Source organism: Phragmites australis, chromosome 2 (assembly GCF_958298935.1).
Source record: "Phragmites australis chromosome 2, lpPhrAust1.1, whole genome shotgun sequence".
Lineage (NCBI taxonomy): Eukaryota > Viridiplantae > Streptophyta > Magnoliopsida > Poales > Poaceae > Phragmites > Phragmites australis.
Genome location: NC_084922.1, coordinates 49,074,203 through 49,143,677, shown reverse-complemented (window position 1 = coordinate 49,143,677; position 69,475 = coordinate 49,074,203). Strand labels below are relative to the sequence as shown.

Here is a 69,475-nt window from a genome sequence, read left to right as displayed (position 1 = left end):
TTGGCAATCCAACATTGGGCAGCCTGCTTCACAAGAAGCAAATCATTGTGGTTGATGACAATATTGTGAATCTCAAAGTGGCTGCGGGTGCTCTGAAGAAGTATGGAGCGGAAGTAACTTGTGCTGACAGTGGGAAGAAAGCAATCACGCTGCTAAAAGCTCCTCACAGTTTTGATGCTTGTTTCATGGACATACAAATGCCAGAAATGGATGGGTTAGTCTTATCTTTCTCCACTCATCATCTCACTCTAATTTGGTCTTCCTTATACTGTAAATGGATAATATATGTAACTATATTTTGTTGATACATATTGCATGTTCTTGTCATAGATTGCTAAGTTTTCTGATGCAACTTATTTCCCATACATTGGGTACCCTTTTGCAGATTTGAAGCCACAAAGAGGATTAGAGTGATGGAAAGAGATCTAAATGAGCGACTAGAACGGGGAGAAGTCCCACCAGAATGTGCAAATGTTCGGCAGTGGCGAACTCCAATATTGGCCATGACGGCAGATGTTATCCAAGCAACACATGAACAGTGCCTGAAAAGTGAAATGGATGGCTATGTCTCCAAGCCATTTGAAGGGGAGCAGTTGTACAGAGAAGTAGCTCGTTTTTTCCAAAGTCATGACCAAGTTCAGTAGGTAGGTGTATATGGTCGAGTGTCTAATAGTGGAGGATATCGCCAAATGATTGACCCGTCGTGGCACAAAGAATTTTGTCAAAGCTCCTGTGTTCCCAAGAGTAAGTGTTTGACATCTCTAATGTCTTGGGTGTTCATTTTCTCCTAGTTTCTTTTTTTACTGTTACATGTCTAATTGCTGATACTTAGCACGGGATAAAGTTTATAGTTACTCTTGGAAAATGTTTTGTTCCCCTCTGTTTTTTGTTTAGTTCTGTTCTCTAATATGAGCGGTAACATGCTGCATGGTAAATATAAATGAGTAGCAACAATTGTTGGTCAATATTATTAAGTTTCTACATCACCGTTGCTTCACATTGCTATACAGGTGGGCAGCAATTTGCAGAATATGGGCTTCTATTGTAAATGCTAGCAATGATGAGATGTCGTGTGCAGTTAGGTAAACCTATTTCAAATAGCATTATTTAAGGGTCGTATAATAAGCAAAACACTGACTTTATCGAAGAATCAAAATAGTGCTGCAAGACAAGTAGTAAGATCTAAAAACATAACTTATGCTGAAGTTGTTGGTAGTGGTTCTAGAACTATAGCGCTTTCTTAAGCAAAGCTCAGATGTCGATCTTTTTGAGATCATTATTATAAGATCATGGAATCCTTCAGGTCTAATGTCATGATTTTTTTTTCTCATCTTTCAGGAAGAAGCACTGGACGTCTGGAGATGGAACCACCCATGTTCTATTTCTTGGTACACCATGTGACCAAGCTGCAAAAAAAAAGTGTACAATTTCTTGAAATCAAGAGGCATGCGAAGCAATTTACTCCACAATTTCTTGGAGTCAAGGCGTGCGAAAAGTCCAGCTGCGTTCACAGACTGCAGATGTCCTCTGCCACTGTAATATAGATGTTGAGGGAGAGAAATTTTCCTTCCACTCCCCCCCCCCCCCCGGGGAACTTACGGCTGTACATATTAGGTGTTTGTTTGGGTTAGAAATAGAGTCCTTTATCTATTACATATAGGTTAGATTATTAGTCTTTATCCTGTACTTATCATGCAATCTATATATTGCTTTTAGGGGTTATTATTGAATACAAGTTGTTATTTTTAACATGTATCACAACTAAGGGGTTTTTTTTTTTTTGATGTCGCAACTGTACAGATTCAATCTGTATACCGCCGCTGGCTTCCTCTCGTCGGCTGGCTGTCTCTCCTCCGCCGCTGGCTCTCTTGCCGGTCGGCTCCGATTTCTGGCTGGATCCGGCTCCTTCCGCCTCTTCCTCGGTCGGATCCGGCACTCCCTCGCCGGATGCACCTCTTTCCCTGTCGGATCTGTCTTGTCCCTGATTCGATCTGTGTGCCTGGGGAGAAGATGACGTCGTCGCTCACTTTTGGAAAGCGATGATGTCTCCAGCCTCCTCGACTCGGCAACCCGCGCCGCCGGCCTTCCGCGTCGTCGCTGCTGGCCTCCTGCGGGCTCCTCTGCCGGCGGATCTTCTCTTCCCCGCGCTGGGCTTTTGCTTTGGGTTGCTAGCGTGGTTGTGCGAGTTGCTCTTCCTTTGCGCTAGATCATGCTAGTTTGGTTGTGCGAGTTGCTCTTCGTTTGCGCTAGATCATGCTAGTTTGGCTGTGCTCACTGCTAGCAACTGCTGTTTGGGCAGTGGTGCTACAGTCTACTAGTATATTGAGTCTCATACTAACTTTATTTGCGCCTAGTTTTGTTTTTTTTTTTTTTAAAGTTCTGCTACGATCTGTCTAAGTTTGTTCGTCTATCTTTGAGTTCGTCTATACCATGCGAGTTTACATATTCTTTTGTCAATTAATCGATTTCTTTGAGTTGTTATTCATCTTCATTTTGTTACGATTCTCGATCAAAGACGTTCATTCGTTGTCATTATCATGACTCTACTTTTATATTTCGTTTTGTACTTCTTTGATTTGATTCGATAGGATTACAAGACTTCATTTTATGACGACTTTGAAGAGATAAGTTTTTAGATGTATTAATCTAAGTTTATTACTTAATGTTATATTTTTTAAATACAACGTTATTATATACGCTTTGCATTTGAGGGGTGTTAGAAATATAGAATCCTTATTTATTACCTATAAGTTAGGCTAGAGTTTTAATCTAATACTCATATACTCTATATATATTGCATCCAGAGACTACTATTAAATATAAGTTGTTATTCGTTTGTGCAGGCATTTTTTGGCATTTTTGTATGCTTTTTCTTTCCGTTTTGTGAGTCGAAGCTGTAAATGACACATTCAAAGATGGAAGTTTTGTCAATCGTCGTCTCTCCGCTGCCGTCCTGAAGTTTTCTCTTGTTGCTGGTTCTCTTAGCCAGCCGATTATTCTACTGAAATCTGCCTGTTTGGTATGGCTTTTGTGGTGTCTTTGTCTGATGAAATGACTTTGCCTGATGTCACGGCTTGTTTAATTCGTGGTCCGGAGCATAATGCGACGGTACCTAACTGCTGCATTTTGTTAATCGCCCCCAAGGTCCAAAGTGATGCACTTGATTGTTGCTTAAACTAATTCTATTGGTTCCAGAGACCTAATCTTCTGCTTCTTGCTCCAGCAGTGGACTCAGTGGAGCTTTGTGCTTGTCCAGTGGCTTGCATCCTCTGCCTATTTGTTTATCCTGTCGGTAATTACTTGTGCTATCTGAATTCTGATCTAATCACGAGAGAAGTTTAATGTTACGGGGCTTGGTTGATCGTTGTTCCATTTGAATGTGATGCCAAAAGTATCAAAGCACTTGTTCAAACTGTTGGAATGTCTCACCGTCTTGAAGAAAAGAGGAGGATTGGATTGAACTTTGTTTAATTATATTAGTCTATACTGAAAATGCAGAAGTGAATGTCCGATTAACTCATCTGAACCCATGTGTGGAGTATTTCTCATAGGCAAATGGCAACTGAGCTTCCTTGTAACATTTATTGTACAAGAGGAGCTATCTCACATTTATTGTACAAGAGGAGCTATCTCACATTTAGTACCATATACAAACCTAAAGTGTGAGGATGAAACATACGGCATATAATATTAAGTGTTACTTGCGCTTCATCTACCTTGCTATCTACGCTCTTGAAGCCTCTAAGTGTACAAAGTCCTTGAACCTTTCTGAACTTTTAGCGAAAAGTCAGTTATTGCACATGACGTCGCTATGCACAATCAAACTGCTTTCAGCATGAATTCGTGGTGGTACCGGATCACCAAAAAATCTTCTGTTGTGCTCAGGATCCACTGACCATTCAATCGCCAAGTATTTACTCTTCACTTATCCAATTGCTGTTCAGATCATATAACAAGGGTGATAAATGAATAGTAGCTGGCTTATGTTTTGCTCTTCACTAGTGCCGGCTGCTACTGCTTTTCGTGGTCATCCTGTGATGGGGAAACCATTTTTAGTTAGTCTAAAGTGAACGATAAAGGTAATTTGCATTCATGACTTGTTTCATATGGAGTGAATTTTGGCCATAAGAATCATCATTAGCAGATTCTAAACTTCATGATAGATAATCACCTTTGCTTGTTGGTACATTTCGAGCGTCCTTTGGTACTGCAATCTTGCAATGGAATTACCAGTGATAGATGATACCCTTGAAACAGCTTCATTAAGAGCTGTCTCGACTCTTTGCTTCCGGAATACCTTGACAATGTCGTCTTCCTCCTTTTCATCAATTGGCATCTCCCCAGAATTGAATCCTCGCAAGCCAACACCTTTTCTGTGCCATCTTAGCATCAGCTTCTCAAGGATGCCAACACTTCGAAGTAATTCCCTGTATTTCTTTCTTTCTTGGTGAGCTCTCACCCTTGCCTATCAGGATAAAGAGAAGACATAGTCTATCAGATTACTTAGCACACGTAACATACGCCTGTGACATCATCACTATAGGCACATATTGTGCAAATTTACCTGTATCTTGATGGCATTTTTTCGCAGCTTCAGGAATTCATTACGTTTTCTCCAGCACCTGAAGTTCTTCTGGATAGATAATGCAGCTCTCTCAAGCCTACCATATGAAACAGCAACTGTTTCTCCAATGGAAAGGATGCAGCTATTTCTATTCTGAAGAGCCATCTCTTGCTTTTTCCTAAAGGAGAACACTCGGAAGGCAGCTTGTATGCGCCCTGCAGCTTGAACAGCATTACGGGTGGCTCCTAGGGAATCCTTAAGCGCAAGCTGATCATCAGTTCCACCATGCGCATGGGTGCTTTTGTTCAATATTCTGTCCACAGCACTAGTTATTCCACCTCCACTAGCAAGGTCTTTGCAGTTTTCATTTCCTTTTGATTCGAGAGAATGAAGATGAGTTGTCAATTGTGCTTCTGAAAGGAATGCAGAAAGGCCCTCGAAACCATATGCAGAAGCTATTGAAGCAGGTGTTTTAGCAGCGGGATCTTCTGATGTGGGATGCGACAGTGCACCAGCAGCAGCGCCTTCAGCAAGAAGCACCGCCACCATCTCTTCCCTGTTTGTTTTTTTCTCATGAGTTATGATGAAGTCAGGAGGAAACCCAGATTACAGGAAGCCAACAAACAAAAAGATCAATTGCCTACATTATGCAAGGAATATTTTGTGTCTATAGTGCAAAAACAAGAAGGTTCCTAACAACCAATAACTGGAGAATGGTAAATGACAAGAAATGTATGACAGGCAAGATCTTAGTTGAAACTTGAACATAAAGTAGTTACATATTGCATGGCATCAGGCATCTGATACATTGGGGTTCTGCATACCTGCCAAAACGTGCAGCCCAGTGCAAACCAGTCCATCCATTTGCATCACGGTAGTTTATAGGCACTCCAGAACGAAGCAGTGGCTTCAAAGCCCAGTCATAACCCAAGGCAGCAATCGTATGTATAACACTGTGGTATTGCTTAGGAAGGAAATGATCTCCTTTACTATTCTGTTCACATTTGGATGATAGCCATTGCTCAAATTTGTCGTTAAGCAGTACTTCCATAACACGATATACTGCAATCTCATGGTCCAGATGCTCACATGTTTTCTTCATAATTTCCGTAGAGTTAACTTCGTAATTTCCACAGTTAGGATTTGACAAGCTAGATTCTGAAAATAGTCTACAACCATGACCATCAAAAAGTATCTGCACATAATTGAGAAGCAGCAACAGCTCATCACTACTTTTGGTAGGTTTCTGATGGAATTTGAATTCTCGTGCTTCACTGCAGGGTTTCCCGTTCCCATCAATCATGCTCTTGGTAGCCTTGTCATGGAATTCAAATTCTCGTGCTTCACTGCAGGGTTTCCCGTTCCCATCAATCATGCACATTCTTACTTTTCCAGGATAAAGGCATGGAGTATGGCAACGAATGACACCTTGCTGAACAATTTCCACAGGTACCTTAACATCACCAAACAGTATTGCCCATGAACTGTTGGAAGGATTGCAAACGAAGTCTCCTGCAATGATAACCTGCATTACATGTTCACAGGTCTCCAATCAATTATTGTAACATCACTGCAAGAGTTGTCTCGACACAGGGTTACCCTAATTGATTATTTTTTTGGGTCATTTAGGCAATAGATGAATTCAGGTTTCATGCACATTCAGATAATGAGTTGTACAAATAGGTTGTTTCTGATGTGTTTCCCATATAGTAACATGTAAATATGGATATGCCCACATGATTCAGTTCAGTATCTTGCCAGTATAAAAGAAGGCAAGATGCATGTTGCAGAAATTTAATCTAGAAGATTAGCTTCTAGTTCCATGTGATACCTTTGTACTTTCAGAACAAAACGCCCATTCAGGAGAAACCTCATGAATATGAAACCATTGGTTTTCAGTCACTGTCACAGAAGCTGGATGCAGAATTGCTTCAAGTTGATCCTCCTCCAACCATGTGTCTTATTATGAAGAAATACATGCAAAAGCTATTAATTTTCAGAAATATTTCCACTATATCTCAGCCAGTTATTAGCAACTAAAGAATTGGAATATATGATGTTTGCTAGGAGATTAGATTACTGCACCTGAGTTTTTCAGCACATCAATTGCATTGTGGAGAGGATGGTTTCCATTTTCTTTACTATGGTATTCACAAAAATCCCGTACATTGAAGATATCCACAAGATCTACACAAGTGTCTGGCTCCCCATTCTGAATCCCATGAACAAGAGTATGCTCATTATTTGACGAAACTTCCTTGACATTAGCATCATGACCTTCTTTGTCTTCCAGACTAAGCTGCATTTCAAGCTTCCGCAAGGCTGCCTGATTACAATGAATCCAATCAGATCGACTTGCACTATTTGTTTCATTGTTAATGGTCACAGTTCGGGAACTAACGTCTTCCACAGATCCTGGACTGCATGAATTGGGACATGATGCGATTAACTCACTAGTCCAACCTGGTGAACTGTGTGCTTCAGCTCTGCTAACATTGCCATTCTGATTGGATATTGGTGAATCGTTTGGTGTTGTTACTGAAATTCTGCCCTGGTAAGCAATCAATAACTAAAGGTGAGGCACAGGATAAACCAAAGCTAACGTTGTGGCTTCAATCACTATAGCATTATGTACACTAGCTCGACGGGTGAGTACACTAACGAGAACTGGTGCTTGGTGACAATGATTAATTAATCATTTAATCCAATAAGTTCAAATGTGCATCCAATGGCAGTAGTGGTCTGTAAGATTTATGACTATCAAAGTGGAAAGATGTCTGACTAATAAAACAAAGTTTTTTTACTCATCCTAATTGGTTAAGCGTCAGAATTGCCAAAAAAAAAAAAAAAAAAAAAATCACAAAAGAAGAGACACGGAGACAAACCTCTAAAACATCTCTATAGTGGACAAAAACAATGTGTTCATAATCCCTGCAAAGATGAATTGGTCATCATTACATATTGACCAACAAAAATGAATGAAAGAATAGATTGTAACTACCAGCAGCAGAAGTCATAATAATGGCAGTTATAATACTATCAGTCCAACTGGTTTGATACCATCAATGCCTGAAATTTATCAGTTCAGGGAATGCAACACCTAATTGGGAACTCCTAATGAATACATGTTAAACTTTTCAGGAATATAATCTATGGCACCATTTTGCAGAATCCAAAAAAGTGCAAAAACATTGTATGATACTCTATAAATCATACCATCTCTACAAGGTGTGCTGCACAATGACCCAGGACGACTTTTAGCTCTTAGGAATATCACAGATAGAGGTTCTAAGTAACACGAGTGCACTGAATCATTGACATGCATAACTTGTAATAATGAGCAAATGCAAAAAAGAAAGAAAAAAATACTATAGCATAGCACAAGATAAAATACCGCACGGTGTGAGTATGATGAAGATGAAATGGCCATAAGTTGCTCCATGAATGAAGAGCATGAGAAAAATCGATATGAAGATTTTCAGAACAAGAAAGAATAAAAAAAGTAAAGAACTCTTACGGATCAAGCATCCAATATATCCGCCTCTGAAATGTAGGATTTTTGTCTGCACGAGCATAGTAGCAATTCAGTGCTTCCATGCTATCAACCTGAAATTTCCAGCACCGAAACAGAAATCATATTGGTTAGGCATCTCAATACGCAAGTTTCTATTGCTATCCACTTTGCCTAATTCAGTTCTAACAACAAACACCTCTTGATAGCTTATTGCCTTTTAGGGTGATCACTCCCAAACATATTCTGACTAACAAACCAAATCTATTAGATTTTGTAAAGATCTTTAACCTAGAAGTTAACGTGACAGTTAAACAAAAGATAGATAAACAGACCTTAAGGCGCTCATGGGCTTCATTAATGGTCTTCCCATTCTTCTTCTTTTGCCATTCATATCCATCATTTCGGAAGTACCGAAGTACTCTTCTGTTGTAAAGAAACCAAGAACCACCTGCAGTTTTAGAATTGGCTTGGTGAATCACATTCAGGGCTAAAGGAAATAAGCGCAAGCTTGAATTGGCTATCACACAAGATAAAACCAAAGCTTTTATTACTCGGTGGCTTATGAGGGGGCTTATGTGTGACCGTGAACCACTCATGATTCTGTAATATACTCAGAACTTCGTGAGGCTTCAGCCAGCGGGTCTTCACTTCCTGTTCTAGCTTGTGTATATTGAAGCCTGAAGCTGTAAAACAAAAGGCAGCAATCTGTCCTCATAAGAGATAGGAAACGGTAGCATGCCGAAGACATGACAACTCAACAGATCGTGATTTAAAGAGCTAAGTGGATCATTAACGACCATTAATTTGGTAATATATATGAATTTATGGCCAAATGCAAAACCCTAAATTCCTCTGACAAGAGAGGCGCCGGACATATCAAAGGAAGCACCTTTCGGCCGGTCCTGCGGCCCTCACCACCCAACCACACTGATTAATAGGGATACAGGTTCTTGAGGACTGAAATTGGATTCAGGGACCACGCAAAAACATCGAAAGATTGCAACTTTGAAGCGAGGCGCCATGGGATTCGGCCTTACCTTGCTGCTGCATCGCGCTGGCCCGACGATGCGCGTCCCCCCAGCGAGTCCAGCGACAAACAATAAATCACCGCGGAGTCTCGCTACGAAGAGTCGCCGAGTGGCAGCGCTGCCACTGATTAATTTAACCACGCGCTAATTTATTGTTCGATCGCGATTAGTATAAAGACTCCGCTGCCACTGATTCGTTTGTTTGCTAGCCTGGCCAAGCCTAACTCGTATATAGGTTGAGTTAAATAAGATTAGAAAAATATAATAGAACCTATTTGGTTAGCTATATATATATATATTCAGTTTGTTTGATAGGGTATTATGTTTGATATCTGTTATAGTATATGTTGCATTATAAAATAAATTATTTTGATTAAAAATATTTTTATAATTTAATACATCACATTTTACGCGTGCAGGACTTATTCGGGCGAAGGGGAAAGTGCGCGCAGATTCCTGAGCAACGCGGTGGTTGTTAAGAATCGGGATTTTTTTAGTTGATGCAAATAATAACATCGATCCGCTGGTGGTGGTTACCCTAAGCCCTGTGTCACAGTCGCATCACACATGTTCCTTTCAGAACCATAGAATATTGCTGCTGCATTTGGAGTCGAGCGCGCAAGCACAGCCCGTGTGAGCAATACTATACTATGCGCTTATTATGGCCAGATATTTGGCTACATATTTAAGTATCTATATAAAAATAATAATTTTTAATACAAAGCAAGATTACATATGCTAAAATATAATTAAATATTTTGTTAGTATTAATATAAGCAGTAATATTTAAATACACATTTTGTCTTCCGTCTAAGCATTTGCATTAATGCGGTTAAAGATAAAGTCTGATTTTTTTTTAAACATCTCTTTTATACATGAGGGACAGCAAGTTAGGTGGCACAAATCAAACTTTATTCGTTTTTGAAGCAATAATCAAACTCATATCAGGTGGTACTGGTCGATGGTGTTTTCAGGGAACAGCGCAATAGCGTGTTTTGACACAGAAATTATGGAAATCAATTGCTACTTGCAGGCATGAAAAGGTGGAAATACAAAACTTCCTGTGTGGGGGTAAATCCTTGAAACTTGTATGATTTCGCAAGTAAAATCAATGGATAACTCGTAACATCTCAGATTCTTATAATTCGTCATCGCAAGTTTGTGATTCTATCATGCATCCTCACATCTTCAGTGGCGGATCCGCAGGGGCTGAGCTCCTTACTCCGAAAACATTTAAGAGTTTCTCAAATCTTTTATAACTTTTAGATATGGAAGAAGAAAATACTTGAGAGTCTCTCAAATCTTCTATAACTTTTAGATATGGAAGAAGGAAAAAAGAAGAAAGAGAAAGAAGAAGAGAGAAAAGAGGAAAGGAACAGAAAGAAAAAGAAGTTAAGTCTCTTTCTAATTCTTTGGCTGAATTCCTGATGCTACTTTTGCGCCGCAATTCATCGCGCGCTGTCTCTCTCTCTCTCTCTCTGAGACTTCTGCAGCACGCGTCTATGGTGTAGTAGTAGCGAATGGAATCACGCAACAATTGTTCAGTCATATCGAAAGCGTGGCCTTGGAGCTTTGATTCCGTTAAGTCTGAACTCCAGAGTTCCAAGTGCTGATGAGATATCCGTGCAACCGCAAAGTCCCTAGTTTTCGGTTCAGTGAAAGCCACTGGGATGCAAGTGTGCGATCTGCGCATGGTCTGAAAACGAAGGGCACGCAGGGGCATGCATATGCATATCCCCATCCTCGTCCTCATGTACATACAGACGATTGCTCTGCTCGTCGACTACTAGAATCACTGAGAGCCGGAGAGTTAGTCCGGTCGAGCTGGTCACATCCACTGCAGTTTTTCCGCTGCCGTGTGTTCTTATCTGTTCATACTATTGTCTATTGCTGATGTTGTGCTCTGTTAGTTTCTTAACTTCCACTTGCAAGTTTCTTATTCAGACGTTGCTTGATTCAGCAAGTTTCTTATTCAGACGTGCAGCCAACGAGAAGCAGCGTTGAGCCGTTGACTGACTTTCCCTTGGCTGCATCCTACCAAGTCTTGGCATCTCCACATCACTAGCTAGCCTACTACGTAGTGTTTAACTTTTACTTAGATATAAATATAAGGATATATTTCTTAGATAAGAGACCATGATGTTAAAAGTATCACTTATGTTTGGGTTTAATAGCTTGATCCAATATTTTTAGATTAATTATCTAGTGGTAATGCACACTAATTTATCTATCCCTAATACACAAGAGAAAGATCTAAGACATCAGGAAGGTGAAGAAAAGAAAAACGGATAGAGTGAGTGAAGCCGGGGCAAAGAAAAGAATGAATTAAATATGCTGCACGAATTTAAATTTGATCATATGGGTTTGAGCTGAGGATTTAAGTGGAGATGAATAGAGCTCTTCACAAGTTTTCTATAGAGTCTAAGATCATTAAAATTGAAGTCCGAGTAAAAAATTATGGCCAAAATACATATTGTAATTACTAGAGATCACTGTATGTACGATGCTAATTGGATTTTTTCAAGGCCGATTCAAGTCAATATGAAAGCAGCGGTGGTCCTTACAAGTTTTCTGTAGAATACAAGATCATTAAAAATTAGAGTTCAGCGGAAGGATTTGTGGCCAAAATATAGATGACAATTTTGAGGTCAACGTAATGTATTGTGGGATCACTATATCTAGTGTTGGACGAAAAGCTCGAAGCTCGTGAGCTAGCTCAGGTCATGTCTGCCTTGGCTCGGCTCATTCCAAAATCTAACAAGTCGAGCCAGAATTTTAGCTCGTTTAGATAGCTCGTAAGTCAAACGAGCCAGGAGGTAGCCCATATAACATTATACAGCCCAATTACCCATTTGCATAACCAAATATATATACCCGCACTCCTAGAAGCCTTAACGCAGCATCCTATTTCTATTCTCTCACGGTCACTGCAACCGGTGCTCATGGGATGAGGGCTCGACCGCTCGAGATATGGGCGTGAGGGCTACAAGACCCAGCGTCGAGCCACCAGCTGCTGGTGACTCGGTGAGTAGTGAATCGATAACACCATCCTCCATCCATACCAGTCCTCAATCCCCCATCCACGATGTCTGTGCCATGAGCCACCTAGATCCCCATCCACCTCGGCTGCTCGGCATCATCGTGGCTCTATTCATGTCACTGATAGTCCTCCGACAATCAGACCACGTCGTCCTCCATCCCGAGATACCCTTTAACTTTTTCTATCCCTTCTCCCATATTAGTCCTGCTAGATCTAGTACAACTGTTGTACTGATTTGAGACGCACATAGCTATAGAAAATTGTGACCCTGGCTACTAGTTCTTTGCAAGCTATAGCAACACCAACATCTAACCAAGTCAAGTTGAAGCTGCAATTGCTAGTCGTCTTACTGTCATGGATCAGAACTTATAGTTTGATGCAATCAGTTTTGTATGAATTAAATTCTAAACACTCATATACATGTATGAATATGGGCAAATGACGTATGTCTATGTATCGAGACGATTGACTTGCAGAATAGTACGTCTTTTATAGAGAAATAGGAATGAGTGAATTGTCATTAACTGGCTCGCAAACCAAACAAGTTAGCTTGAGCTTTTAATGAGCCGAGCCAAGTTGGCATTTTTGCTCATTATGTTAATGAGTCGAACCGAGCCCGCTCGTTATCTAAACGAGCTATATCAGCTAAGTTGGCTCATTATCAGGCCTTAACTGTAATGTATAAAAGGCCATTTTTTTGGCTCCCACTCACCTAATGTGCAGTAGGGTCACGTAATGTATGGAGAGTCACAATAATGTACTGTGGATTTTTTTTTAATCCTCAACCGCTAGTTTTTGGGGTTAGCTCCACTTCATCCAGTTATTTAAGGTTGTTGGAGTCCAATTGAAGGTTCACACACATATTTATAATTTAATAGCCACAAAGTTGAAGATATCGAAGATCATTATATTTATCATTAGATTAAGGATTTTATTAGTGCTAATTTAGGTTTATTATGTATCTAGTTAGGTGATTAGCCTAGAGTTTGTTCAAGTAAATGATCCACACCCATTACTCTTAGTTGTTTTTTTGAGCGAAAAACAGTAGGGGAAGCCCCCACTGTGGTATTTTATACCATAATAAGTACAAAGAGGCATTTCCTAAGGGAAAAGCTAAACAAGCAGAGCAAGCTAAGAAGAAATATGTGCCCTTCGAGTTTCAGGGAACCGATTCAACTGTAAGGAGATTTCAGTAAAGAATCTTTTTTTTCTAGGTGAGGAAAGTCGGATTAATGCCTTTAAAAATAAAATTGTTTATCTGCTTTCAGATACATGAGGTGCCTATGATGAAGATGTCTATGAAGAAGGGTTGCTGAAAAACCAAGGCTACCTGTTTCATCATTGCGAAGAATTGAAGGTTATGATCCCAATATATCTGCAAAAACTACCAGCAGATGCCACCAAAATGGTAGGAGAAGAAGCGGTGGTAGGCAGTTTCTTCAAAGCTATTGGAACATAGAACGCAGTTATAATTATTTCCCTGAATCTTCAATCTTTTCCTTTTAAAAATGTTCCTTGTGTTTAGTCTATCCATTAGAAGCAGCCATACAAAGACTTTAAGTTTCCTGCTACATTTGGAATTCCAAATCCATTGGAGGGGAGGAGGAGGTTGAATATTTCTAAAAGGGAGATTGTAAAACTTGTTCGCAGTGTAGGTATTGGATCTCTAGATGTAATGCCATTCATCAACCATATCGATACGACTTTGAATTCCATTTAATTTTGAATGTAACACAGTAAGCTCCTGATAAGCCAGTTCTGATAAAAGGGATGTGAAAGTGATTTTGAATATTTGTATCTTATCTTAAAGCGGCCACTGCTATATTTTCATTCCTAGCAAAAGAGAACAGTCTAAGTAGCAGATATTTAATCAGGGCACCGTCCCAAAGATCATTCCAAAACAAGACGGTATCCCCCTTACCAATCTGGCAATGAGCTATGCCAAAGAAGTGATCCACAAATTTGAGGATGTCTCTCCGCAAAAAATAAAGTTTATTACTAGAGACGTCAGGCACGAGCTGGTTTTCTTTGTAATACAAATTTCAAACCAGATGCACCTAGGGAAGGTCCTGTTTGTTGTAGAATTTGTTAAGATTTTTCAACAACAAGGCTTCATTCTGAAGTTGGAGATTGATCACCCCCAAACCTCCGTGTCTTTTTGGCCTACAAACTCTCTCCCACACCACCAGAGACTTTTGTGAGGCATTTATATCTGAACCGAGCCATAAGCATTGCCTTCTTGCTCTATCTATGCTCTGAATGACCCCAGAAGGGAGCTTGAGTGAACACATTATATAAGTGGGGAGCTCAGACAACACTAAATTAACCATTTTCAACATTCCTGCCATTGTGAGAAAATTTAAAACCGCGGATAACCTTCTTTCCACGCTGTTCATAAGGGGTGTGTGATCCTCAATTTTAGGGTGAGTAATGCCTAATGGCATGCCTAAGTAGGTGAAGGGGAACCTTCCAATGGAACAACCAAAGACTCCAGCAAGAAGAGAAGCCTTTTCCTAGTCCATGTTGATAGGGATCAAGTATGATTTGTCAAAATTCACTGGTCGATGCAGAGAAGGTGTTGAGAATTGCCTTTAAAGCAAAAATCTCTCTTTGAGAACTATTCATGAACAGCAGGGTGTCTTCCGCATACTATATGATTGGGAAATCCTGATCATGTGAGGTTTGAATTGGCATGGAGAAGATGTCATTTCTATGGACTTTATTGATTATGCATTACAAGAGGTCAGCAACGAGGACAAAAAGGAGGGGTGAGAGAGGATCTCCTTGCCTAACCCCTCTTTTGCATCTAAAAAAATTGTCAGGAACCCCTTTCAACAAGACCGTTGAAGAAGCAGAGCCTAAGATTGTCTTCATCCATCTGATCCATCTTTGACTGAAGCCCAGTTGGGTGAGCATGAGGAGGATGCCACTATGTTCTACTGTGTCAAAGGATTTTTGAAGTCTAACATCAAGATCACTAATTATTTCTTTGAGTGGTGACACTGATATAAATATTCATAGGTCCAAGCAAGACAGTCTTGTATTGTTCTAGATTTGATAAAACCATATTGGTTTCTGTGAATAATAGAAATGATCACCCTTTATAGTCTGTTGGCCATAAGCTTTGTGATTAGTTTGAGACTTATGTTAAGCAGAGAGATCAGTATGTAATCTTTGACCACCACTGGGTTATTGTTCTTAGGAATTAGGGTGACAAAGGAGGTGTTGATGGCTTGAAGATCTAAGGATTTATGGGTAGAAATCCTCACAAAGAGAGTAAAAATCAGCTTTGATGATATGCCAACATCTCTTGATAAACATACTATTAAAACCATCAGGGTCTGACGATTTATCTAAGGGCATACTTTAGACAATCATCTCAATTTCCATGCATGAAAAAGGATCAGAGAGGCTGTCAATGTGATCAAAACTTTGAACAAGGCCCTCAAGGTCGAACCACATTCTGGGGTTTTCAAAAGGCCTCATTCTACTCTGGAAGGCACTATAAAGCATTGCATCCCTCTCCTCATGATTGAAAACCATACCATCATCCTAAGATTCTAAGGAAGAAATGATACTTTTTTGGAATCTTTCAGTAGTTGCCGCATGGAAAAACTTGGTGGTTTCATCTCCAAAAATTGTCCATCTAATTGTACATCTTTATTCCAGTATTCTTTCTTGCAGTATAGAAGATTTAAAGTATGTTTCTTGAGGATGATCATGAAGTTCTTCTCATGAATGAAAACATGTCTGAGTTCCTCTATCCTGTCTAAGACTTGAAGAATCTCGTTACACTTTGAGATCAAGGTACTAAGCTGAGAAAGGTTTCTGCTCCATCTCTTAAGCACTCTTCTAATAATTTTGAACTTGGCTGACAATCTTTTTGCGCTATCAATATCTCTAATGGGGGGCTACTAGGCAGAACTCACAATATCCAAGAAACCTTGCTGTTCAACCCAGAAGTTTTCAAACTTGAAGGCTTGGATTTTTTGGGATGCTTGTACCAATTTGGACAAAACAAGGAATGTGATCAAAGATGAGTTTGGACATGGGGAGGAGGAGTGTATTTGGAAAGTCTACAATCCGGTTGGTGGATGTGAAGCACCAGTCCAGTTGTTCCAAGAGAGGATCATGTTGCATGTTGCTATAGATGAATTTTCTGCCTTTAAGAGGAATTTCCAACATACCCTGGTTGCCAATGACTTTGTTGAAAGCTTCAATGTTATTTAAGTTTCCCTCTGGCTTGTTCTGATCCTCTAAGGATCTATAGAGATTAAAGTCACAAATGATCAGCCAGTTCTCCTTTTCCTCAATATAAAGATCATTCAAATAATTGAGAAACTCTGCTCTCTCAGGACTAGAGTAGGGACCGTAAACATTTACCAGAAACCAATGTTCTCCATTGAAGACAGAGGTGAATGCAATGGTCATAGAAAAAGAGGCTGAGAAGATGACATTTCCGACAAAGAGGGCACCAATCCAAGCAACTAGTAGCCCACCTAACGCTCCAACAGAAGGTACATAAGCATATTGTTGAATCTTTTTGAAGAAAATTTCTTAAGGGTAGGAAGATCAATAACCTCAATTTTAATTTCCTGAATACAAAAGATGGAGCAAGAACTTTCTTAATTTTTGTCCTTTAGACCTAACCACTTTGCTTCAGCATTAAGATCCCTGATGTTCCAATTCAGAACATTCCAGTTTCTGTTATAACTACTCATGGGGCACAAAGAAATGAGCTATTTCTGTTGTTTTGGTCCTAGGAACAAAACACAAGACCACAAGGAGAGGAGACAACTGGGTGTAAAAAACCATAAGCAGAAAAACCACAGCGGTCGCCAAACCACAAAATACAAATATAGCTTGGTACCAAAAGTAAGACAAGACCAGATCCCACAAACATTTAGTCCAAGGAACAGGTCGGGCTTGGCCAACAAAAACATTATCATTTCCAGCACATAGTTCCATCTGAAATTTGAACTATCCATTAAATACACTAAGGAGCAACTATGTGAAGCTGGCCCTCTGCAGGTGCTTTCATCCCTAGGTCCAAAAGCTGCCCTTTGGCCACCTCTTCAGGGGTAGACCGCATTCCTCCATTGCCACCTTTTGAATGGCAGAGATATATCTAGCCGGTATGCAATCAAGAGTAGAATCAATCTCATCTAAGTAAGGAAATTTTAAAAGGCCAGGAAAGTCATTGAGTGAAGGAACATTACCCACATCGGAGCAAGGTTGTCATGACTTGTGCCCACTCTTGCAGTTTTCCTAGAAGCTCTGACATCAGGGGTCTTCATGGTAGTCCTATAACTAGCCAATTTTGTACTGTTTTTGCTGCTCCTTCTGAGATTTTTGGCCACAATGGGAGTTGATATCTTCCTTTTCTTGATGGTCTTATGGCTAGGACTTTCTGCTGAGATTTGCTTCAGTTGTAAGGCCCGTTTCCTCCTGGCATAAGTCCTAGTGATCTGCATATTCACTATCAGTCTGGTGGCAGCATTGACATCCATCTGAGACATTTCAATCACTTGGGCCTCCTTGTGCCAAGGAAGGGGGAGAAATGATTCCTGCAAACTACTGAACAAGTCTTTCTGACAATCGAACTCCCCTATTTTCATGACTATGAAACCGTAGAGATTAAACTATGAGGACTGAGAGGATGAAAACATGTAAGATCCCCAGCTATCACATTTGTCCTAGATGGTAGAGGCCAAGTTCCACTGCATCAAGAAAGAGAAATTTCTGCAAAACAGGTTGGGGTTTCCCAATAAGTTAAATTGGACCCTGCAGAGTCCCAATTGGTCCACAAATGAGAAGTACATGTGCTATGCCAGGGTGACACGGGGTTGGCACATCAGATTTGCCATGGCTAGAATTCTTCTGAAGGAATCATTCATAAACGGCAACATCATGTTCTGCAACTGATTCAACTCTTCACGGGAAGGAGGAACCCTGAAATCATGCGGGGAAACCAAGGCATTTTTATCCAACCCCTTCCCAGCCATGACAGATGATTCACCGAGGAAGACAAAAAGTCAAGATTATCCTCATCAGCATTAGTACCGAGAGAATTGGAATTCTGGGCCACCAGGAACCGTGGAGCAAGAGGAGCCTGGACGATCATTGGATTTATGAGCCAAAAGTTGCCCCCATTATCATTTCCAAGTTGTTGAGCTTGATTGTCCCATGCCAGATCACCCTGCACTGGCTGTCATTGCTGTTCCTGAAGCACTTCATTCTGCAATATCCCTGGTGCGACTTGGTTGTAAAACGGGTATAGGTTGCCATTTCCAATAGGGATTTCATCTTCATCCTGTGGCTGCAGATCAGCAAACTCATAATTGAGGACATACACTGGGACCGTCCAGGATCTGCCAGTACCTCCCCACTCGAAACCTTACCGGATCACCAGACTTCTTGGCACGCTATCCACTTTATCAAATAGATATTTCACCCACACACTTTGTTTCTGGTGTTAGAGTGTCGGTGAATCAACTTCCCAAAGAGCGCACAAGCTTGATCCAGATAATTAAGATTTAGATAATCCAGAGGGAAGCCCAATAACATGAACCAACCAACACAAGAGTAGGGGGAGTTTTTGTAATTCCTTGCTGCATCATGCTTGATGAATTTAATTCTAAAGCCCTCAATAACATGAAGAACTTCACTGACCACATGATCACGCTGAAAGATATCCCTTAATTGAAAGAGCCCAACACCATGAGGATGAGGACATCAAAATTGAACATGCATATGCCTCTCATCAAGAAGATAATGGTGAATTTGATGCATAAAGGCAACATACTCATCAACATCAAGACATGTGAGCATCCTCTTAGTTGTTGCCAGCATCTAGATGGTTTGGTGGTGGAGTTGTCTTACGAGACCCTTCGATGAGGTGAGCATCCGGAGTGAGGCCTAAGTAGAAAGACCCACTAACGTGTGAGAATCTCTAACGGCTAGAATCTTTAGAGTAGTCGATAAGGAGCTTGATCCTTACAAGAGACTTCAACAAGGATTAGGATAGAGCGGCAACTCTCCGATATCTCAAGGGAGAAGTTGTTATACCGAATTTGCATTCTCTCTACCTTTTATATTATGTATTTACTTCTCGCACTTACTCTCTGTGTTTATCTTTTCTAGAATTGTTATATATAATTTGTAATATTAGAACTTAGTGTGCAAATTTTATAAGTAAAAACACTATATAAACATATAACATATCTAGATAAAAATTTATTTAAATTTATTTTATTAAATTGAGTCAATAGTTTTAAAACCTCTAATTCACCCGATCATCAACGGTCCTTACACCTAGTTCGTCGACACAGTACGCTACTGGCTGCGTGCTTTCAATCCAACGATGCATGCATGCTTAAGAGGATTCAGTGCAGTTTCTGCCACCGAATTTATGGCATGCAAAAACGGCCAAACCAGGGTGCATCTCGTGATGCATGCTTGCTTAAGAGGATTCAGTGCAGTTTCTGCCACCGAATTTATGGCAAGCAAAAACGGCCAAACCAGGGTGCATCTCGTGGTAACCTGTCACTGGCATATATTTGGTCCTTAGATCTGTTCATAACTACCGGTTCAGAGCTCTGCCTCTGCTTCTGCTGTCCTCACACGTCACTGCGTGAGATGGGTCCAAGGATCGATGGAGACAGCATGCCAGTATAAACGGTAGAACACGTACTCCTGCAGCTACCTCCGTTGGTTTTACCATGCCGCGGATTAGGAGCATTGACCAGCATGGGATCGAATTCTCCACCACCATAGAAACAATAATAGCATATATAACGTTGTAGATTGTTATTTAAAAGCTATCACCAATAAATTATATATAGATGGTTAATAAAAAATATATGATACTTTTAGCTGATTAGGAGAGTGAAAATATATAGACGGTTTTACTAAAAGACCGTTTGTATATTGATGTCTCTTAGACACTAACTTTTTTTTTCTAAAAAATTAACATAGATGGCCCTATATAAAAAAACGTTTCTGTCTAGTAGTCGTCTACACACAGACTATCATTTAGTAAAATTGAATGTGTGTTCTCGTTTTTCTAGACAGATATAGTTTTTTTATAAATATCTGTTTATATCTAGATAATCAACAGACTCGCGTTTTATAAATATTCATCTTTATATATTTGAAAATTTATAAAATATTCATACAAAGATGGATGAAAAAACTATTTATATAAAAACTGTATTTTTGATAAGATTTACAACTTTGTAGTTTATATTTTTTAATTAAGTTATTTAGATGCTCAAATAATTATTTAAAGTTTTGAACAATAATTGTCAAAAGATTAAAATATCATATTCTATTAGCAATGATTTACATGTGAGAGATGGTAATGAGACTACGCGCAAGGTATGAGGTCACAAATTTGACGCCTACAAACCGCATGCATGTGAAAAATTGCATAACATGTTACTTGCGAAAATCGTATTTCCCACGGGATGGCTTAGGTGCAATTTTTCCTACTTGAAAATATTTTTTAAAATAATACCATAAACGGTTTTTATTAAAAACTATCTATACTATATTATATCATAAATAGATAATTATTCGTACGTGATAAGCTTGATATAATAGATATGTTCACGTTAACGGTTTCGTTCACCGTCCGTGGACATGTGTTAAAAACCGTCTGTTGATCTGTGTGGTAGTGCTCGGTGCTGCCAGCCAAATCACTATGTGCGCGCCGTCTTTTCCTGACAACTGATAGCACGGGATGCCGAGATAGTGCCGGCACGCGCAGTGGAGGTACTGCCGTGCCGACGGAAGCGACGTAAAAGAATCCATGGCTTTGGCAACGTCAGGGGAAGGTCCATGCATGACATCAGACGGGCAGGCCGGCGCCGGGCCCTCCAACATTTGGCTAAAATGTTCAGCATCCCAGTGAAATTAGAGCGCTATGGTTTGCTTCTTTGTAGTTCTCTTAAGAGCGGAGACTTGAAGCTCCAGACCCTCCTATCATTTGGTTGAAACTTGAAGCTCCGACACTGCAGCGACGTACGCCGGCGAGCGCGAGCGATACTGATAACCGGAGATCGATGGAGCAGGCCGCGCCTGCCATGTGTGGTGCTGGATCCGAGGCGAGGCTCCGATCGGCTCCTGCTCCGCGCAGTGACTCCGCCGGCGTGTCCGGCCAGCTCGTGCCGTTTTCCGAGTGGCGGAGCACGCGCGCGCCCGCCGAAACATAGGATGGTGACCACCTTGCTCTGATAAATAGCGGCGCGATTGACAGCCATGCCGTGCCCGCCGTGCATGTGCGGTGCTGGATCTATCTAAGCCTTGCTCTGCTCCGGCGGGCCGGCGCAATGACTGCGCCTGCGCGCAGACGTCCGGCTCCGGCTCGTGCCATTACCATCTGTACGCGCGTATTGGGAGGGTCAGTGGTCAGGAGACATGAGATGATGAGCTGTAGCAGCAAGATGAGGATCCATCATCGGCGGACGACGAATGCATGCATGCGATGCGACCAATTGCTACGTGTCGACAAAGGGAATTCATTATGCTTGGGCCTTGAGGTGTGGTCATCACCTCATCGTGTCGATCGTGAACATGAATGCATGCAGGCGTCGTACGTAAATCGACAGTATTATACTGCTGCGTGCGTGCTAGCCAGGGGCTACTGCGCGGGCGCTTAATTCGAAAAACGCATGCATGCTTGAATGCATGCATGGGGATAATTTAGCATAGTTTTGCGACCGAATTCAAGGTAAAGGCGGGCGAAAACAGGGGTCCACTTCGTCCTCACCTCAGTACCATTAGATTTGTTCGTAATTACGGGTTCAAAGTTCTGCTAAGTAATTTTGTCTCTTGCGTCGACACTGCGTGAGATACAATAATGATCAATGGAAACAGTCAAACAGCATATTACAGCACTTATTATTCCCGCGCTTCCTAGAATTGAAGCAGATCATGCGTGAAGCAGGGCGTTACGTTGTGGGCTCCAACGGTCGGCGTGAAGAGAAGCTGGGCCCATGCGTCAGTGAAGGAAGCTGTTGCCGTGGGAAAGGAGTTGAGAGCCAGCGTGTGTGAACTGTAAGGGGACAGTGTGTTATAAACCGATCCCAGGGTATGTGGAAGGGCATCGAACCGGTAGGCTGGCAAAGGCAGGAAGCAACCATGCTCCTGATGTATCGGATGATTCTTATCTTCTATCGATTCTAGTTCTCCGAATCCCCTTTCTGTTCTTCCCGTCGTGGGGTCCGTTACAGGCCGTCCGGTTGAAATCGAATGGTTGAAAGCTATCATCCGAAGAGATCCTGTTTTTCAGGCATGTGATAAATAGCAGGGCCCGGTTATTCCTGCTACGTCGATCAAATCCGGCTGTTTTAACCTTACACACAAGGAGCTACGAACAGATGTAAAATGATATTGGAGCTAGCCGTTCATTTCATTTGACAAACTTTGCCAAGTTTTGCCTCTAAAACCACTGCAAATAGGCAATGAACCGGCCGAGGTGAAAGAAAAGAATGCGTGGTTTCGACAACGTCAGGGGAGTTAGGGTGCATGCATGACATTATTGACATCAGACGAGCTGAAAGACAAGCCGATCGATGTATAGAAGCGCTCCGGTCGATTGACGGGACAGGCCGGCGCCAGCGCCGGCGCGCGAGGGTGGTCGGTGACGGGTGCACAGCGTACGTACGGGCACGACCGTCCGAGGCGCACGTCGCGGTGAGGTGGGCACAGGTAGCAAGTTCGGTTTGATAGGCTCACCCAAGGAAGGCTGGGCTAGGGCGCCACTAGGCGCCGGTGCGTGCGCGCGACGATGCTGAATTATCACTCACCTGAGATGAGCGTGTCGGCACGCCGCCTGCCTGCCATGGCGCGCGGCCGTCAGGGACCGGCCGGCCTGCTCATCGTTAGCTGTGCCGTGCCGTGCCTGACTCTGACTGCCTGCCATGCGCGGTGCTGGATCTCAGATCGACTGGCCTGCTAGCTCCGGCCGGTGAGCGCAGTGACTGCGTCTGCACTGCACGTCAGGCAGCAGGTTCGTGCCATTTTCTTCATGGTGGATCGGAGCACGCGCACTGAGAAAAACATAGGGACTGGTGGTGCGCCCGGTGCCCCTGCTCTGCCAGAGCATGCGGCACGGCATGCATGTCTGCCCCTACCAGAACACGACGCATTGCCAATGTCAAATTGAGCTAGTTGAGGTGTAGCGTAGACATTGCAGAAGGACCATGGCCGATCGATGGCCGGGACAAGTGTAGGGTTAGCAAGGGTGGTACCGTACTGGCACGCGCGTCATGCGGAAATGCGTAGTTGTTGTTTCTATAGGGAAATGTAGGTTCGTTCACAATGAGCCGCGTGTAGTACTTTTCGCTGAAAATTGACGTGACGTACTGGGCCGTATAACAAAGCAAATCAACCCATCTGCAGTTTGTTTGTTGGGTGGCCCGTGGGCTGTCACGAACACAATGTTAACTTGCTACTGAGGCCAGTTCATGCACACTCATTCTGGCTGCCTTCTGTTTCATGATTCCATGTACAGGTGCAACCAGAGATCAGATGCTATCAGGCATAAAGAGGGAGACACTGAATTTGCAGTCAGAGAAACACTACCCACAAGAAGCTTTAAATGATGTGATTAGGATACAATTGTGACACCAACAACCATAGTAGTCATAGAGATTTAGGGTCTATTTGTTTTAGCTTTCGATTCTGAAAAGTTGCTTTTAAAAGTTGAAACCAAAACAAACAGTTAGATTGTACAATCCGCTTTTTAAAATCTGATCCTCTTTTCTATCACAATCTATAATCTGTGTCTAACCAGTTTTTTTTGCAGATTGTGATTTTAGAAAAAATAAAAATACCCACACAAGCATCATGAAATTACCCACCATTACCATTACGTTCCCAAAACGTTTTCTTTCCACCTTCTATTAACCAATCTCCCGTCGGCTCCCCTCCCTCTCCCGATCTCTCATCGCCGATCTGCCCTGTCCGTCCCAGCCGATGCCTGCTCGTACAGGCAGGCCGCACCTCCAGCCGAGCTGCACGCTTGTCCAGGCCACCTCCAGCCGGCGCCCGCGAGCCGACGTCCACCCTCCAGCAGGCGCCCGCCCTCCTGCCGGCGACTGCCCGTCTGCCGGATCCCGCCCTCCAGCCACGCCCGTCCAGGCAACCTCCAGCCGAGCCGCACGCCTGTCCAGGCCGCCTCCAGCCGGCGCCCGCCCTCTTGCCAGCGACCGCCCGTCTGCCGGATCCCGCCCTCCAGCCGGCGCCCGCCTTCTAGGCTGATCCAGGCGCCCTGCCCGTCCAGGCCACCTCCAGCCGATGCCCGCCCTCCAGCTGACACCCGCCCTCCTGCAGGCGACCGCCCGTCTGCCGGATCCCACCGTCCAGCCGGCGCCCACCCTCCTGCCGTCGGTGGTCCAGCCGACCGCCCCTCCCAAATATTGGATCTTCTATTATGTGCCTACTCAATTAGTGCCTGCTCAATCATTCATCCAAGTGTTCCCCAAATGCCAAGTTTAGTGCTCCTATGTTTGGGTATGGCTTGTGGTCACCACGTTCTGCAATCAATAGTCAAATATGTGTTCTTTAGATCATGTCAATGTGTGAAAGTGTTGCGACCTAATCTCTGTCTTATGTTGTCAAAAAAAACTCGTTGTTTTGATTTTTAATTGAACTATTTTGGCTATTGAATTTTTCATAGAGCTTTATGTGATGTTCAATTCTAGCTTACCTACTATTATGATAAATAGATGGAGGACTTTGTGCCGGATAAAGCCAATTGGGACGTTTCTCACAATATGGTGTTTTGTGAAATTTGTGTGGAGGAAATAGATGCTGTGAATAGGCCCCTTGGAAGTATAACTTCCAAGGGCTATAAGAATCTGTATGAGAAATTCTTCGCTAGGACAGGAAGAAAACACACTAAACTGCAGCTGAAAAATCAATGGGATGCACTGAAGGGTTTGTACAACTTTTGGTTAACCATTAATAAAGCTACTGAACTTGGATAGGACAATGCTAAAGGAACGGTTGTGGCAAGTGACAGTTGGTGGAAAGAAAATATAAAGGTAATCACTTTTTACCTCACATGTTACTTTTCATTTTATTGTAGCCAAGCTTAACATAACATTACCTTTTTTTTATTTCCAGGACATGCAGAATGGAAGAAACTTCAGAATGGTCCCCCTGAAAATCTTTCAGAACTAGAAAGTATGTTTGATAACAGTCATGTCGATGTTTCTTCCTCTTATGTTCCTAGTGAAGGAGTGGGAGCAAATGTCAATAATGAGGAACAATTGGGTGATGTAGGCGTTGAGGAAAACAACATCAATAGGAAGGGTGCCAATATGTTGAAGCGAAGTGCTTCTGTTAACAATGATAGCCCAAAGAAGTATAGAAAGAATCCTATGGTTAAGATAATGAAAGGCATAATGGAAAATATGCAGTCTTCTAGTGTTGTAACCAACAAGGTGTTGCAAGGTGAAATGAGGTCCGAGTCAATTAAGGAAGTGATGCGTTTGAATGTTGAGTCTGGAGCAATTGAAGGAAGTGACGAACATTTTATAGCTACCAAGCTTTTTGTCAAAGCCGAAAATCGTGATATGTTCCTCACTTTAACCACCAAAGAAGGAAGACTCAATTGGCTTAAAAGATGGTGTGAGGAAAAGAAAAAGGAGTGGTTGTTTAATTTGGAAGTAGTACTACTATCATTATGTAATATTGCTAGGAACAATGGTACTAGTATCGTTTTGTTATTTTGCATGGAACAATGGAGCTATTAACGTTTTGTTATTTTGTATGGAGCAATGTTGCTATTATCGTTTTGTTATTTTACATGGAACAATGGTGCTATTATCGTTCTGTAACCTATCTTTATATTTATTTGTAGATGAGTTCAAGCGGTAATTATGATGATCTGGCAAGTGATGATGATGATGTAATATTTGAGATTGCTCGTAGTCAACAAGAGTGCCTTGCACAATATGGAGCGTTAGCATGCATTTTTGGTACGTACTATGGTGATACTTTCTTGAACAAATCTAAAAGGAGGGAATCTGGTGTTTCAGGTCATGTTTGGGTTATGGAAAACTTGAATGATCCAAGAGAATGCTACAATATGTTTAGGATGAGTAGGCTACTTTTTGATAGGCTACATGACTTGTTGGTGACAAATTATGGTTTGAAGTCAACTAGAGTTATGAGTTCTATTGAATGTTTATGTATGTTTTTATGGATTATTGGGGCTCCACAATCATTCATCCAAGTTAAAAATATCTTTAAGAGGTCAACTGAAACAATTAGTAGGAAGTTTGTGGAAGTGTTAGATAGTATCAATCTCCTTACAGCAGAGATTATCAAACCAAGAGATTCAGAGTTCAGAGCGGTGCATTCTAGACTTCAAGATTCGTGTTTTTCCGTCTCATTTCAATAATTGCATAGGCGCAATAGATGGCACACATGTACCTGTTGTTATGCCTTCGTCTGAACTGGTTGCACATGTTGGACGCCATGAATATTCCACTTAAAATGTGTTGGCGGTATGTGACTTTGACATGAGATTCACCTTTGTTGTTGCTAGGTAACCAGGCTCAGTTCATGACATGAAGGTGTTCAATGATGCACTACGCAAATATGGTAATAAATTTTCACATCTTCCACAAGGTATAGTTGCACATTAGCTCGTTGTCATCTCATTTACCACATTGTCACAATTGTCGCTAATATTACATATTTTTTCAGAAAAATACTATCGTGTTGACTTGAGCTATCCCAATCGAATGTGTTTTCTTGCTCCATACAAAGGGGAGAAGTATCATTTACTGAAATTTCAACAGGGTCTACGTCCTAGTGGTAAAAAGGAAATATTTAACCGTATACATTCATCTCTGCATAATGTGATCAAACGATCATTTGATGTTTTGAAGATGAAATAGAGAATATTATTGGACTTGCCGAGTTATCCTATGGTTAAGCAAACAAAAATAATTATTACATGCATGGCTCTTCACAACTTCATTTGAGATAGTATTTTGAGAGATGAAGACTTTGACATATGTGATCAAGATGAAAACTATATTCCAAATGTCGGCCAACAATTTTCCCAAGGAGGTGGGAGCAATACATTAAGAGATGAAGATGGAGACATGAATGCATTTCATGGTAACATTGCTAATGCTTTGTTTTCTATGAAAGGGTACATTGATGATCCGTGTTGTAATAATTACTACTTTAGATATTTTTTTATTACTTTTGTGTTTATTTAGAAGCTCAAAGGGACTCCACCAATGATATGATCTCAACGTTCATGTATGACCACTTTAATATACAATGAAAGAAAATATACTATACTCAAAATATACAATAAAAGAAAATCTTAAATAGACATAACTATACACTTAAAAAACTAAAGGTATTATAGACATTACGCAATCAAAACAAAATTTAATCCATCCCAGAATCCTTCTGGACCCTCGGCTATTTACAATCCAGCTTTTTAAAATCTGAAATCTAAATTCTGCTTTCCAGAATCCAAAACTAAAACAAACAGACACTTAAACCACCAAAATTTGATCAACACCGTGTACAACATGTACGTAGGCGATCATCCACTGCCGTGACAATATTATTACAGATTCATTTTTTCCTTACATTTGTATCGTGAAGACGAAAGCGTGCTCCCTGTCGTGTCTGGAAGCTTACCCTGCCCTTTTCAGGTAAGCCATCACGCCAAGGCCTGCAACAAGAGCTGCTCCAGCGGCGACGGCGCTGTACGAGGAAGCCCATGCATCCTTTCCAGCGTATTCAAAATCTGAAGAAGCGCCCCCTCTCTTCCGGCGGCCAACACCAGCATTATCCAAGTGCAACCTTAGGCTCTACAAGAGGAGTGCACATGAGCCTTGGCAGGAAAAAAAAAGTTTATCCTTCGCTTGAGAGAGTGCATTACCTTCCAACCGATCTGTCTTGCATGGTCTACAGCAGCTATAAGGTCACTGTCTGATGAAAGTACGACCATATCGTGGTCCTCATCTTCATACTGTGAAGTGTTATCAGGAAAGAACAAAGCTTAGAAATCTGAAACAGTGATATGGGTGTGATTTCATATAGACAAAGGAGCATAGATTTAGCCGATACCAAAATTTGAGGGAGGTTTCTTCTATCAATGTCATCGCCAACCCTCTGAAAAATGCTAGTTATCAGGTCCGTCAAGCTGCTTGTTTCTGACATTCCAAACACGTGAAGCAATGTAAATCACTTAGCCAAAAAAAAGGGGGGGAAAAACATTCATGAAATAATTTCATTTAGCATGAAATTAAGATGCGATACATACCACAGTTGAATCTGTGCATCCTGCCTTGCTTATCCTGAATCTTGAACCCAAATGTGTTTGATAAACCAGAAGCTGTATAAAAAGCTGATCTTCCTATATCTGTTGCCTCAGATGCCACTTTCGTTGATCCTTCACTGAGAAAGTTTTTAATCGTTTAGCCATAGAAAATTCATGACAGTGCCATCAGAAGGACGAGATGCAAAGGAGAAACTAACCTTCTAGAGTCATCATCGTCATCAAGAGGTCCAATGGACATAGCTGAATCCCAGAACCTCTGCATCATGGCAGATGTTGTCTCGGAACCAGTTCCTCCACTGTTTCCAACCTAAACACAAAACAATTATCAGGCACGCCCCAACTGTGAGCAGGAAAATCTACTCCCACCAGTGACATACTCCCTCCGTTCAGAAATATTATGCCTATTTCTTTTAGGCTCGGTCTTCGAAGTTAGATTTTGACTAAGGTTTTCTCTCAAAATATATCATTTATAGCTACAAAACCTATATAGTGTGAAACCATTTTAAATTGTGAACCTAATTGTATAATTTTTATACACTAGACATTCTTATAATTTGATTAAATGTTAGTCAAAGTACACAAAGTTTGACTTTTCTAAAAAGAAATATGACTACTATTTCTGAACGGTGAGAGTATATGCACAAGGGAACACAAATATTCTAAACTATATTCAAGCAGAAGGAAGTTGCCACCCACCATTGCAATTGCAGCATGAGTTATGTGAAGAACATCAACAACAGTTACAACATTTCCATCTGCATAAAGTCAAAACTTGTTTACAATTTAATGTAACAGTCTTAAAAAGGATCGCCATACTTAATTAGGAAATAGTTCATAGACGCACCCCTGTCTAAAACAGGCAAATGTAAAAAAATTCCATCATGCATTGTGTGAAGGGCGTCGAGGATTGGGGTATCAACCGTGGCACATTCAGGACTCTGAGTCATGACCTGTTTAAAGGAGTTTCAAACATGGTGACATGTTAGTTGAAGAGAAGATACAGAAGAATGAAATGCAATTGGATAATGATATGAAGATAATTCATATTGAGACTTACCTTTTCGACTGTAGTTGACTCAGGAGGAAGATTTTGGGCAATAACACGCATCAATATATCTCTAGAGCTGTCGTAGAAAACAAAGCAGCAGCTATCAATTTGATGCAGGTGTAGAAATAAACATGAGTTCACTGATATAATTAGATCGAGTAAAGGTACTCACGTGAGAATTCCCCCAGGCTTGTTTTCAATTGCTACAACTGCTGAACTCACTTTCAGTTCCAGCATTTTCTTCGATGCTGTCAACACCGTGTCTGTTGGCGCAACAGTGACTACTCTAAGAAATCAAGGTCAGCAATTAAGTTATTCAGTAATGGCTCTTGAATTCTTTAAATAATTCAGAAAGGTACTCATTTTGAAAAAGATAGTATATTACCTACTTTGAATTCTCAGAAATAATGGTAGACAGTGATGGCCTAAACATCCGCTCTCGAAGAGTTTCAATAAAATTGTTGGGACCTGCAAAATAAATGGAGAAAGAATTAAAGAGGCAATAAAGTTAATCATACAAGTGCCAATACATGTCAAACATAAAGAGAAGGGTAGAGTGAAATAGAATGTCCAATTATTTTTTCACAAAAGGAATGAAGAGGAGAAAGGACATACAGACCAGATACAGCTGTTCCCCAGTGCTTTTCTACACCCTCAACAGCAGAGGCAATAGCTTTTCCTTTCTCTGCTGCCCTTTCCATTCGTGCAATAGCATCATACAGGCACTTGGCTATGTCCAGCAGTGCAATGACTTCACCATTCTCCACAACAGGTAAATGTCTGAACTTACCTGGAATCAAATGATACTTTTCAGGCAACATTGAGAAAGCTACAGTCTGCAGCGAATGTACCCAAAAGTTTTCAGGACATCTACACACCTTGCACCATCTTCTGCAATGCCTCGACGGCAAGTGTGTCAGAGAGAACGAAAACCGGGTTTCTAGTCATGACCTTTGAAACTGGTGTCTCTTCCATCTTCAATTCACGAGCAATCACCCGTGTGGTTATGTCCTAATAGCGGTCGACGAAAGGCGGCATATAGTGAGAAATCAAGACTCTGCAAGACAGCAAAACGGAGCATGTAAAGCGATGAGACATCTTCCTCACCTTGTCAGTAAGGATCCCACATAGCAAAGCATTGGAGTCGGTAAGCAACACGGCATCAACTCTGCGAGAGGCCATCCTCCGACAAGCCTCATGCACAGTTGTGTGATCAGGTATTGTCAGTGCCTTGGACAATCTGAGCCTCTTCACAGTTCTCTCGCTGGTCATAGACCTGAAAAGCATTTTGTGAGGCGGTTAAGCTATGAACTTCACATAGTAGGACTATATTTTATCCATTTCATAGAGCAACAATGGTTGACCAGGCACAGTTTGATGGCAATCAATGTCGTTTTGGAGCCAAGCTTGCTTCTTAGTGAAACGTGTACTTTACGTAACACAAAATTACAGAATCAGAATCATGCGTATGTACATGGTTGTAACAGGGCAATGGGATTTAGCCAGTTTCTAATGCAAATGGAAGGAATCGTGTTGCTTGCTGATAAAAATATCCTAATCACTCTCGATTCCATAAAATCGATCCAAATCTAGCCTAAGCCAAGTTCCTAAGTCCCAAACAGAGCTAGACCTGGAAGCTACTCTTCCATTCCATATCATCACGCATCACATCACCAAACAAACGCTTGAATCGAAGCTTCTCCGCAACTAGATAGCACACAATCCAACAGGGACGCTAAGTACGGTCTACGGATAACAAAAAAAATAGCAGCAAAATGAACAAGGCGATGCTGCGAATCCTTACGATGAGGCGCCCCGGGAGATGGAGGCGGATGACCGCCTGGAGCCGACGCCGTCGTGGCCGTGACCGTTCTCAGCGGGCGCCCCCCTCCTCCTGGAGCCAGAGGACGAGGAGACGCTCCTCCGGCCGGAGCCGTGCCCCCCTGCCCCCGTGCCACCGTCCATCTCCCGCCGCCGCCCCCGGGGGAAGCAAGGGCCTCCGATCGGCGACGGCGTTGATCCGCGGCGGAGCAGGAGGCGGCGAGTGGTCCCCTCCCTCGAATCGGGAGCTCCCACAAAGATGGGGAAGGGGAGGCGCAGGCCGGAGACGGAAGCGAAGGTCGCGGCGTGCGGCTGGATTTCCTCGGCCAATGGAATTTCTCCAGATTCCCCTTTTTCAGCTCGACGGATGGTGGGAAAAGGCGGATTAATTTGGGGCTCCCGTGTCTTTTTTTTTTTTTTTTAAATGAGGGTGGGGCTCGCGGGGAAGCCTCCTCGCAACTTTTCCGACAGCAACCGGACAACACAGCACGGCGCGCGCACGACTCGGACAGCTGTTTTTTTTTTTTTCGTTTTGTAGCTTCCCACTAATTAAACCACTCCACCGCTTACAAATTTGCCGCAGCAAACCATGCCAGTATTATCATAATTTTATCATTGACGTATGAGATTGATGATTTATAGCTTTATATGTCAATGATAAAGTTATGATAACTTTAAAGTTAGAGTAACTCGGTCCTAGCAAATCGCGCACATCGTTTTCTCTTTACGCCGTGCGAAGTAATAAAGGGAGGTGAGTTAATTAGAACTAATTAAATATCTATTTTTAATCAATTCCAGTTACTTTTAATGAGTTTGACTAACAAAAATTTCTTCCAATAAAAACAACAAAAATAAAAGGTAAAAATCACATTACTTCACAAACTGTCGGAGACCATAAAAAATAATAATAAAACGAGTACAGTGTAAAAAAACGTTTCAAAAAAACTTAGAACACAACTAGCGAAACACACTGTTAGAACATAGTTCAAATGAAAACAGTGTCTTCTTAATCTACACTTTTTCTCTAAAATCTGTATGGGAACAAAAAAAAACTTAGATACATAAGTAAAAAACAAAAAAGAAAACTAACAAAATATAATATAACTTATTCATTGTAAGTTATATATGAAACTTATTCAGAGATAACTTATTCAAAAAGAATGATATAACTTTTTCGACGTACCTTATTTCAAATATTGTTTGAACATAACTTATTCAATGTATCGTTTTAAATACAAAGTTAATAGAAAAAGTTTTGCAAACAAAGTTATCTAGAAAACTTAATCGATATAAGTTATCAGAAATCCTTTATATAAAACTTTCGATATAACTTTTTTATATAAATTTGTCAAATAACTTATCTACACAAACATTATCTAGAAAACTTATTCAGGATAACTTTACCTTATTCGAGATAACTTATTTGTATAACTTATTCGCAATAAAGTATATAAAAAAAGTTATCCATAAACCTTAAAAGTTGACAACTTATTCGATATAACTTATTTGTATAAGTTTGTCAGATAAATTATCTAAGCAAATATTACCTAGAAAATTATTCAAGATAACTATTCTTTGAGATAAGTTGACTGAAAACGTTTTAAAAAAATCTATCCACAATAAGTGTACCACAAACTTTTCAAACATAAGTTATCTCAATAACTAATACATTATAACATGCAAAAAATCTACTGAAAATAAGTTATCTAAACTCACTGAGGATAACTTCTTTTTTAGTATATCATGTTCAGTATAAGTTTTGTTAGATTCACATGTTTAGATTAATGTGCATGATAAACTTTGTTAGGAAAATAAAGAACGAAAATACAATATCCAAAGTTACACGAGGCTGGTATACAAAGCAATGGGAGAAGCATCGGTTTCAGTATAAATGAGAAGCATGTGGGCCTCCGGGCGCACCGCTGGGCTCCCACCGGCCACATGCAGCGCGCCAGCCCACACGTGAGCGACTCGGAAACAGCGCTGACGGACGCCCCACTCGGAAACGGACGCGCGCACGATGGGCCGCGACTTGACGAGTCGCTTCGGTGCGCGTGGGGGTGATTGCACTGCTGCTGCGCGCGCACTGGCTGGTGCCTGCTCATTGGGCCACGTGGGGTTGTGCGTGTGGGTGAGAGGGTGGCTGACGAGTGGGTCCAGATGAGGGGCGTGAGGCCGGGAGCGCCGGGCGGCGGGCGGTGGCCGATTGGGAAAGAAAACTCAATTGGTTGGACAAATGAGATATTTCGGCCATCCACTCCTTTTATTGGATAATTATTTATCCATTGAATATTTCATTCATCTTATGATTTTTTATCTATTTATATAGGACGAATCTCAATACAAATAAATGATTTTGAAAAGTCAAACGCCTGCATGATCGGGTGGAATTTCCTCTTTCGTGACCAATTGTGCTATACGGGAAGGGAAAGGTATCGTTTGGTTTGTTATCTTGTGTCGAAATCTCACTAGTCGTTTGATTGCTCTCACCTGGTATCGATATGCCAGAATACTTTATGCTCTTCCCAGCTCTCACGTGACACGAGAGTCGAAACCAAATAGGTGTCTAAGATGATCAAATTCATCTTTTTTTTTTGTTTGACAAACCGTGGTAAGACTAATAATTTCATGATTACTGTCAACAAATTGAAACTCAAGTATATATAGGAGCCTCTGATTTGGCGTGGCACTTAAGCCTTGACCTGGTTCCAGTTGAACAACACACGTGCATTTGATGCCAACAGTCCCGCCGCAACGAGTTCGGCCGTCCCTTTACGCTAGTTTCGTCAATATGATCTGGCATTTGGAGCTCCTACTCCCCTTCTGAAAGAACGGAGCACCGAACGGATCGATCGTCGATGGCACATGAATCCTGTGACTAGCTGTCACGAGAACAATGCAACACACGTACGCAGAATCCTTTCCAGCAGGAAGTGAAAGTGAAACGTCAGCAACATTGAATTGCCAAAACAGAAGCCAAAGTTCTGTTCAACAGCTTAAAACACAGAGAGCAGATGAGCAACTCCTCGGCATTCAACAACTCTGCCGTTTCTGCTCAAATGAGTACTCCTAAATCCTAATACAAATTGGACCGATTAAACGAGCAAACTACGTAGTGATTACAGCATCACATTTTTTTCCCGTCCTGATTATAGCCTTCTAAGACTATCTTCTTGTATTTTCCCCCTACTATACCAATAAAAACAGACAATATCTTGTGCGGTTTCCTTCAACAAAAAAAAAAAACTACAGAATCACACCGTCCGAAAGAAGGCTAGGCAGCGTAGACGTGGACGCCGATGGCGACTACGAAGACGGTGAGGAGGCAGAAGAAGATGATGGCGTGGACGAGGATGGCGATGGCGCTGGTGCCCATGTTGCCGAACTCCACCACCCGTGTCCTCGCGGGCAATTGGAACAGCAGCCCCGGCGACAGCAGCACGAACAGGATCACCGCCACGATGATGGGGCCCCAGTCGGTGCTCGGCTGAGGCGCCACGCCGACGCCGCCGTTCATCCTTCTTCCCTACCAGTAAGTACTACGTACTGCGGTGTAGGTAACAGCACCTCGACCTCGATCACCAGCCTGCCTAACAGCCGCTTCCTGGCAGCTCTACCAATGTACCCAGTGTGCTGTGATGTTTGTATCGGACTACGATGTATGTGTCAATGCACTCAGCGAGCTAAGTTAGCAGATGACGCATATGTAGTGAGGTTGCTTACCGACGGCTGGCGCCTGGCTGGTTGGCTTGTGGAGAAGGAAGGAATGCATGCTCTGCTTGTGGGCGAAGCAAGGAAATATAGGCCCCCCCTTTGGAATTTTTTTTTTGCTTTTCTATGAAAAAAAGTCAGAAGCTATTTAAAGGGTTAGGTTTTGGTTTTGCCTTTTAGTGTCTTTTAACCGGCTAAGAAACAGGTTGAGAGAAAATTATCTAGCTTTTAGTATGCTATAAAGTTAAAAGTTTATTGTAAAAAAAAAAAACTAAAACTCAACAGTAGAAGTCGTTTTCTTAGCTTAGCTAAAAACTCTAAAGCAATATCCTATCTAAACGGGGCCTAATACTAGTGCTTTTGCTTTACAGTCTGCAGAGGGCTCCACAGATTGCTCTTTTGCGATGGTTTGGGCCAAAGGAAATAAGCAAGCGACAGAGCGTAATAGCTAGTAGTAGTAAGCTTAACCAGAAAAAAAGGCTTAAAGACAACACGTTTTAGCTGGATTCATTCTCCGACCATATTGCAGCTCTACTAGCTTATGAACCTATTTGACATAGCTGAAATTTATGAGTTTTTTTTAGGTTGTTTGTGTCTTTGGAGAAAAATGATTAGTTTATGGACTTAATTTTTAGAGTATCAACACATCAGCTTTTCAGAAAAACTTATCTCAATCAGCTTATCAACTTTTAATTCATTTCGCTAGAAATTAACTTATGAGAACATATCCTTCACCTGACCTGTCAATTACTTTTTCGGAAGCAAAGAGCTGTCAATTGCTTGTAGAGTAGTAATTAGTACAACTGAAACCAGCTCCCCAAGACTGAAGCCTGAAGTTGTGTAGGGTGTTTCTAGGCTAGCTCTGCAAAGAACAGGGGAAGACGAAGATATGCATTGATCCATACATGAATGGTTTCTGCAGAGAATGGAGTGTATCCTTCACCTGAGATGTTAATTTACTACTTTCTGTGTAATGTCGCCTGATAAGGGTAGCCTTCCAATTGAGGTATCCAAATATCTCCGTTGCAATGCAGCATATTGCTTCAGAAACAGCGGAGCTGAGGCTAAAGATCACATTACTTACATCAGGAACTGGTGGACAAAAAGAGTGACTGCATAATGATGTCTCAGAATACGATCCACAACAGATCCTACTGCCGTATCTTCTGACGGCATACTAATTCAGGTAATGCAGATAATACAGATGTCCTGCAGCTCCTTATGCACAGGCACGGGTCAACTTTTTTCGAGAACGTGACATAAGAGTCAACTGATATAAAAATTCCAAATTGTCTATATGCAAGTAGTAGTACCCAAAAACAAATTGCAAGAGATATACGGGTCATTCATGTGAGATTTGAACAGTGAGTTAGCTAATTTGTAACATCACATGACAAAGCATTATGATCAGAGCAAAGCGTATGCCATTAGAGGCAGAGACTGAACTTTACAAGCTGGAACGCTGAATACTCAGGTTAGAGACAAAAGACGGCGAAGCAAAACATCACTGTGATAATGAGCTAGTCAATGGGTTAAGCAGAAACAAAATTCAAACGGCCACTTTTGTTTCACCTTGCTTCCTGCTTCTGCTATGCAGCTACCACAATGGAGGGACAGCTCAGGCAGGTGGCGAAGGTTACAGGGAGCTCAGTAATCCCTATCATCTGACAGTGACAAGCAAACTATCTTCACAACACTTTTACACACTCGTGGGTCACATGTTGATGGCTTCTTATCATAGCCGATGAACACACTCAAACACTCCCGTCTCCCATCACTCAACACTCAACAGCCTCAACCAATCCCCTCCGGGCTTCTGCACATCTCTCACCACACGCAGGCAGAGATTGCCGGTAGCTAACTTGTACTGCTCTGTAGTTCAAACGTTACCATGTTTCGTGATCCTGCTGCTCAAGAAAACGGCAGATAAACACACACCAATAAGATGTCTCAACTTTTATCTTTTAATGATAATGATGATGATAATAATCATGCGTTGAAGTTTTATGATTTTAGGAACTATTTAAAAATTATATCATTGGTGTTGTCATAAAAAACTTTATTACCATCTTGATTTCTCCTCAACAACCAGAACAAAAATGAATCTTTGGACTAGCAAACAAAAAAGAATTCTTGACGTGCGGTAATACGCACGATCGATTGATTGCTGAGCGGAGAAAGAAGAAAACATTGGTAGCATCTCTGCCAAAAAAAAAAAAAAAATGGATGCATTCATACATCAGAACAGAATTCTCGATATGGGATTATGGGGTTAAACAATCACTTCATTCTTGTGACGTTTTCCTGGAATCAACAAGCGATATCTCTCGCGTGATAGAATACATCTCAGTGATTGAGAAGATGGAGTAATCTGGGTTTTGAATAAATCTGAAAATTTTATCATCAGATTCCTATACAAATTTCTTACTTTTGAAGGAATTAACATCAAGTATGCTGATATAATCTGGGATAGTAAGCTTCATCTCAATATATATATTTTTTTAGACAAGCTACCAACAATAAACTGCAAGCTGCATCTATTTTTAAGAAAAGAGGCTGGAAGAGCAGTGAGAAATGTTGCCACCGTGTTAATTTAGAAACCTCTAATCATATATTGTTTAAATGTCATATAGCTCGTTTTGTATGGTGCTATTTAACTGAATGCTTTGGCTGGGTGGAACAGCCTAAATCTATGGGTGATTTGCTTCATAATTCGTTTAATTTGGTCTTTAAGAAATCGCATAATTTAAGTCTATTTTTGTTTGCGGGTTTAGAGTTGGCTATTCGTAGAGAGTACAATAAAATGATGATAGAAAGTAAATTCTCTGCCTCACCGATTTACATTCTATTTTTTAAAATTTTTTACTTGTAGAAGTGGAAGATTCTTCTCAAAGCTGATGAAAAGGTGACCATAGAGACGAAAAAAATGGTGCAATAGATCAAATTATTAGAAGTTAGTCCAACGTTTGTGTCGGATGTGCTGAAACTTTAGGATCCTAATACCCTGCTCTTGATGACGGCTGGCTGCTGGTTAGCTTAGGGGTGTTCCATCTTTGTGTACAACTGTGTCCTTTTTACTCGATCTGTAAACTGGTCTTTTCAGCTGTGTTTTATTTATACTTGATTCGGTTCTATATGTTTGAAAATTTTATTGACTTTCAATAAAAACGGAGTAATCTCTCTAAGAAAGAGATATCTCTCGCGATATAAATGTACAACAAAAGACGCATTTTTACAGGGATCCCCAACTCTGTTTGACTCCTAATTCCGAAACAAATTTACGCTGCTGCTATGGTACTAGCGTATCCGAAACGGGGCTCATCGGGGAGCAGATCCGAGATCTCCGTGCAGGGCACGGCGGCCTTGCCGAAGAACCCGGAGGAGAGGGTGGAGACGGCGCCGGCGAAGCCGAAGAGCAGTGCGAGGCCGGCGACCCACGGCATGAGGAGGAGGCCGATTGCGAACGTCACCGACCCGCACAGCATCAGCGCCATCGACGCGCCGAGCAACATCGACGCCAGCGCGGCCGCCGACATCCCTGGAGCCGTCGCTTCCGGGGTCCGCGGCCGCTCCGTCGACGCCGAGGGGGAGACGACCGTGAGGAGCAGCGCGCACAGTTCGCGGATCAGCCGCGAGTAGTGCTCGCCGCCGCCGTCGCCGCTTGTCCCCGTCATGGCTGGCTTCCTTGAGAGGATTTGACCCTACCACCTTGACTTTGCTCGCTAACAATAGCAAGCGGCGATCGATAAGCACACAGAAGAGAGGACGAATTGAAGTTGAAGCGGAAAGAGGAAGACGAAAGGAGAACAGGGAGATGGCGCGTAGAACAGGTCTTTATAGACCTCGGTGGTCCAGTGGGCAAAGGTGGGGCCTCCTCCAGCCGGGGTGCGGTCCACAACCGGGTCCACGCAACGGAAGGTGCGGCGACAGACACGTAGGGAAGCAGGTACCTGGCTCCGCATGTCAGTGAAATAGGCAGCCGTACGGGTGGGTCAAGGAGGCGGGGCGCGGATTAGATAAAGCGCACGCGTCCATCCCTATCCGCCGCCGAGTCATGGCCGCATCGTCTGATTGGTGTTATCCCTTCTCCTAACAGGTCGGCCCATGCGGTGGGACCCGTGTGGCAGGGATACCTTTTGAGCTACAGAGTGGGTTGAGGTGGTGAGGTGGCGCCTCGTACGTCTCACTGCCGTGTGGGTCCATGGAAATGATGAGGGAAAGGAGAAAGGGTGACGTGTGGGGACGTGGAAGATAGGGACCGGCTGCCTCGAGCTTGTTGCACCTTTTCTGTTGCCTACTGTTTTTTTTTTAGAAGTGTTGCCTACTGTTTGTTAGAGATGAGGAAACTTCTTGGGCCGAGCAAAGCACGGGGAGGCCGGCCCACCCATCATTTGGGCCGAGCAAAGAGCACTAGAGCCTTGCGAAACGGACAGAAGCTCCATGCTTGCATGTCCCCGACTCCTCGTACGCGCCAAGGGTTAACGCGGCGCCGCGTTTTCGCGTTGCCACTCCTGCCAACCCAGCTGCGCGCGTACGATCTCCATAACAGCAGCAGCAGTCCAGCAGCACTGCGAATCCCCGTGAAAATACCGCGCGGCGCTCGTGCCGGAGGGACGATGCCGTGTGGGGACCCGTCCAGCGTGTCGACATGGCCGACCGTTGTCCCCGGGGGCATGTGCGCCACCCGTCGAGCCCGCCGCACTTGTGCGCCAGAAAAGCGGAGCCAATCCCGCAGCCGCAACTCGACACGGCGGCGCCCCCGTACGCATGGCCTTTTTTTCCGGTGCCGACCTGACGACCGACGAGAGAGAGAGAGAGAGCACGGCGGGTAGGCCGCCCTCAGGCTGTCGCAAAGGCGGTCGCGAGCCGTGATGGGTCGGTCGCACGGTGGACGGTGCACGGACTCCATCGGACGGTGGCCAGGTCCGGCCGCACCGCCTCAGGGGGCTTTGGCTCGGCGATACATTTGATGGCGGCCGCCGAGAAGACAAATGGGCCATCGAAGGCTATCCGTCGTGTTCCGGTCTCGTGCAATGCTGCCCTGAATCGTCGGGTTTGCGTATCGATTTCGATTTCTCCGCAGGTACGTCGCCGCCGCCAGCTTCTTGATGACTCAGTTGTTTCTTTGCCTATCTTTGCCGCGCATCGCGTTGCTACTAGTATTTTATAGTCGTCATGTTCAGGGGATCGATCAGCACTCAGCTATCTGCGTATCCGACGAGTAAACCGTTGTTGGACTTGCCAGGAATTGGTCAGGGTCCTCGTCATTCTTGCTGCGGTTAAAAGGGAGAATTGAAAGGTCTGATACTACATGAAACAGTTTCAATCTCGAACACATCAACGCAGAAGTCATGTGTCGGCAGGTTCAGGCCTATGGCATCATAAAAACCCAAGGATCTGAAACAGTTTCAATCTCGAACTTGCTAAACCATTTGACTAGATTTAACATGCCACCCATTTTTTGCAGATGAAATCATGTAAGCTTGTACCAACCAACTGAAAGAAGTGACCCCTTGCATAGAGATCTGTCAAGCACCCACCTAGCTACAGCACCAAACTTTTGCCATGCAGCTGCATGTCGCAAGAGATACGAGGAGCATGAAACTACAGTTCCTTGAGGGTCACTGCAGATTGATATATCCAAACAAACATAAACAGTCACGAAGACTCACTATCGGCATAAAGATCATTTAACAAGCAGTACTAGGAAAAAACAAGGTACAACAACATAACAAGGCTAGGTTCAGCAATGATCGGTACCATTTCCGCATCCTCTTATTTAACTTCGCATACCCGGTTACACGCTGCCGCAACGGCCTTGACAGATCTTACAACAACAACAAAACCTTTGTCCCAAGCAAGTTAGGTTAGGCTAGAGATCTTAGCTGCCCAATAATAGTAGGAGATGGTGGTAGCAACAGATGCATTTCATTCGCCAGTTGCACAGAAGTCAGGCGCTGCCTTGCGCTGTGCTCAAGCCATTCAGTACTCCTGTATCCTAGATCCGTTGCTGTTCTGGCTGCTTGAACTTCCGCCAGGACAGCTACTATTTTGTTTCGCCAACATCTGCATTTCATCAGAGAAGCAACTTTTATCTTAACATGTCGGGAGTACTTAGTTGCATTTAGCAATTATGCAGAATGACTGACTAAGCTTTATTCTGATGAGTGTTCCTTAGCTATCATTTCAAGCTTCAGGTTATACACCTATGCTGTGTCTAGCTTAACAATGGTGTGGAATATTAAGGCAGCAGAATCCACTTGTCGTCCCAATCATACCACAAGGAAGCTTAATTCGAATATGGCCAGAATATTTCTTGACATTGGCTATCTTGCTATCTCAGGTCGGTTCCTACATAACTTGTTCGCACCATTCCTTAACAGAGTTGAGCTCTCTAACAGGACTTTTCATGGAAGGTCCACCATTTCTTCATTGAGGTTAGATTGCTCACTACATAGTTGTGCAATACTAGCATGGCTTTCTTTCTTTCTTCCTTTTTTTTAAAAAAAAAAGAGGCCGGAGCAGTACTAGCATGTCTAAGTGTGAAATATGCGCATATACAAGGTGCTAATGCTTAGGCCACACTTAAAAAATCCAACTAACAATTAGCCACATTCAAAGAAACATGGCTCTGTGTTCTCTTATTATCAGCTTATTATTGGCCAAAGGACCAACACATCGCCTCTAGATGCAAATAGTCTATTTCATCAAATGCATTTTCTCATCTGCTTGAAAATTGGGAATAGGATAAGACTTCATCAAACCATGCAACACAGGATAATAGCAATATCTGGTCATCAGGATAGAAAAAAGTAATGTTGAGAGACCACCAGGGAGCATACATGTACTGTTATAATGTACAGCTTGAAATGAAAGGACAAAGCCAAACAACGGGGAATCACGTTATTTTTGGAGGTACTGAACTACCTACCAAAAAGACCCACATTTTTGGAGTGATCTTTATCTAAATCAAGGGCAATGAGGGCAGAAAGCAATGCTATTTAAGTGAACCTTTTTGGTTTTTGTATCCCTTAAAGCATTTGCCAGCAGTTTCTCCAGTTTCTCTAGTTCATTGGCATCTGACTCGTCAGCATTATTTTGGACAGACCTGCAGGTTTGGTACATTTTCATTTTATCATGGACGAACAAACCAAAAAAGGTCGGCAGAAACAGAAAACTTAGTGGTACCAGGTTGCGATGTCCTTAAGCCTCGACTGTAAATCTGAAGAAGCTTCATCCTGATTCTGGGCCAAATATCTTAGTCAGCTACATTTATCAAAACAGTCATATTATAGCCTTTTCTGGTCCTGTGCATACATTGTACACTGGAATATTGCTGTTTGGGTACTTCACCTCAAACAGAACATTATGTATGGTGCAAACAGAATATTGAGCATAGTGGTGGCAAGTGTAGCATTATATAAGTAAGACTGATGGACACCACAATACGATCATAGCTTTGGCAGCTACAGATTCCATATCTAAAATTGGACTGTAAGTTATGAATTGAAAAAACCAAATTGAGATCTTTACATCTTTGTTATTTTGATCTCCTCCATCCACATTTCTTCTTGCTCCCGAAAATTGCTGATAGCGGTCATATGTACATTCTATGCTGAAAATGAAAAACATGGCACCGGGACATCAGATCAACTTGTAACGATCTCCTGGAAAATCAATTTATAATGACTTCTTAAAAATCATTAAGACCTTTTGTGTGTGTTAGGGGGGGGGGGGGGGGGTATATGAATTAGATCCTAAACTTCGATACACCGTTGTGCTTTTCAAGTTTAGTGTATGAGAGACAAACCAGCACACATTTGGATGTTCATTTTCTATGCAAATAAGCTAATAAATGGGTTTGTGTCTAGAACTACAGGATTATGTCAAGCGCCCATGTTCTATCAAACAAGTACACTGGTAAACTTAATTTTCTAGAATAACATCCGTATTTTTCTAAATTTCTTTTTCTCGGAATGGAAGGTAGAGAAGACCTTGGCTCTTTGATTCATATATCAGAATTCAAGAACAATAATTTGGATTCCATACTTAGTTCGTTGCACTGGGGTTTAGCAGGAGAAGCAAAGGATGTACTGGATCTCATAGCAATTGAATTATTTCTTGTCGAGCAGTTAAGGGAGTACAAATTTTGTATTTGAGTCTTAACAAGCTCTTAGAGTTGTTGGAAAGCTTCCATGGCAATAGTCGATGGTAAATATTCCTCCCGCATGACTCCAAATAAGGGGAAGAAAAATGAACCACTTAAATGGCGGTGCAAACCGCAAGGCGTGCACCTGTGCGGTGTGCCTGTACGTGCAGAAAAGCAAGGTGGAACCGTCGCTCCGTGCCATTGGAGAGCCGGATTAGGATCGTCTGACTTCACTCCTACGAAGGAGTGACTTCACTCTAAGAGTCATCCAATCTTTGATCGACGTCCAAGATTGAATCTCAATTCCACTAGAGTTCACCGTTTTCCGGTTAGTTATGTAATGTTTTTTGGTTTCGTAACTAGTTCAACGTTTTCGGGTTAGTTATGCAATATTTTCCGGTTTGGAGTGAAGTCACGGTGACTTCGAAGGGGTGAAATCAGATTCTGATCCTTGGAGAGCCATAGGAGCAGCGAACACGAGGCCCCAGAGGAGGATAAGGTCCCGAACAAGCTCGAGGGGCAGGCGGCGCCGCGGGTGGCAGTGGCAGGCAGAACGAGGATCCTAAACAGGGTCATGCAAGGTGGTACTACAAGCGACGCCGCTTGGGGTCAGGTCACGCAAGGCAGGTGGTCGGCCGCCAGCGCGAACGAGAGGCCGTGGAGGAACGGCGGGATTACAAAATGAGATCGGAGCGAGCGAATCGAAGATCACCGTACCCTACTGCTCGATCGATTGGGTGGGACTATTCCATTTCCCCCTGCTTTAGTTTGCTTCGACGAGCAAGTAATTAGAGGGGGAGGGAGGCGGGGCGGGGGTGGGAACCTGGTGGAGGAGTACTCGTAGAGCTTGCCGGCGGGGGAGAAGACGATGAGCGCGACCTCGGCGTCGCAGAGGAGGGCGAGCTCGAAGGCCTTCTTGAACAGCCCCGCGCGGCGCTTGGAGAAGCGCACCTGCCGGCTCGCCTTGTCCTCGATCCGCCGCAGCTGAACGCGCCCGCGCCGCGCCATCACCTTGTTCGGATGCGATGCGGTGGGAACCGTAGCCTCGCCTCACCCTCTCGTGATCTCGTCTCGTCACGTCGGTGATGGGAGTGGAGGGGAGGAAGAGGGGGGCGGGGCGAGGTGTGGAGAGGGATGAGAGGGACGGGGGTGTGGGGGCCGCCGCCAGGCGGTGTGGTTCTGTACACCACGTCTAGAGCTGGACGAAAGAGCTAGTTCAGCTCTGTAACTCGATTTTTTTTTAATGTTACATTTTTTACTGATATTTCTGAAATAATACCGAAAACAAGATTTCACCGGTATAGTGAAAATTGCTAAAATGGCGTCGACGACAGCACTAGAATGCATGGCTGTAATTACGAGATAATTTTCGTCATATGATTTAACGAAAATTAGTTGTCGCCAAACCGTAAGGCTAAAACTGTATTTTCGCCGTACGAGATAGCGAAAAATACATATATAACCGCGGCCTTGCGCTCACACGCCGCGCCGTCTCGTTTGCATCCGCATCATCTCGGTTGCGATCGCGTAGAGGGGAGCATGCGAGCAAAGAGGAGAAGAAGAGAGAAGAAAAAAGAGAAAGAAGAGATGAGGAAGAAGGGAGGAGGAGGAGGAGGAGGAAGTAGAAGAGGAGGAGGAAGAAGAGTTGAGGTAATTTTTTTATTGTGTTTTTAGATATATGTCTATCGATCTATTTATATTTAGATTGATTTATAGACTAATAAAATAATGTGGTGTTTGTAAATATTTATTTTAAGTAGAAATATTTGTATTAATTATTGTCGTATTAGGTTAAGAAAATAAAATTTATGTGTGTGTAAAAATTAGATATCGGTACTCTAGTTAAGATGATGTATGTAAGATTATATTGTAAGATTGTATTATTACGTGTTACACTAAAGTACGGTATTTATTAAATTATTCGTAATTTAGAACCAATGGTTTGAAAAAAAAAAATTTGAGGATCAAAAAGTAATGTAGCACCGAAGTATTTATGTTAAAATTTTAAAATTCAACGAACAATATATTTTTGAAATTCGCAAGACTCCTAATATCAAATGGTATTAATTAGTAAATTGTTACCAATTAATTATGCCTATTTTATTGAATTCAATCAAAAAGTAATATAGTATCGAAGTATTTGTGTTAAAATTTTAAAATTCAACGAACAATATATTTGTGAAAATTCGCAAGATTCCTAATATTAAATTGTATTAATTAGTAAATTGTTGCCAATTAATTATGCCTATTTTATTGAATTCACTCCGGGTCACTGTTAAATTATAACACTTGATGAAATTTGACAAAATTAGTCATTAGTAGCGGATCATAGTTATGATACGTCACTAATGATCATTGGTAAATAAGGTTAAAAGGTTAAAATATGTGATTTTTATCATAACTACATGATAGCAGAGGTGGTAAGGTGTTTACACGTGTGAGGAGGAAGTCACGGGTTCAATTCTCATGGAATACAAACTTGAAAAAAATGTAAAAAAATATAGCTTGTGAGGCATATGGGATAGACCTACGTTGGGATAGCTCGGGAAAAAAAATATTTTTTTGACTTTTTTACATAAAAAAATACGAAAAATATTCATCGGTCACTAGTGACGGGCCAAAGTTACAACTCATCAGGTCATTAGTGACGTGATAAGAGTGAGAGGTACAGGATCCGTCACTAATATCGATGATCACCTGTCACTAATAATTTTTTTCACGTAGTACGTTCAAACAGAGAATCTAATAGTTAGACTTAAAAAAAAATAAACATATATCATCACATAAGAAAGAATCTTTTATAAAATTAGGTCTATAAAATTTGCTTTCTGAATGGTTCGGTTCGTTGCTTCATCCTGCCTCTTCTCTCCGTTGTTTTTCCTTCGATGTTCTTTTGTTCCGTGTTCCGTTTTTTATATCGACGATATGTGTCGGGTCGCTTGTCATCAGCCAAAGTGTACGGATCCTAGTTTTCGATCGGGAAACAGTAAGGGATAAGGCTCAGATTAGATGGTGTGGAGCTAGGCCATGGCCATGGTCATGGTCATCTGGTAGCAGTTAGCCCGGCCGCTGGACAAGGTTCCCCAAAGAATCGGAACGCGGGTACGATCACATGGCGGTCGCGTCTTGAGATTCTAAAGACAGGCGCAATCAGATGCCATGTACTCCGTTGGTGTGGATAAGTTCGCTGCATCGGCGACGCTTTTTATCGTCTCCATGGATACTTATTTGTAGTCAAGTCGTCGCGAAGAGAGAGAGAGGATCAACAGTTGCTGGACCAACACTTGAGCACACCACAGTCGACGTGGTTTTCACCACGCTGTAAAGCACCCCATCTTTTGCCGGCCAAAAAGCCCGGCGAAAGCCGGGCGGCCGATCATGCAGCAGGACCCCCAGTGCCGCCTGCTCGAGTAGTGGACGACCGGACGTCTCTCTCTCTATCAGCCTTCCCAACTCCAAGTTTCAAGAAAGATATTTCGGTCACTCAAAGAAGTTTCAGGCTACCCTAGTTCCTCCATGATCTTTCATCATTCATGCTTCATGCTAGAGAAAAAGCCACCTCTTGATTCTTCTGTTCCTTGACAGGAAATTAGCACATCAGTTTCAGTCCTTCACAGTAATTCTTAATGTATATAAGCAGTACTACCAGTGCCAACCAGACTCTGGACTCAAGAGGCCACCCCATGCCTATTGTCCCTTGTAAAGGAACTGATACACAGAATCCAAAACTAGTGAGCAAGTGATGCCTCATGGATGTTTCACAAGGATAGAGAGGAATCTATTGAGGATAATGATAACTGCTGCAGTAATCTCTTGCAACATATCGTCGAACGGTATATCCAAATTAAAGCGATCTTTTCTGATCTGGAAAAAGGAACGAGGGCCAAGAACCTTGACCAGGAGGTGCTCATCTGGATCTTATCAACAGAACAACCATGTACTGTCATGGTGCAGACCTGCAATTGCAAAAGATTACCGAGCTTCTCTGGCGCTCCCTTGTCACCGGCCCCTTCCGATCCCGGGACTCGCTTGTCAGTGAATGTTCATAAACGTTCCATCGTGCGACACAAATATATGGATGATGAAGATGCACATATCTCCAGCATGTTCTCGGAAAATATATGGATGATGATTCATTGATTCTTGCTGCATGCATATTATCCACTGGCATCTAAAGTAAAGATGTGACGTATATGCAATGGCTCACACTGTCACACACCAACCTGTATATAGAGGCTCCTCCTGCATTGCGAAGTATCCACAACCAAGTAACCAAGTAACCAAGCCAACAAATGGAGGCAAAGATGAAGACTAGTGCTAGAGGTGTCAAGGGGAAAGTGGTGATGGTGTACTCTAAGTACGTCAAAGCCCAGAACAACTCTGCTGTAAGTATCACACAGCCTTACCAGCTCAAGCCTTCTCCTTTAGATGCAGCAGCCAGCGCCTCCTACGCCGCCGACGACATCGACGAGAGGGCGGCGGCTTTCATCCTGGCCGTCCGGGAGCGTTTCAAGAATGAACACAAGATGTAGAAGCCTAGGAGGTGAAGATGAGTAGGAGGCCAAGAAGAGGTTTACATTTACAAAAATGTCTTCTGGGTTGCCATGGATCATGTACGTAGAAGTAGTGCATGCAGTAGCTCTTCCTGTGTGCTTCCGTGGACTGTTTTTTCTTTTTCTTTTTTGAACTATAGTTTTACTAGCCAGAAGAATGGAAGGGAGTGAATAACAGTTCCATCTTCTGAACCTTTCAGAATTTTTTTCCTATGGAATTTGTGCAGTACTTTGCTGGGATACGAATAGCTTCTTAAAACCTGAACCCAAAATTAAGCATGTCACACCATGAGCAATACAAGTACAGACATGGGAAAACAAGAGGATTAATCGAAACCAATCCTTCTGCAACGCAAATGTTCTGTATATATATGGTACAAGAGGGTACCACTCATCAATGTTTACTTTTGTAGTAGCTACCTCACAAAAATTTTATTTATGGAATTGGTTTCAAGAAAAATTATTTATGAAATCGTTTTCCTTTTTCCTGAGATAGAACTGTACAATAAGAATACTACTACTTTTAGGTATTTTAATCGTATAATGCTATTTTTAACCAAATGAACTTGAATTGCAGATTTCCGGTCGTTAATGATTTATTTGTGATGACGTTAAAGATTAAATTGATGGCGTGACCATCCTCAATTCACGATTCTAACTTGACATGTGCAAAAAATGCACTAGATTTGGACTTTGGAGGGTTTCTGGTTGAAAAATCTCTTCGTTCAAGATTGTGGACAGAAACAAGTAGCGCCAATTTAAAATAAGCAATAGGTAGCATGTTTGTCTGAATCTTGAACTTGTTTGTCCCTAGAACTCCAGCTACAGAAGTGGTCCAGAACACTTAATTTATTCACTGTTCTTCAGCAAGATGTTTGCATGTCCAGCATGCGAAAAACAAGCAGCTCCACGTGATTAGAATAATCAGTGACCTCAATTTTTTGGGCTAGTTCTTGACTTTTCAGCTCCTGTACCCAAGCAAGTGGACAGCCAAATGTAAACTCCAACCAAAACGAACAGAATTACCTCAAAGATTTCACATCTTTGAATGCAGGAGTTTTGGAAAGTACTCGTTTACGTAATTCTGAATCATAAATAGGTTAATTTTCCATAAATTAGAAGTTTAGAACCATCAGGATAATTTGAAAAAATGGACATCTCTTGTCGTAGTTCTCAGCACCATCAAGACTACTATTATGACTGACATACTTGGTGAACAACAAGAGCGACTGCCTAGCAACTGATAAATCAGAATAGCTGATTGGGGATTCCTCTACCACGATGAGAGGGAAGGGCCTGAATGGCGGCACCATCTGGGTTGCCGTGATCACCACCATCCACATGGTAGTAACCATGGTATTGCAGCTGTGTTGCAACTGCACTAGCAGCAGCAGCAGCAGCGGGAGAAGCAGCAGCAGCAGCTGCTGCAGTGTGAATGGTAGATGTGGCCAGAATGGATGCTTTGTCTCCCACCTTTACATAAGACATCCCGGTGAGCGAGACGTCGCCGCCGTCAGGCAGCCGTGCTACATTGCCGTACTGAAGCGCCGCGCCGAGGGGCTGTGCTGTGGGGAGCGTGATTTGTGCCGGTGTCGGGTTGTCTGACAGAAGAGAGAGAGCACAGTTGCCATTGCTCTGCTTGCTGCTGCTCTCTGAGGAAGGGGTGATGGTGAACGACTGGCAGCCCAAGGCTGCGGCGGCGTCGCCACCGCCGTGGTGTGTCAGGAACGAGAAGTGCTTCCTGTCCTTGCCGTGGAAGAGAGAGGCGGCGCCGTGGTTGAGGTGAACCGCCGGGTAGTACTGGTCTTGGAATGCGTCGGTCTCCATCTTGACAGCGCTGACCGGCCACTTGGGCTCTGCCATGGCTGCTGTGGAGAAGAGCTGCGGGTACGATGCGAATCTTGTCACTCCTGGACACAGCAAAATGATTGTGTGATGCAACCTTCAAATGATTGGTGTTGCAAATACTAATGACATTACGCTAGATTAACATGAACCAATGCATGAAGATTACATGTATCTACTGTAAGTTTCTTCGTGGAGGAGTTCCAAGTGCTTTCGCTGGGTTGTTTGATGGTGTCATGGTATTATCAGCTTATTTCAGATAAAGCTCTTCACAATAAGAGAGATTCTGAGGATTCGTCTGTGCATATGTTAGTAGACGGCTTTATGTAAAATGCAACTACTGTAGCACATTTCAAGATGATGCTATTAGCTGGTTTCAGATAACTACAGGTCCACGGCTGTTTCCAGGCAGCTTCAGATAAATTTCAAGGCTAAACACATGTGTTTCATGATGATAGTGCAGGGCTGATGGTAGTCAAGTTTCTTTTCTCCTTCTTGGAAGAAATCTGCATAATATGACTATCACGTGTGAAATGTTTTGTTGCATAGTACTGCCACTGCCAGTCAAACTGAAAGGGGATGAGGACTCATGTCAAAGCTGAGAGAGCACATGACCAATCAAATGCATAATCTTGATTCTACAAGTTTAACAATATATGCTTCCATTTGTGCCACATAATGATCTTAATCTAAAAGGTGCAAGCCCTAAAGAAATTAGTCACAGCGCTTCAAACGTATGTTCAATTGCTAATGAATGCCCCATTCATGATGCTCATGAAGAATGAATTACCATGGTGGTTAGCAAACAAGCTGCTAGGGTTCAGAGGGTCCGGTTGCGGCTTCCGGCGGCGCCGGTTGTGTCCATCAAGGCGCTTCCTGCAGCTCCTCTTCACCTCGTCAAACTCACCGAGCAAATGAAACCTGCAAGAGACACAATTCCACCAATCATAACCACATCAGAGCTCACCGCACAAATCCGTAAGCTGAAATTCGCTATACTTCCAGATGATCAGAGGTTCTAAACTGACAAGTAATTAAGTTGATGCCACAAAGAAAATGATGTTGAGTTGCTCCGATCTGGTCAAGGTCAACCTCATGCTATCAACTACTGTAGATAAAGAACATGGAACATGCCGATCTCGAAGGTTTTAGGGTTGGAAAACAATTGGAACGTGGAAAACACAGGGCCGAGTTCCTCACGACAACGACGACAAGAACACACACACGCACATCGGAGAACAGAACGGAAATGATTGTCCGAGTGAGCCCTGAAAACGACGGGAGGCATGGACCTCGAAAGTCCATGCGTTGTGTTGTTGTAGGGACACCTAGAAAGCACGGGTACGCATGCAGCAGCAGCGGCCACCAGCCGGCTTAACGGTGGTGTCGCAAGAGGTCCCCAGACCTTGCAGCAATTCAGGACCAGAAAATGCTCAGATTAATCTCCAAGTTCCAAATTTTTTTATAGACCTGTCGTGCTCGATTCTGCAGTAAGTTTGGTTGACCAAATCGAGTTTCTGGAAGAATTAGATCTTTGGTCGGCGTTAGTTGCGGGGTTTACAGTGTTTAGCAGGTTAAGTTAGCCATTTGGCCGTGCGTGTGAGAGAGATGGATACCAGAAGTTTTGGCTGGTGCACGTCGTCAATCAATTGCAAGCGCCAAACATCACGATAGCAAAGGGACAGGAACTGCTTAAACCTGACAGCGAGTTGTTGGTCGCCCAAGCAGCTCTTTCCTAAACGACCGCGCTTAGTGCACAGCAGCAGCACTAGTAATTACCACGAAATTTACCCATCCGAAACTCATCGACACTAAAGCTTGTAAATTATCGAGCAAAAAACAAAAAACAATCATGAGTTTAAAGAAAGGAATCCAAGAGTAATGCATCGGCGTGGTCGATGAGCGTATGTACCTGCTGCACTGTTGGCAGAAGCGCTGCTGCTGGCCGGCGACGGTGACGACGGGCGTCTTGGAGTGCGCCTCGCATACCTTGTGCCGGCGGTGGTACTCGCGGCACTTGGACAGGTCCGCCGCGCACCCTTCCACCGAGCACGCCTGCACCGCCCGCGGCCGCTTCGCCGGCGCGGACGACGGCGGCGGCGGCGGCGGCAACGGAGCAGCCGCGACAGCGGCCGCCGCCTTCCAGCTCGTCGGGCCGCCCAGCTTGAGGTCCAGCGCCCCGCCACCGGCGGCAACGACTCCGCCCCCGCTGCTCGGGCCGACCACCGTGCCGAGGTCCCAAGAAGGCATCATCTTGGCGTCCCAATCCATGCAAGAAGGCACGACAAGCACGAGCACCACCACCACTAGACACGTATATATATCTCGGGATCTTCTCGGGACTCACCAAGAATGGCCGGTTTCTTGCTTGCCCTCGCTGGCGATGGTGCGTTAAAAAAGGCCTTCTCAGGAACGGATCAGGCTCGCAGTGAGCCAGCTGCAGTGGTTAAAAGCAGCAAGAGGAGATGGGTGGATTGATGAATGGATGGATGCAGGAAGCAAGCACCGACCCCTCAAAAGCCTGAGCAACCAGGCAGCAGATATATTGGCAGGGAGAGAAGGGGGACAGTGGTTGCAGATGGCACAGGAAGAGGAGGAGACTCCTATTGGAGGACTCCAAACTGCAAAGGTGGCAATAATTGCCGAGAGGGGGCCTCACCTCACCTCTCACTCAGCTGCACTGTTCACTCACTTTAATTTACCAATGCCAGTAACATAGAGAGAGAAGTGAGGTGTGTGTGGTTGGGGAGAGTAGGTTACTGCGTAGGTGAGAAGAACAGATGTGGCAATATTGAAAGAAAAAAAAACTACTCCTCCATGTAGAGCAAGGAAAGCAGCAGAAGAGCAAAACCAATCAGAGAGCTTCCCCCTCTTTGGTGCTTGCTGTTGGAGTGCTAGCTGGTGCCTTTGCTAACCTAGCCTTTGCCTCTTGAGGATTGGTTTGTTCTTTTTAGTGGGGGTGGAAGCTGAGTGCAGCTTTCCTTCTGCACCAAGTGAGATACTACAGTATTATAGATGGGAGGGGGAGGAGCTCAGGCTCAGCTAGTTAGCTGCACTGCACTTAACATAACAGGGCATGTGAGGGCTGAGAAGGACTAAGTGCAGGGCTTGCCCCCCTTCCTTCACCTTTTGTAGGGGGTGGAGGCAGGGAAAAAGTACAGAAGTTGGGAAAGGGATGGATGCATGGAGCAAGGAAAAAAAGGAGGGTAGGCAGCCAGGAGCAGCAGAAAGAGAAGAGATATGCTGCCTACTGGAGGCTTTCCTACTGGAGGCTTTCTTTCTCTGTGTTTGTGTTGTGGGTGTAGATGTTGTTCTGCCTCATCTCACCTGACATGATGATATTCACAAATCACAACCAAAGCATGCACTATCATGAGTATTGTTGCTTCTTGCACTTGTAAAAGTGTACATTCTGAAATGCATGAGGCTAGTTTCAAAAAAATGCATGAGGCTTTAGGCTATATAGCCTTTGTTGAATAGTTCTATTTGGTTTTGAGTTTTTAAGCATGTGATTTGCATCACAGAGTTTGATGCACAATAAAATAGTTTCTCCTATAGGCGTAGGAATTATCGGGAACATGGTGGAGGTGGAATGCAATACAATCATCCCATTAAAATAGTTTTTCTAGGATTCTCTCGACATAGTATATATATTTTTAAATTTTTTATTTAAAAAAGTAAGAGTTATACTATAAAATACGTGAAAGCAGCAAATCAACTTTCATGTAACCGAAAACAAACTAATACTATAACTTATTTCTAGTTGCACGACAACTTTGATTACAATTATGTCAGAAGCAATCATCTAAAGTACCTTGGCGTGAAGGTTTTTCCCACCTGCATATGAATGTGCCGAGTCTCATGCGGTGTTCATAATGTGGTCCCTCTAGCAAAGGTGTATTCGCTTTCTTTTGCATAGTTTTTCTCCTAACGATGGTACAGTATTATTTATCACCATTGCCGATGCAGCTATGTGAGGTCCAAGTTCCAAGTCTTAACTAGCTGCTATTCCTTAGTTTTCACATGTTGACCAATGGTCAAGAGTCGTATCTTTTGCTCTACCGACACCTAGATTTTGTACCAGCTTGTTGGCAACGGCAGGACGGTAACTAAAAAAGTCGAGATGTCCGAGAGCCGGCCCTGGGTCAAAGCTTTGGTCGGAGGAGATATGCGAGGCAAATTTTGGTCCTTGTTTATTTTCCTTTTCACATCCAGTGAAACTCGATTTCGGTTGACTAGAATAGACAAACAGTTTATTGTCCCTGACATAATAGATATTTAGTCCATAAAAATAAGGCAGAATTGCATTATCGTCGAGACGAATCGATGAACTCAGACAAAGCTGGTTCAGCATTTGCTTGCCATGAGCTCAGTCAGCTCTAGCCAAGGCCGGACCAGAAGGATGCAGTTGTGCCGCAGTAGTACTGCGACACAGCAGACACTGCAGTCAGTCAGCAAGAACACGCCAGAGGTGTACAAGTATTAAACTATCCATGCATGTTCTCTAGTCTGTAGTACTATATAAACTAGTGCAGTACATGTACTACTAGAGCAGGAGTATCACATATCCATTATATTATTATTTGAGAAAGAAAAATAAGTCACTAAGGCCATAAAATTAGTACCACGAGTTAATAAAAAAATTTAGACTACTCATTATTATAAATATCTAACACTCTAAATTAAATTAAAGAGCCTATATCAAATATGATTAATAAATGTATAAATTAAAAATTATAAAAAATTACCAGTTCGATTTTCATAAAGTTGGGAAAACAAAATATCTAAATAAATAGTCCAAATAAAATGAAGTTAATAATAATTAAAATTGAGGTTAGAATGAAAAAAATAAAGATCTATATCAAATATAGTCTTATAAAAAACTAAATTATTATAAAAATCAAATATGTAAATAATTAATCAAAACGTATACGAATTGAGCCAGTACGTGTATACGATTCAGGAATAAGCTTGGAGTATAAGTAATTTTTTTTCCATTAGCGTAATTTTTATTTCGTCTTCTATTTTTATATATTTTGTAACTAAATGACACTAACTAAAAAAACTAGAAAACTAGAAACTAATTTTTAATCAGTAATTATTATAATAAATATTACAACGAGACTAACTATATTGTTAGTATTAGCTATATTGCTCACGTTAAGAAAGAAACTTGCACTAGTATCCAATTTGCCTTCGTTTGTTCCTCCTTTGAGAAAAAGAGGGATCATCTTGGAACCGTTATACAGTGAATGACCAGCACATTTTAAGTAAGTTTTTTAAATGCATGCCAGCATTCAGCAACAGTGCAACACTACAAAGCTGTCAAGTTTATGCAGGGATGATTGACCTGTCTACTTCCATCATGGAGTTTGTGTACGTCGTTGGTACGCGGCCTGTGTTGGCTTCCTGTGCAGCTTGATGGAGCACCCTGCCTGACAAGAAATCTTTCCGGGCGGAGGGCGATAGATAGCTCGCTGCACGCTGCTGCGTCTGCACTCTGCACCCCCGGCCGGATTGGTCAAGTCAGCCAAGTCCCATCCCCATCTCCACCTCATCATCTCACCGGTCAGTGTCGGTCACGGTCGGAGAACCCAAAAGAACGTGCTTTTCATTCGTTGCCTTTCTGCCGCTGCATATGCTTGTTGTGGTGGTTGTCCAAATTAGCTCGAAATATTAAACAACTTCTTCTCCTCGTCACACACAGCACATGGATTATGCAGTGTTGGATCAACTGGATAGGCAGCAGCAAATAATACTTTTTTTTAAAATAACAATACAATATGTAAACACACGAACACTATAACCATAGATATGTATTTACATAATATAACGTCTATTAAATACTGAAGATATGTAACTTAAAGAATCATATAAGAAGTAAATCTATAATTTAATCTTTATTAAGTAGGAGTATAACTAACTCGGCTTACCATGATCGGTTCTCAATAGAACACGGCGACCGAGTAGACTTTGTACGGTCCATTTTTTCCGAGTTTTCATCACGTATTCAAGTCGTCGTTCACATGATATGGTTACAAGGCTTCAAGTCATCGTCGTCGTCGTCGATCGCTAATTTGGTAACCACTGGGAGCTGCAAGGCAGGCAGAGACCATGACCAGCGCTCAGCTGGATCGAATTCATGCATGCGCGAATATAATGTACACATCGACATCACACGTGGTTACGGATCAGTCTTCCCTGGCCAGTCTACACTCTCTGCAGGCAACCCGTTCGCATTTTCTGCCATTCGCCGCAACGGTCCAAGCATTGGAGGTCTAGTTCGTGTGGTCCGGCCGTTTCGGTTGGAACACGCCGGCCGGTGGTTCCGTGGCTCTACGCGTCAGGAGTCCGATCGGCACCGGGCCCCTTTTCTCTCAAGTCTCCCGAGCTAAAGTTCGACTTGTGCTTGGCTCGATCTAAAAACAAGCCAATCTCTAGTCTGGTTCGTGAGTCTTTCGAACTCGATATGGTTTGATAGATCTGAGTTAATGAGTATTATAATTTTTATTTGATTTTATCATCTTACTAAATATATAAGGTCTTCACTTTTTTATGTATATTCATAACCTAAGCAGACATTGCAAGGATTTAAAGGAAGAAGTCATCTTTATACTTATGTAGATGATCACGTCACAACAAATAACCAAAACGAGAAGACTATACAAGGATTCTTCCGTTATACAGTATAGGCGAGCTGAATTCAAGTCTACTCGAGCTTGACTCGAGCTGAGTTCAAGCCCGTCTCTAAGCTCGACCACCATCTTAGCCCAAAGCTCGCTTAAGCTCGGCTAGTTGATAACTCTAATTGAGATGCGTGATAAATATCACAAATCCATCAGTTCCACGAATGGATTGTCACATCAACTCCAGTAGAACTCTATATTTAAAGTAATGTAAGGTAAAAATATAATAGCCGATAGAGATAAAAAAAAATATCAGTTAGAGATGAGTCAACGTAGTCAACACTCAACCGGAAGCATTCCATCGGTTTGGACGGTGTTAATTTCTCCGGCGGAGTTCGGCGTCGGCCGCGCGCGGCGGCCGGCCATATGCAAGATCGCAAGCAGCCGCTCTCGCAGCCATCGCCGTCTTGTGCTAACCCTACTGGCCTGGTGTGATAACAAGGCCACGTTTACACCTGATGCGTGATGTCGCCATTCTTTGCTCATCCATGGCTGTGAAATTGAAACTGCAGTATTCTTCGCCTGGTGAACGTCCAAAAACAAACTCATCTTTTACGTTGTCAGCGAAATACAAAGAGCAGTCGTTAGCCACGAGACGTGTACCATCGTTTTGTTTGATCGAAGCCAGGGGCGGATCCCGGGGGTGGTGGGGGTACAAGGTTGTGGGAGGGATTATTCTTTCATCAAAATTTTATGAATTTTGAGATTTTTTTAGAGAACAAAATATTTAATTATAGAATTTTATTCAATAACATATGGGACCAGCAGAGAGGATGAAAAATGACTACATTTCGATAAAATTTATGAATTTTGGACCTTTTGCTGTTGAATAAAAAAATTGCAAAACGAAATTAAAATCCTAGTTGTGGCAGCCATTAGAGGGGGCTTAAGTGAGAAAAGAAGGAGAAAGAAGGAGATGAGGTGGAAGAGGAGAAAGAAAAAGCGATCCCCGACAAGCTTTCGCTAGTTCCGCCACTAATCGAAGCAGCATTCCTCCTGGTCGTAGTGTACAAACTAACTAGTGATTTTTATTACAACTTATAGTGCTGCTGAGCAGCCACCATTAAAAAGTATATTATTCCAGGTGATTGATTCGCCTGGTTTTAGTCGGTTGATGTCCAGGAAGCATGCCGTACGGAGGAATGGTTAGGCAGTAACAAGGTAATGGAAAAGGCAAACGCAAATTCTGCACCTACAGCACTGGTGCAGGTATCTCGGTACAATCATTTGAACTTCGAATCTAACATAGACATGCATATTACTTCGTTGTCTTATCCTTATGGTGAGCTAGAGAATGTCCGAACTCAGGAAAATACTCGAGCAATTAAAGGTGTGCTCTCCCAAGGATCAAACAATAGTAGACTCTCCCTGGCATATCAACAAACTAAGAGGAGCTTATTCCTGTCACAAACAGTCAAACTTTTTGTACTTTAAGCTGTAAATACCTCTGTGAGTATTACAGTGAATACGAAAAATAAGCACATAAATTTGACACCGTCAGTAGTAATTTGTACTGCATTGCAGGGCAATTGGCGAGCAGGGGTCCCTGTCTCGGTGGCAACTGTTAGGAAACTGGAGTTTTACGATTAATTGTAAGTTTCAGAATTTTGTATCTGTTTTAGTAATTATGCAGTATGTAATTATGTTATTATTATTTATATACTATTAATTATTATTGTTACTGTTTAAATTACCTATTATGCATTTAAATTTAGTAAAATTTAAAAAATAGTATAGAAAATGTTGAAAAAATTGCAGTAATCTGATTAAGCAACATGATACAACTTTATTACTAATAATACTTGCAATATTTAAATATGTAGATGGCTGGTATCATGAACAAGAAGTTTGCTGAGCTTAGTGTAGATGATCGTAACTATATCACTTAGGTGTTGGATGTCCGGATTGTACTTAGGGCAAAAAGGCTATGTGCTGCTATTAGTCTTGGAACAAGTAGTGCAATGGTTCTGACAGAGGATGAGAATGATCAGGCACTTTATTTTCTCTGTCACAATCTCTCCCACACTTTAAAGGATGAGGGCATAATAATGACCAGCGCTAAGGTACTATAGGATGCACTGTAGGAGCGTTTTAAGCGTCTTAAGTACACCATTATACCTCTTGCAAAGCAAGAATGAGCCCGACTCCGTTACTGTGACTACAAGCATGTCAGAGAGTGCAACTCCGCGCTGCACACCATTTGCACACTTCTGTATCTTTGAGGGGAAGATATGACAGAAGAGGAGAAAATTGAGAAGACTCTCTCCACTTTTTGCTCTAATGCGGCAGAATCTACATGCAATCACCGTCAATCAAATTACAAGAAGTATTATGAACTGTGATTGATGTGTTGCAGCTTCATGAAGAAGTCATAAACAAGAAATTCTTATCACAGCCGTAAGGAAAGAGCAGTGGCCTAGAAGTAAATCACAACTCTTTCAAAGCATGTAAGTGAGGAAGGAAAGTGGTAGCAGACAAGGTCAAATCTGGTGATGATAATGGCAAGATAAAGAAAGAAGTCAAGCCATATGGTGCGGTGTTTGGGGTCATTGGTCCCGAATCTGCAAAGCACCAAAGCATGTTGTGGAAAAAGTAAAAGGAGCAGCCAGGAGCACACCTTACCATTGCAGTGAGGATAAAAGTGGGCAAAGCAGTAGCAGTTGAAAGGAAAACATCTCACATGTAAGTTGATGATGCTCCTACTCTGGTAGGTAAAAACCTCCAATTGAAGGATGCATAGGCCTCTAGTTTGCCCTCCTCCACTGTAATAGAAGATGTCATGAAGGATGGAACGGAAAAGAAAGTAATTGAAGTTGAAGTTGTTAGATATTTCGCACATTATATCTAGAATTAGAGTAATTAGTAATTTACTTAGTCATTTACCTATAAGAGCAAGTTTAGCTGCAAACAATATTTTTTGATAGTTAATAAAGCATTTAGTCTTGTTGCTTCTTCCTCGCGTGTGATTCACTGCTTTATTTATAGAATATGTGTGGCATTTGCATGGAGGAAGTGTGTATTGTGGATAGTGGAACCACAAACACTATCTTAAGAGAAAAGAGTGTATTTTCAGTCTATCATAAATAGCTTTGAAAAAGTGATAACTGTCACTAGTGGTGATAAATATATAGTAGATTTTGAAAGAGCCACAATAATACTACAAATGGGATCTACTTTGCATATTGAAGAAGAATGTTATACCCTAAATCTACAAGAAATATCTTAAGTTTTAAAGATATTTGCGTCAACGGTTCTCATGCAGAAACAGATGAAGATGGTGGTAGGGAGCACCTACTCATCACTAAGCACGATAGTGAAGTGAGAATACTAGAAAAACTTCTCTCCATAAACAATAGCTTGTATTACATTCGTATTAGAGCACATGAAGTGTTCACTTTCTTAAAGATTGTGTTTTGTAGTGCAGAATTACTCTCGCTATGGCATGATAGATTAGGTCATCCTGGTCTTAGAATGATGTGAAATATAATTTCTAATGCACAAGGTCATGGCATAAATGTATTTTTTTCTAAATTCTAAATATTTTGTATGTCTTGCAAGTGCTATAAGGAAATTAATAATAAGACCATTTACCTTGAAGGTATTCATCTCTTTATTCCTGGATTGAATCCAATGGGATATTTGAGGTCCTATTCAACCGTTTTTGGTCCATTTTGGTACTTTATGGTATTGATAGACACATCCTCGAAGTGGTCGCATGTATGTTTATTATCTATCCACAACCACACTTTTGCAATGTTGATATCGTAGATCATACAAATCATGAATAATTTTTTTAACCATCGAGTGAATTTCATTAGAATGGATAACATTGGATAATTTACTTCTAAAGCATTCGATGATTATTGCACTGATAAAAAAATAAAATTTATTGCTAGACCTTTGTTTCGGTATTGTAATTTGTCTGCTACAAGTTAGAGACATGTAGTCTTACATGTGGTAGCTCTCATAATAATAGACCATCCTTCTATAATATTCATTCACCTATGCAACTAGTGCAAGGTGTAATTCCGAAAATTTCTCATTTATGCAAATTTGGATGTATTGTTTATGTATCAATACCGCCGCTACAACGAACCACTATAGGACCTTTGCGAAAAGTTAGAATATATCTCGTTTATGATATTGCATCCATAATCCGATATTGTAACACCTTAATTTTTTTATTTCATAACTTCCTAAATTTTCCTATAATTTAATTAAGGTTTAAATGAATAAAATATGTAAAAACCTATTTTCTAAATTGACATAGGTTACATTATGGTTGAATGCATTCATGATGAGAACAAAAGCATTGGGCTTTTATTGTGTGAAAAATGAATTTTAAAGTACCGAGCCAAACTCGACTACACCACCGCCTCCTTCCCCGGCCCCATCGAACCTCTCCCGCCCATAAATAGGCCCCAGGTGCCCTCGACGTCTGCACCGCCCTCTAAACCCTAGAGTCGCCTCTGCTCCCGTACACCTAAACCCTAGATCGTTGATCCGCCCTCATCTATATTGCCGCTCAACCGAGCTCAATGTCGTGTCGTTTCCATCGCATTTTGCCATCGATGACCTACGTTCAATTTTTGCTTCTGTCCGCTGAGCGCACCGGTGCCCTCGCCATCATTTCCCTGCCGTCAGAGCACCACCGTCATCGAGACGTCCCTAGCTCCCGCCACCGCCATCTTTGCCAACTTCGTCGAGCTCGTGCAACCGTCGCATCAGAGCCGCTCCGCCCTCACCAACTGGATCTTCGGCTTAGCAAGCTCAAGATTAAGCTCGCCAACCCATCCATGACGCCTAACGGTCACCGAACGTGCAGCTTTCCCGCTCGTCGGTCTCCTCCACGTCATGCATCGTGGTCACACTTTGATGAGTCTTGATAACACCCGCATCTCCCTCAAACGGATTCGTCGTAGCCTCTGCATCGTTCTCTGCCGCTCGTCGTCGTTTCCCGAGCCCAGCAATGAGGTTTTTGCCCTCACCAGCGAGTTTGCCATCGCACCCGAGATCCTGCCACCGTGTCTTGCCCTGCCGTCGACCGCTTGATCCCCTTCCCTATCTCTCAGTTGCTGGATCCAAATAGAACAGCCGAGATTAGATCGATTTTGTGCTCGTCTGTTGGCCCATCACGAGTTAACACGTGGCATCTTTAATCCAGTCGGCCGCTTAGTGCCACATCAGCCAGCCACCTCAGCAAATCCACCCACATGTTATGCCACGTCACCAGCCCTTTACCCAGTCATATTTTCCTCATTAACGTTAGAACGATATTAGTAGTGTGATTTTGTGTGGTATGCCTTGAGTGATTTGGATTTCCTTTTTGAGTATTAGAATGCGTTGTGGGATGTTCTAGCATCAGGTAATAGCGATATTCGTTATATATCTCTATAGTTAATAGTATAGTTGGGTTTTCTCCTTCTAGTCCTTTATTTTCTTGCCCTGACCTTTCTCTTCAATCCTGATTAGATGGTGAACACAAAGAAAGCTTAGCCTTGTAAAGGTACTACCAATATTAACAACAACCAGCAGTTGTCACCGTAATTCAACTAGGAGCAACTTCTGGCAACACAAACTCAGGTCCTCCAAAGCATGGCTCAGAATATGGAAAGATTGTTATAGATCACTAAAGCTCTGAGTGCAGAAGACAAACAATGTCAGCAGGACAACAGGAAGAGGGGGAAGATACAATTCCAAGGACAAGGAAGTAACATGTATCCCCGTGTGTTAACTCAAACCCCACAGCAAGGGCCCATGTTTCATCCGAACAATCCGTATAGGCCTCAACCTCAAGCATATGTTCAACGCTTCGATTATCAAACACCCCGTTCTACTCCACCTACCACTCCTCAAGCCAAGAACAGACCAGCTACTCCCTGCTCAAGCAAATGATGTTAGCATTATGGAGATGAAGGACACAATGTGAATAGGTGTCCTGAGAAGTCTCCAAATAAGGCTAACACCGACACTCTGAAGCCTACTCAGTCTCAACACCAAGCATGTAATAAAATCCTAATGCCCTCTCAGAACAACTATGGACAGCAGGACACCAGGACACAAAGCGGCCCTCAGGGCCTCAACATCAGTTATTGGATGATCACCTACAACGAATTTTTCGCTTGATCAGGGCCAAACATTTCAAGAAGCTAGATCAGGGCAACAAGGCAATCACGTCAATCAAGAGAAGGATAATACAATAGAAAAAGCTCTCCTCCCATGCCTCAAAATACATGTTCCCCATTCTACAAATCTGGATCGAAATAAACCCCAGGATGCACCTACAAGGAAGGCGTTTTTTGTTGTGGGGAAGAAAGATATTATGCCAACTGATGTCCCCTGAGGATTCTTATTTCTCACGATAAAAAGTGTGTTTCCACTGTGGAGGAGAAGGAAATTACGCCTACAGATGCCCTAAGAAGGTTTCACCTCAGAACCGAATCTACCCTCAACCCTAGATAAAGATCCGAGTTCAACATTCAAACCATCACGACGTTTAAGAAGCAACTCAAGACACTCAAGCTCAACAGGATGTTGTCAAGCCCAAAGAAGCACGATAGGCACCAGAAAGTTTAGAGTGATATACCACATGTCAACTGTAACCTTGTAATAATGAGAATCTGATATTATCTCTTCATATTATCAAACCATGTGGCTTAATTACAATCTGTTTAAAATTTGAATAGAAGTTTGTTTTCCCTTGTTCTATCTGAGAAGTGTTAATGTTTATCCGCTCTATTTCTACTCTATATACTTCTCATGAACTGGAAATGCATGTCAAAGAAGTTTACTCTTTTTAAGGGGGTAGACTTTCTAGCCAATCTATTGGTTTCGGAATCTAAACACCCAGATGTTGTTCTTGGAAGAGGCTAGTCGGTAAGAGTGATGGAGTAATAAGGTATGCTAAAGAAATGACAATACTTAGAAGCTACACTCTAATTCCAGAAGTATCTATCAAGAATAAGTACCCTCTTCCCAGGATCGATGACTTATTTGATTAGCTTAGATAGTTAGACCTTATCAAGGATTATGACTTGGGAATCAATTATCATCTCGGAAATGTGAATGTAGTTACCAATTCCTTGAGCAGAAAGACTTATCTTAGAGTGATGACCGTGTAAAGCAGATGGCCTAAGTATGCAAAGAGTTTGAAGGCTCAATCTTGGATTAGTAAGCAACACAAAAGCCGTGGTAATGGAAGTTGACTTGACTTTGGAACAAAAAATTCGTAAAGGACAACTCGAGGATGAGAAGATTTTGGGAATCAAACAGCGTAGTAAGGAAGGTAAAACCCCGGTTTCACCAAGATCTTAGGGATCCATATTGGTGGTATGGTATGAAGATAGAGATTGCAGAATATATAGTATTATGTGATATATGTTAGAGAGTCAAAGACGAACATCAGAGACCCGCTGGATTGCTTCAACCCTTGAAAGTACCAGAGTGGAAATGAGAAAAATTAGTATGGATTTTATCGTTGGGTTTTCCCGAACTCAATCTGGATATGATTCTATTTGGGTTATAGTGGATCTTTTGATGAAAGTTGCTTATTTCATTCCAGTCAAGATGACATAAATAGGACCTAGACTTGTTGAGTTGTACATCACCAGAATTGTATAATTGCATGGAATACCCAAGAGGATAGTGCCTAATAAAGGAAGCAAGTTCACCTCCAAGTTGAGGCAAAAGCTACATGAGTCATTGGATACTCTGTTAAACTTTAGTTCAACATATCATCCGCAGACCAATGGTCAATTCGAGAGAGTGAATCAAATTTTAGAAGATATGTTGAGAGCTTGTGCCTTGATTTGCTGGGATAAAAAAAATCTTCCCTATGCAGAATTCTCCTACAACAATAGCTATCAAGCTAGTGTGAAGAGGTGACCATCTGAAGCATTGTATGGAGGAAAATATAGAACACTATTGTTCTAGGCCAAATACCTCACAAGTACACCTGATCGTCTAGAAATTCGTACAGAAACATAAAAGCAAGTACAACAGATCAGGGAAAATTTGAGAATAGCTTAATCACGACAGAAGATTTATGTTGATCATCGATGTCATGAGTTGACTTTCGAAGTAGGTACTTCGTATATCTACAAGTTTCACCGATCAGTGGTTTTCATAGATTAGGGTTTTATTGTGTGAAAAATGAATTTTGAAAACATAGAGGCGCTCTGTTTGAATTTCGAAAGTTTTCTTTTATAAAAAGAGATTTTCTTTTTTTTCTTTTCTTAAGCCAAATCTCTTTCCTTTGCCATGGGGCCCTTTCATTTTTCTTCTCTCGGGTCGAGCCTGTTCTTCCCTCTCCTAGTTTTCTCTCCCGCATGGGCTGAAGCTCGAGTTGCCAGCCCACCCTCTCTTCCTCCCCCGCTTGCCCGTCTGGGCTGGCCAAAGGCCAGGCCCAGCTCCCGCGCACGCGCGCGCCTGCTGCCCCGTGCCACCTCCCGTTCCCCTTCGCACGTCACGCCAAGTGGGGCCTGTCTCCATCCTTGAGCCACCCAAATCGAGCCTGAACCGGACTCAACTATGTCGCCGCCCGGCACCACCGAACCTCTGCCGCCCATAAATAGGCCCCGGGTGCCTTCGACGTCCCCACCACCCTCCAAACCCTAGAGCCACCTCTGTTCCCGTACACCGAAACCCTATATCGCTGATATGTTGTCATCTCCATTGCCGCTCGGTCGAGCTCGACACCACACAGTTTCCACTGCCTTTTGTCATCGACGACCCACCTTTAAGCTTCGCCTCCATTCGCTAAGCAGTCGGAGCACCACCGTCACCGAGCTGTCCCTAGCTCCCGCCACCACCACGTTTGCAACCTTCGCCGAGGTCATGCAACCACCGCACCGGAGCTACTCTGCCTTGACTAACCAGATCTTCGGCTTTGTAAGCTCGTGATCAAGCTCGCCGGCCCACCCATGACACCCAATGGTCACTGGAAGTGCCCCTTCGCCGCTTGCCGGTCTACTCCACCGTTGAGCATCGTGGTCACGCTTCGGTGAGTCTTGTTAACACCCGCATCTCCCTCAAACGGATTCACCATAGCCTCGACATCGTTCTCCGCCGCTCATCGTCGTCCCCCGAGCCCGACGATGAGGTTTTCGCCCTCGCTAGTGAGTCCGTCATCACACCAGAGCTCCCACCGCCATGTCTTGCGCTGCCTCTGGCCGCTTAATCCCCTTCCGTATCTCTCAGTTGTCGGATGCAAATAGAACTGCCGAGATTAGATCGACTTTGTGCCGCTTCATTGGCCAATCATGAGTTGACATATGGCATCTTTAATCCAATCAGCCACCCAGTGCCACGTCAGTTGGCCACCTCAGCAAATCCGCCCATGTGTCATGCCACGTCCCAGCCCTTTACCCGGTCATATTTTCTGATTTAATTTAATTCGCAAAGTGGAAATTTTGTACTTTAGCCCCTAAACTTTCCTATAATTACATAAAAGTCCTTGTATTTTTATAGTTACTCCTTAAACTTTCTCAATATTACATATAGGTCCCTCTATTTTTACAAAAAGCCCCTAACATTTCTATTTTATTCAAAATAAATCCTTTTCTTTTTTCAGATTTAATCCAAACCTTGTTTTTAGTGTAACTTTCTCATTTTAGCTCCGATTTAGACATTTTTTACACTCTTGTGTTCATAGCAGTGTGTACTATCTTTTAGTACCTTTTTTTAGATGTTAGCTATTGTTTGGTGTACTGTTTTTAGTTAGTTTTTTTATGTACTTTTCTGGTGTGTTCCGAGAGCAGTTCAAAATTGTTGGGTTCCATTTGAAACAAGGCATGTTTTATTTCATCTTCATCAAAAGGTCTATCTAAAACAACAATATCACTGTTACTTGTCTTGATCAGACCAAACCAAGAGTTCATCCCCCTCTTACTAACACTTCTACAATTCCAAAAACTATTCATGTATATCTTTTAGGTTTTTTTTGTTTTCCTCACAGGTCTATGTGATATGAGAATTTTTTTTTCTTGCATAGCACCTGAACTCGGGGCTTTTTTGTTTTTCATACATAAAGAATCAATTTTCACCATCTATTTAGAATTGTTTATTTTAACTGATGCCATCTAATCACCATCAATTGAAGCCTGTTTTTCTATGAGATCCAACATCTTTGAAGATGAGGCCGGTCTGTTGAACAACAGATAAAGAATCTGAAGGATTAGGGGAGGCATGAATTTAGCAACTAAAGCACATCTAGCATCTTCTAGATTTGTAATCATGTCAATTACCTCACAGTCATTAGGATCTAAAACTACTCCCATATTTAAGGCTTTGGAAATAATATCATTCCAAGAAAGGACAAAAAAAATTAATGCTATGAATTTTCTTAGGTCGACCTAATAACAGAAAAATCCAAAACTTGCATCCCTATCCAGACGCCAGCAGCAAGCGTGCTTGCATGTCTCAGCTCTCCATCCCTAGCTCATTGTACGTATACGGCCGTCCCTAGCTCCAACATAATTATATCGACACAACCTAAGTCACTTGTTTGGCCCTAATCTAGGATATATGTGCCCTTAGGCTAACTTAATTTATGTGTACATACGCCTAGTGTAGTGTGTTCCTTCTTGCTTTAAGAAATTGGGAAGCTTTACAGAAAGCTGGTTGCAGCTTCTCAAAAGTAACTGGATTAATAATTAATAGCAAGCCGCCGCCATGCATATCTGTGCGTGTACTCGATCATTATCCCCATCCTCACCTTGCATGCACTAGCTACTACTCATGGCGTACATAGTCCCTTGATCAAAAGTTAGCTATGGTCTTATTATTTAGAGAGTTGTTTAGCTAGCTACTTAAGCTTTTGATGGTGCCTAGAAGCTAGCTAGCTAGTATATATAACCCTCAAACAAAAGATCAAGCTAGACTAACCAGTGATTGTATTACTTTTAGCACAAGCGTATGGAGTAGTCTTTGGCACGTCATTTGCCTTTTGTTACTAATTTGCTTAGTTAATCCATATATATGCAACGTGCACGTAGTCAACCCATGCATGGGACCACCCACGTTAATAATCCACTACTTAATTAATTTGTACTCGATCCTTGCTAGTACGAATTCGAATGAACTGATCACTTTTCAAAATCACCAATCTGGCCACTAAACTTGGAGCACTTCCAGTACGTTTCAGTGCTCTTCATTGCATGTTAGTTTATTTTAGTGTTCTTCATTGCATGCTACCTTGTCTGTCTTAAGTACATATATATAACTACTCAGCTTTAACCATGTATTATATATGGCACAAAGGTAATTAAGCTAATTTATTCCGGCGAGCACCCCTTCAACAAGCATGCATTTCATTCGGAATTGGAACTGCAAATTAAACAACCTTCTTCAGAGATGGAGTTAATAATTAAGCTGTGTTGAGTGTACACAAATTGTCAGCCAGTCAGGCTTATTCTTTTTATTAAGATATATATACTAAATTAAACAGTACACGCATCAGGTGGTTGAATGGCATGCTGCCTGAATGAATAAAAGTTGACCAAGTACGACGTTGCGACTGCAAATTATATAATTTAGCCAAGCATGCTATTCAACCACCTGATGCGTGTACTGTTTAATTTAGTTACGGGTCAAGTACGTACGTACTTGTGGTCCATTTGCTACTCTACTTGCTGATTAAAAAAGTACTGTAATTGAATTTTTCTACGTCTGCTATGTGGTCCGCATGCACACACATATGATTTACGTGCATGCTCTTTGTAACTTGTATTATATGCACTAACATGCATGCATGGCAGCATGCGATCAACGAGTTCTCATTGGCTCGGAAGACTTAGACAAAAAAAAAGTGGATTAAGGGACCATTAACGGTGACACCGGACGCGCATCAAGCAGCATATGCATCTTGGATCGATTAGTGAACTAATAATAAAAGCCATTAGTATGGGACCAAGAATAGCAACTAGAGTGAGTGAATAGGTGTCACATAAATTTCTTTCAAAACTAATGTCTTTCTGCTATTATAGTCACCAAACGCATCTCAAAACTAAAATAGAAGTAAAACTAGAGAAAAAAAAAGTAACTATAGAAATCACAAAGAAAGCATGACTCTTATGATTAGAATTGAACACTAGATTCTATTGAAACACAATCCATACAACGCAAAAGCTTGCAACTTGAAAAATGAACACTTACATCCAAAAAAATAGAGTCCGGATGAAGAAACTCTCCAAATTGATAATTTTGAGGTAAGAGAATTCAAGATACACTTGGATATATTTGTATATAGATTGTATATCTCTAGCAACAAGAAGAACAACTTTAACAAAAGACAAAATTTCAGCTCTTAAAAAAAAACAAAAATTGCAACGAAAACCAAAACATTCGTAACTAAACAATGGAGCCAACAGAAATAGACTAGAAGGAGATGAACAAAAACATGAGAACAAATTTAATCTTCATACCTTGCATAGGTTAGTCCTATTTTTGATAAATTACAAAGTATTTTGCTCACAAAAAATCTCCCATCTAATACATAAGCTAAGCTACTATCTTTATCTCCTCTAAAACCCTAACACTCAAAACCAAATAGTTGGCTCTAACTCTCCCAACAGCCCTACTATCACATCCCAAAATGATAATTATGTAATTAGGTATGCATAATTGTCGGTGTATTTAGAACCAGGGGTCCCTAAGTCCCGAGGCCAAACCGGCCGCCCACCACATATCACCACCCTGCAAGGTAAAAGCAGAGACTCGGGAGAGGGTGCTCGGGGCTGCGCGTGGCAGCCCCCGAGGACTCGGTGCCCCGAAGGTCTCACTGAAGTGCTCGGGAGAGGGTGCTCGGGGCTGCACGTGGCAGCCCGCGAGGACTCGGTGCCCCGAAGGTCTCACTCAAGTACTCGGGAGAGGGTGCTCGGGGCTGCACGTGGCAGCCCGCGAGGACTCGGCGCCCCGAAGGTCTCACTCAAGTACTCGGGAGAGGGTGCTCGGGGCTGCGCGTGGCAGCCCCCGAGGACTCGGTGCCCCGAAGGTCCCTCTAAAGTGCTCGGGAGAGGGTGCTCGGGGCTGCACGTGGCAGCCCGCGAGGACTCGGTGCCCCGAAGGTCTCACTGAAGTACTCGGGAGAGGGTGCTCGGGGCTGCACGTGGCAGCCCCCGAGGACTCGGTGCCCCGAAGGTCCCCCCAAGATGCTCGGGAAATAGTGCTCGGGGCTGCACGTGGCAGC

General features: G+C 42.4%; 7 protein-coding genes and 1 long non-coding RNA gene across 12 annotated transcripts in view; 2 read left to right on the top strand and 6 right to left on the bottom strand.

Annotated features, from left to right (window-relative positions):
- Nucleotides 1-1,749, top strand: part of LOC133909491 (probable histidine kinase 3) — a 6,192-nt gene extending 4,443 nt beyond the window's left edge. Inside the window, exons 9-12 of one of the 2 annotated variants that reach the window (XM_062351940.1) lie at nucleotides 1-214; nucleotides 386-744; nucleotides 1,011-1,082; nucleotides 1,339-1,749. The exon at nucleotides 1-214 is cut by the window's left edge and continues 895 nt beyond it. In XM_062351940.1, coding sequence (XP_062207924.1) covers nucleotides 1-214; nucleotides 386-644 — 473 coding nt within the window. In that variant the 3' untranslated portion in view covers nucleotides 645-744; nucleotides 1,011-1,082; nucleotides 1,339-1,749. The remainder of the gene's footprint in view (nucleotides 215-385; nucleotides 745-1,010; nucleotides 1,083-1,338) is intronic. The other variant, XM_062351941.1, reaches the window with a different exon arrangement.
- Nucleotides 1,750-3,512: 1,763 nt separating this feature from the next.
- LOC133909492 (calmodulin-binding transcription activator 4-like) lies at nucleotides 3,513-9,329 on the bottom strand. Of its 2 annotated transcripts, XM_062351943.1 has the most exons (12): nucleotides 9,116-9,329; nucleotides 8,630-8,761; nucleotides 8,411-8,526; nucleotides 8,082-8,170; nucleotides 7,450-7,495; nucleotides 6,966-7,115; nucleotides 6,650-6,890; nucleotides 6,396-6,523; nucleotides 5,389-6,089; nucleotides 4,565-5,120; nucleotides 4,172-4,465; nucleotides 3,513-4,032 (listed from the first exon to the last, which is right to left on the bottom strand). In XM_062351943.1, exons 1-12 carry the CDS (start codon nucleotides 9,126-9,128, stop codon nucleotides 4,012-4,014), a joined length of 2,487 nt encoding a protein of 828 aa, XP_062207927.1. In that variant the 5' UTR covers nucleotides 9,129-9,329; the 3' UTR covers nucleotides 3,513-4,011. The 2 variants fall into 2 exon arrangements, with proteins under 2 accessions (XP_062207927.1, XP_062207926.1); XM_062351942.1 differs by having other exon boundaries at nucleotides 6,650-7,115.
- Nucleotides 9,330-27,454: 18,125 nt separating this feature from the next.
- Nucleotides 27,455-31,726, bottom strand: LOC133909490 (CBS domain-containing protein CBSCBSPB1-like). Its single transcript, XM_062351939.1, has 14 exons — nucleotides 31,329-31,726; nucleotides 30,632-30,800; nucleotides 30,403-30,535; nucleotides 30,144-30,314; nucleotides 29,914-29,992; nucleotides 29,697-29,810; nucleotides 29,534-29,600; nucleotides 29,321-29,426; nucleotides 29,173-29,231; nucleotides 28,674-28,783; nucleotides 28,459-28,592; nucleotides 28,263-28,348; nucleotides 28,075-28,164; nucleotides 27,455-28,003 (listed from the first exon to the last, which is right to left on the bottom strand). Exons 1-14 carry the CDS (start codon nucleotides 31,487-31,489, stop codon nucleotides 27,827-27,829), a joined length of 1,656 nt encoding a protein of 551 aa, XP_062207923.1. The 5' UTR covers nucleotides 31,490-31,726; the 3' UTR covers nucleotides 27,455-27,826.
- A 2,564-nt stretch (nucleotides 31,727-34,290) lies between these two features.
- Nucleotides 34,291-35,079, bottom strand: LOC133910223 (uncharacterized). Its single transcript, XM_062352735.1, has one exon. The coding sequence runs from the start codon at nucleotides 34,860-34,862 to the stop codon at nucleotides 34,620-34,622; it is 243 nt and encodes an 80-aa protein (XP_062208719.1). The 5' UTR covers nucleotides 34,863-35,079; the 3' UTR covers nucleotides 34,291-34,619.
- A 3,063-nt stretch (nucleotides 35,080-38,142) lies between these two features.
- Nucleotides 38,143-38,871, bottom strand: LOC133910222 (uncharacterized). The gene has a single exon (XM_062352734.1). It carries the CDS (start codon nucleotides 38,728-38,730, stop codon nucleotides 38,335-38,337), a length of 396 nt encoding a protein of 131 aa, XP_062208718.1. The 5' UTR covers nucleotides 38,731-38,871; the 3' UTR covers nucleotides 38,143-38,334.
- A 779-nt stretch (nucleotides 38,872-39,650) lies between these two features.
- Nucleotides 39,651-41,836, top strand: LOC133909489 (uncharacterized). Of its 2 annotated transcripts, none has more exons than XR_009908398.1 (2): nucleotides 39,651-40,139; nucleotides 40,302-41,836. It is a non-coding gene; the product is annotated as an uncharacterized LOC133909489 (long non-coding RNA). The 2 variants fall into 2 exon arrangements; XR_009908397.1 differs by having other exon boundaries at nucleotides 40,240-41,836.
- LOC133909488 (MADS-box transcription factor 51-like) lies at nucleotides 40,799-44,393 on the bottom strand. Of its 2 annotated transcripts, none has more exons than XM_062351937.1 (5): nucleotides 44,029-44,386; nucleotides 42,590-42,671; nucleotides 42,245-42,300; nucleotides 42,068-42,164; nucleotides 40,799-41,122 (listed from the first exon to the last, which is right to left on the bottom strand). In XM_062351937.1, exons 1-5 carry the CDS (start codon nucleotides 44,211-44,213, stop codon nucleotides 41,039-41,041), a joined length of 504 nt encoding a protein of 167 aa, XP_062207921.1. In that variant the 5' UTR covers nucleotides 44,214-44,386; the 3' UTR covers nucleotides 40,799-41,038. The 2 variants fall into 2 exon arrangements, with proteins under 2 accessions (XP_062207921.1, XP_062207922.1); XM_062351938.1 differs by having other exon boundaries at nucleotides 40,991-41,122; nucleotides 41,988-42,164; nucleotides 44,029-44,393.
- Nucleotides 44,394-48,837: 4,444 nt separating this feature from the next.
- LOC133909487 (squamosa promoter-binding-like protein 2) lies at nucleotides 48,838-52,685 on the bottom strand. The gene is made up of 3 exons (XM_062351936.1): nucleotides 51,516-52,685; nucleotides 50,394-50,524; nucleotides 48,838-49,668 (listed from the first exon to the last, which is right to left on the bottom strand). Exons 1-3 carry the CDS (start codon nucleotides 51,872-51,874, stop codon nucleotides 49,007-49,009), a joined length of 1,152 nt encoding a protein of 383 aa, XP_062207920.1. The 5' UTR covers nucleotides 51,875-52,685; the 3' UTR covers nucleotides 48,838-49,006.
- Nucleotides 52,686-69,475: the final 16,790 nt, after the last annotated feature.

Excerpts from the sequence above, each read along its gene's own strand:
- LOC133910223 (XM_062352735.1), bottom strand. The coding sequence starts at position 34,862 with ATGAACGGCGGCGTCGGCGTGGCGCCTCAGCCGAGCACCGACTGGGGC.
- LOC133909488 (XM_062351937.1), bottom strand. The coding sequence starts at position 44,213 with ATGGCGCGGCGCGGGCGCGTTCAGCTGCGGCGGATCGAGGACAAGGCG. Across the intron at positions 42,672-44,028 it reads TACGAGTACTCCTCCACCAG|CATAGAATGTACATATGACC; the intron begins GTTCCCACCCCC and ends TTTCATTTTCAG. Across the intron at positions 42,165-42,244 it reads CTTAAGGACATCGCAACCTG|GTCTGTCCAAAATAATGCTG; the intron begins GTACCACTAAGT and ends CCAAACCTGCAG.
- LOC133909487 (XM_062351936.1), bottom strand. The coding sequence starts at position 51,874 with ATGGATTGGGACGCCAAGATGATGCCTTCTTGGGACCTCGGCACGGTG. Across the intron at positions 50,525-51,515 it reads TTCTGCCAACAGTGCAGCAG|GTTTCATTTGCTCGGTGAGT; the intron begins GTACATACGCTC and ends TGTCTCTTGCAG. Across the intron at positions 49,669-50,393 it reads CTTGTTTGCTAACCACCATG|GAGTGACAAGATTCGCATCG; the intron begins GTAATTCATTCT and ends TGCTGTGTCCAG.
- LOC133909490 (XM_062351939.1), bottom strand. The coding sequence starts at position 31,489 with ATGGACGGTGGCACGGGGGCAGGGGGGCACGGCTCCGGCCGGAGGAGC. Across the intron at positions 30,536-30,631 it reads GTGGGATCCTTACTGACAAG|GACATAACCACACGGGTGAT; the intron begins GTGAGGAAGATG and ends GACCGCTATTAG. Across the intron at positions 28,784-29,172 it reads CTCATGCTGCAATTGCAATG|GTTGGAAACAGTGGAGGAAC; the intron begins GTGGGTGGCAAC and ends TTTTGTGTTTAG.
- LOC133909492 (XM_062351942.1), bottom strand. Across the intron at positions 7,116-7,449 it reads ACTATAGAGATGTTTTAGAG|GGCAGAATTTCAGTAACAAC; the intron begins GTTTGTCTCCGT and ends ATTGCTTACCAG. Across the intron at positions 6,524-6,649 it reads TGATGTGCTGAAAAACTCAG|ACACATGGTTGGAGGAGGAT; the intron begins GTGCAGTAATCT and ends CTTCATAATAAG.
- LOC133910222 (XM_062352734.1), bottom strand. The coding sequence starts at position 38,730 with ATGACGGGGACAAGCGGCGACGGCGGCGGCGAGCACTACTCGCGGCTG.